Source organism: Cyprinus carpio, chromosome B18, assembly GCF_018340385.1.
Source record: "Cyprinus carpio isolate SPL01 chromosome B18, ASM1834038v1, whole genome shotgun sequence".
NCBI lineage: Eukaryota > Metazoa > Chordata > Actinopteri > Cypriniformes > Cyprinidae > Cyprinus > Cyprinus carpio.
In genome coordinates this window covers 3,938,321-4,010,409 of record NC_056614.1, presented here as the reverse complement: position 1 = coordinate 4,010,409, position 72,089 = coordinate 3,938,321, and the positions used below count along the sequence as shown (strand labels likewise).

Here is a 72,089-nt window from a genome sequence, read left to right as displayed (position 1 = left end):
CTAGCTAGAGAACTAATGAATGCCCCTTTAAATACTTGTTTTGTGTTAGAAAAACTTTACATAGCACATATAACACAAGATCAGTGCTTTCATTCATGCAATTTCTGAAAGACCTGTAGAGGTCACTCATTCAGTCAAACTCGGGGAAAGAAATAGTGAAATAGTCTTATGTATATTACACACAAATGACTTCTATAATCCATTAGAAAACACAATTAGCACTTCAGAGGAAGATCTAGTCACTGAGTTTGAGAGCGTTTTGTAGTTCATTCTATAAAATGTTTGATAGATATTCACAGGGTTGTCATGCCCTATTTTAAGGGGCGTCAGTGACAGTTTGCATGACAGTCTTGATAGTCTGGTGGTGTAATTTTATACTATGCATGGCATGATGTTAAAATTATGATTTAATATAATTTTTTATAATAAACGAAGCAAAATCACTCATGAACACGACTGCCAATGAAAGCCTCCATTTTCATTTGGAAAACAGCAACAACCCTCAAGAACTAGACATTCTGATAAAAAAAAAATAATAATAAATAAATAAATAAAAAACCCTACTGTCAGAAATTGCTAAAGACACAAAATGAAAAATAAAATTGTGGGGACATTGATTTATTTATTTATTTATTTTTTTATGCCTGTGTGTTTGTGTGAGTTTCACTTTCAGACACAAAATTTATCTGAGGAGAGTATTTAAATGAATCATTCAGGTTGGTTTACCTGTGTTTGCACCATTATTTGACGCCCCCAAAAAAGTCTTAAACCCATTTTGCGCTTGATGCAGCTGCGATTGTTGCTCACTTGTGCTGCTTTTATATTGTGTTGGTCATTATGGAAATTATCTGGCTGCATCTGTGTGTGTTTTTTTTGTTTGTTTGTTTGTTTGTTTTGCACATTGTCAATAGATCTGCAAAGATTACCACTCCCATCTGTGCTTTTACAGGATTGTGGTCTTTTGCTAATTAGCCCTGTTTAGAAAATCTGTCCCTAAATACAGTCTATCTATCTATCTAATCATTAAATGCTGTAACTCTTGGGATGTCAAATTAATGACAAATTATCATTTTATACAATTTGTATGTATTCCCCCAACCACCCACACACAAAAACTTATATGTTCTGCACGAATCACATAGGCTAAGTATCTTATTTTGCCTTCAAAAGGCAGTGACTTTGAGGCACTAATATTTTGGACTTATAGTTATTCTTTTGAATGTCAAAAAATGTATTTGTCTTTTGGAAGTTGCATTTAGTAGACAGCTTACAGCCACTACAGTATATACTTCACCTCTGAAAATTCTAAAATGTTGTTTTCACAGTGATGCCACAGAAGAACTGTTTTTGATTTCAAAAAGAACCTTTTAAGAGAACAACCTTTTTTTCCTAGTGTGAAGAACATTTTAATAATCTAAAGGACCGTTTTTCACTATAACCTTTTATGGAATGGAAAGTTTCCATGGATGTTAAATATTCTTTTTGAAACCATTAATGTGTGTTGAGCACTTGCGTATATTCCAATTTATTTTTAGACTTATGTCAGATTTCACATTGTGCCACCCAAAAGTTTTTATGTCAATCAGATGGCTCCTTCCAGTCTTATCAGAAACACATTCTTCAATATGTCTGCTGCTGTGTGTATGTGTCTGGCAGCATCTGCTTCCTCTACAGATGGATATGACAGGCACTACAGGTGCATTTCCATACACCCACCTGTGCTATGCGTTCTGTTCTCCCAGGCAAATTGGTTCATTTGCTGTTGTTCAGCCCGAGGATCTGTGTGACATTAGCCCTAAATGCATCCCACCGGCTGAGCGACCCCGTGTCATATTAGGAATATAATGTTCCCCGCACACATACGGTTTGCTCAATACGTGCTCTCATAATTCAAGCGTGAAATATCACCATTTCACATGAATAATGCAGCAGCGGCAAAAGCAGTAATGTCGCTGGCTTTGTCCACTCTGCATTCAGTGAACCGTACTGGCCCTCGGGGAGATGCACACGATCACAGATATTATTTCCCTCCATCTGCATTTGATTTACTATGTGTTCCTGCGATAAATAGCGGTTATTGATAGCTGTAATCTTGAGTTATAGCATAGAGGTCATTACAGATCATTTCACTGTGGTTTCATACAGTCAATTAGACTACACACTTCTGCGTGGGACTCTCATATGAGAGGCCTAACACCTTCTGCAGCTGAAAGATCTAATATATTTTAGTGGTAGAGAAGGAAAATTATTATTTGAATTATTTATCTAAAACATAAAAGGTGGTTTCTACTCTATTTCATATTTCTTAAAGCATGTGATAAAGATAGTAGACACAAAACAGAGACATGGTTTATGCTATGAACTCTGACAATAATAACTGTGAGATAGTAACAGCATGGCCCAAACCCACCATGAATATGTTATCTGCGGTGTAATATTCGGTTCTGCCGGCTTTTGCAGATTGAAGCTAGAAATGAAATATTATAGCAATGTTAAAATAAAAAAGTGTTAGTAAGGAATAATTGAAGATGGGCTGTTTAATTATTGAAACCAGAGGTGGTAATGCAACCACAATGAGAAGAAAAGAAGCTGATACACCCAAGGTGTGCATTAAGTTTTCAATAATTCAACAATATAGAGTAAATTATTCCGCTTAAACTGCGGTTACCACACGCCAACCTCCCAAAGCCATATTTTAGAGTTTTTTTCCTTAAAATGTTCTTCTAAGTGGAACCACTTCCTGAAAATGCAGATTTAGTGCTTTTAAACTGCCCAACCCACCTTTACTGGTTTGAAATGCGTTTTGAAGTTCATTTGAAATTTCGCTATCCCAATTTGCATGCTATCCTTCCTGAATTAAAGGAACACTCCACTTTTTTTTGAAAATAGGCTCATTCTCCAACTCCCCCAGAGTTAATAAATTGAGTATTACCGTTTTTGGATCCATACAGCCGATCTCTGGGTCTGGGGATAGCACTTTTAGCATAGCTTATCATGCATCATTGAATCCTATTAGACCAGTAGCATCGCGTTCAAAATGACCAAAGAGTTTTGATATTTTTCCTATTTAAGACTTGACTCTTCTGTAGTTATACTGTGTACTAAGACCAGCGGAAAATTAAAAGTTGCGATTTTCTTGGCCGAAATGATTAGGAACTATACTTCAGTTCCGGCGTAATAATCAAGGAACTGTGCTGCCGTACCATGGGTGCAGCAGGCGCAGTGATATCACGCAGCTCCTGAAAATAGTCCCCAACTAGTTTGTGTAGTTGCAGCAATAGCAGAGTTGCTGGAAACTATTTTCAGGGACTGCGTAATATCACTGCGCCTGCTGCGGCCATGGTACGGCAGCACAGTTCCTTGATTATTACGCCGGTAAAACTCAATTTATTAACCCTGGGGGAGTTGGAGAATGATTATATTTCCAAAAAAAGTGGAGTGTTCCTTTAATGCCTGTCAAATCATACTGTTGAAAACAGTGTATCAGATGCACCAAGGTGGATTGTCAAGTGTGCGTTTAATCCTGATTTTTGGCTAATATTGATCTTGGGAATCAAACTGTTGGAATAGGTCTCTTTCAACTTTTTTCACTGAGAAAAGAAGTGCTGAGAAGTGTGAGGATGATGTACTGTACCACAACATTTTTTAAATGTATCACCTTACAATGAAAATAATAACGAAGCTAATGAATTTAATTTGATCATAACATTTAATCAAAAACAGACATCAAATAATAATGTGAAAAAAAGTGGTATATTCATAAAGCTTTGACAGATGGAGCATCAAGATAAACCTCAACATCTGCCCTGCCCAGACAATTGAATATTATCAAACCACTGTGAGAAGCAGATTCCCTAGTCTAACATCAATTGGTGGATGATGTGACAGACTAAATTAAACTGTAGACTATTCAGTAGTAGTATGAATCTGTTCTAAGAAGGTTGGAAGATGTATTGGAGGCAAATGGTGGTAAAACACCTTAATAAAGAAATACTGCCGGTTTCACAAGTGTTAACATTATTTTGTCCATCCCCTGTACTTGTAGAATAAGTATGCGCTACATAATGCATAGTACAAGCACTCAAATTGAGAAAGCTTTTGAAACAATTCCGACAATGATGTAGCAAAGTGTTATGGAACTACTTCATAGCCAGGAAGTTGAAGAAAATGCATCAACACCCTTGGAATGTGTGTCAACCAATTATAATTTAGCAGAGCCACTGTATAAGGCATAATAATTCTGGTGATTTGTATATCTGCATTATGCTGTTAAATGTAACTACAGATGTTCAGGAATTACTCATTGGAACTTCTTATATGTGCTCATTCTGAACATGTGCACTGAACAGCGGTTAAAGGGTGTTGGATACTCTGAAAGAGAGTTTGAAATTGAGTCACATGGCTGGAGCTTTCGTTCAGCCTCTGGAAATCTCAGCGTGATTCTCCAGACAGTCTACACAGGACAATATCTTACCGACGCAGATGTTCCGCCGAAATAAAAACACTGAACATCTGCTGTTACTTGTTCGACAAATTGCTTTTTATGCATGCCACAGATGCGTCATGTATTCAGTGTGTAAATCTCCTTTATTTAGACAGGACCCATTTCAAAAATGCATCTTTCAAAAAGAATGTTGTTCTCACTTTCTCCACTTTGCAGTGAATATGTCAAATCCAAAAGTAAAATCCTAAAGAACTTTGAACTTGTTTTCTCATTCCATAGAATGTACTGTTTTTACCCATTTGTAACCCAACAGTTGTGACTTTAATATGACTTTGGAAAGGGACAGTTTTTTGTCTTTATTTACTCAAGTTGTTCCAAAACTTTCAAACCTATATGAGTTTCTTTCTTCTGCTAAACACAAAATAAGATATTTTGAAGAATGTTGGTAAACAAAACAGGTTTCCATACTCTGGAATCCAGTTGCTACCATCAACTATTGGTTACTAACATTCTTCAAAATATCTTCTTTTGTGCTGCAGTTGATGGTAGCCATTGAATTTGACGTCAGTGTCTACCATTAACTGTTTAGTTACCAAATTCTTCAAAATTTCTTCTTTTGTGTTCAACAGAAGAAAGAAACTCATACGGGTTTGGAACAACATGAGGGTAAGTAAATGATGACAGAATATTCACTTTTGGGTGAACTATCCCTTTAATCCTTTTGTTAGCAGCATCAAATCAGATGATGTATTACTGGTAGTTCTACTGATGTTTTTTATCTTTGATTTGTCTTTGTGGTTTGCAGTATATTGGCAAAGCGAAAAGACAGCTCCATAGCCGGATTAATGGACATCGAAGTTCCATTAGCCGTGGTGACCTCAAACTCCCTGTGGTCAGACACTTCAAGCCAGACAATCACCCCATTCACACTCTTTCAGTTTGTAGCATCAATATAGTAGCTCTTTCCTTTAGATACTCAAATATAAAACAGAAGCTATTACAGTGTGTGAACAGATGGATTTACAGTTTCAGGAAAAACAAACCCTCTTGCTGTTTTGCAGGTCTGATCTGCATAACTGGAAGTGTTTGTTTCAAAAAAGTCAAGGGTTTGCATACTTTTATGGCCCTGCACTGTGAGTACTTACAGGCTGTGTTCAGTAACGACATGAAAATACGGCATTGTTTTGAGTATTGTTTGTTTAAACAGACTGTGTTTTTGAGACCTAAAGGGATAGTTCACCCAAAAATGAAAATTACCCTATATGATTTACTCACCCTCAAGCCATTCTAGGTGTATATGAATTCCTTCTTTTAGACATGGCGTTCCACCGGATGATGTAGTTGTAGCGTAAGCTCCAGTGAGAAGTGATGAACGTGGAAGCACAGAGGAGAGTGCAAAACCAAACACCGGTCACAAATAAGAAGTACAAAACGAGGATTTGTAAGGAGGATTTCGATATAAGCCAATAGGAGACTTGTTTTCCTTTGCTGTAAACAAAACTTGGTTCTCGCAAGTCTAGCATATTCTCAACTGAGTTTACGGTATGCCTACGTCCTATATCATCCGCCAGAATACCACTCTCTTGCTTACTACAGTAAGCGGAAGCTAGAGATTAAAGTTTAAAAAGACAAATGCATCAATTCGCTTCAGAAGGCCTTTAACCCAGCGGAGCCGTGTGGAATACTTTTTATGATGGATGGATGCACTTTTTTGAGCTTCAAAATCTCGACCACCATTCACTACCATTAAAACTTGGAAGAACCAGGACATTTTTTAATATAACTCTGAATGTATTCATATGAAAGAAGAAAGTCTTATACACTTAGGATGTGTTGGGGGTGAGTAAATCATGGGGTCATTTTTGGGTGAGCTATCCCTTTAACTGGAGATGGTAAGGACCAAATTTAGAGGAAATCTTCTTTCTGGTCAGTATCTGGGGCAGGGCTTTTATCACCAGCTGTGTTCCTGTTCGATGGTCAAAGCAGTTTCACTTCATTTTCCTCAGCTGATCTGCCAACCTGCTTAATTTAACACAACCTTACCCACATTCCTTCATAATAAGGGATACAGGCGTGTTAACGGCCTGCGAACAGCTCATGTTAAGCTTCAGTGACAGCATCATTAACAGGGAGGTGGTGATGATCTTCTGTTGTACATCACAACGCCTCTCCTTCTGCTCTCCCTCTCTGTGCTATGACATTGCCTGATGTTGATGTGGTGCTGTGAAATAACTATGAAGAAGACTCCTTTCATAGGAGATGTGCATGTATTGAGACAGAATGGATCTGTGCACTGGTTTTCTGAGTTTTAAATAGGGTTGTGTCCAAAGAGGTCTAACATGCCTGGGGAAGACTATTGGTTACCATTCACATTCATCTCAGTGGCAGTTTGTTCCTCCAGAATGGTGTATTTTCAACCTCTACCAGCAGGGGCTAAATTAGTCGAGCATTGTTGCCAGATTGGGCTGTTTTGAATTTAATTGTGCGGGTCAAAATTGGTTTGGGTGGCTGGAAAACATTTGGGCTGTCAATTCAAAAAGTTTGATTGTTTCACTAATTGCATTGCTTATTCTGATCATTTGGGCTTGTTTTTGCTGTTGATATCAAAAATGATGCATGTTTGATTCGGCTGCAGTTCTATAGAGGATTTGGAGAGTGTTTTCCTGTATCAGATGCAAAAGAGATATAAAATGAAAATGTGTGCTTTTGTGACGGTATCAGATAGATGGAAGGATGTTCACAGAAAGTGTGTGTATACATGCATTTGCAGCATTTGTGTGCTTGAAGATGGGCTTTCATTATTTGATGAAAAAGCCTGACATTTTTCATTCTATTATTCTCTCTCTCTCTGCAGAAAATCAAGGAGACAGAAATAACTCTTGCACATCCTGCTGATGTTTGTCTCTTGTGGTTTCACATAAAACAACAACATATTAAAACACTCACAACACTATAAAAAAAAAAAAGACAATACATTTTTTCTTTTTTTCTTTTTTTGTATTATGATTAAGAAACAGGACTTCTTTTGTTTGAGCCAACTGAAACTGCAACTTCAAAAAAAAAACAAAAAAAAAACAACTTATCAAAAAAATAAAAAGACATTCCAAAGATGTATCTTACACTACTAAATATGCTAAATTAATAAAGGTTTTCTACTATAATTTTGCTACTTACAGTAGTAATTGCAATAACTGGGTAATAACTAGGTACTAACCTAACCATAAACCTAACCCTAAACCATGCAGTTACATTTTATTGCTCAATATTTAAGTACACCGTTTTTTTTTTCTTTGGTCAAGTCACTTGCTTATTGGTGAAAAAAAAAAATCATTGGCTCACTCACAATAGCATTAAAACTCTTAACCTTATTTGCATATAAGTCTAGTGACCAATGTGGCATCATTTCGCCCATCCTACACGCTATTAAACATGCAGCTGATAATATCTCTGACATCCTGTTTAATGGTGGCCATAAAATATAATACCAATTACAGTAATACTATCAGCAGGGGTAATAATAATAGTAATAACTACTATCGATCCAGTGGTTTTGAGGGCTAATATTGCTGGTGCCCCATTAACTGCTGGCACAGTCACGGCTATGGATCAGAGCGCCTGAGAATTAAATGTTAATTTTTATTGATGAAAAAATGTCAGCAGGAGGCAGAAATGCTCTGCTTGGAATGAGACATTCACGCGATGCACTGAGGCATTGATAATCCATTCAAGCCTGCCAATGTGGTGGGAGATTAAAATCACATCTGGATTAGATGACTTTTTGTTGCAATATGTGTGAGTGTGTGGCTGCCTCATTTTAAATGGAAATAAGCATAAACAAGCCTTAAGCCCAGACACAGCTCTGATCCAGAAGCTATCGAACTGCCTCGCTGTCTGCTGACTACATACACAGCTGCCTTCTAAGACAACTGAAATGGAACCTTTTAAGTGATTGATTTGGAAAACTCTACATGCAGCAGCTCTGTGAGGCATACATATAGCACTCCTCTTGCAAAACACACAAGAGACTGGACTGGACAACTGATTTCAATCAGTTGAGTTTAGTGATAGCATATTCCTTTATTAAGTATAAAACAGTACAAGTCATGTCACGTTTATTTTTTACAGCTATAATACAGATTGTGGCAAAGCAGCTTTACAGCAAAACAGCAGAATCAATTATGGGAACTCCAATATGGAGACGGTTCAGATTCTGCTGTAAAGCAGCTCTAAAGGACCATAGTGTCATTATTTAGCTCAAGATTTGCCATCAATGATGGTATTCAATTCATGTGGATTTAAAAACAGATGGATCATAAGGTGATGATTATTTATTTTTTTAGCCAACAAGAATTCAGCGAAGCGATTAATGTCCATTAGTGTGTTAAGAGGTGAAAATATGTTTGATTCTTTTGGTAATTATATTATGTGCTGGAAACATGCTTTTTATGTAGTTCATTATATTTTTATCTTACTGAATGAAGTTGATTTTGTGTAAATACATTATATATTACTCAGAGACATGTAGTCTTGTCAAGAATGTTACTTTCACTTCTTACATTCACAAATCTGTTTGGTTTTGATGTACAAAGTTATTTCTTGTTTGCTCTTATAACAAAAATATTTTATTTAAACTCATAAAAATGCAGATTCGGTTGTAAATTATAGTGAATAATCATTTTTTAAAACTGTGCTAATGTTTTTTAAGCATAAGCATATATATGCATGTATTTATTCCAAAATAATAATATAAGAGCACAATTAAGATTTCTCGTAATTTATTTGTGAACTAATATTCACCTGTTGCTTTCAGCAGGCAATTTATTTTTGGATCATTAATTATCAAAGCTCAGTAAACATTGGTCACAGACAGAGATTTATTAATTAATATCACCAAGCTGATAGCTCATTAAAAACTTTCATATTATAATTTTGAAGTTGTTTCAAATTGACAAAGCATTGATTTCTAAGTGAGTGAGTTTTATACTTACTTTTTAATTTGTTTATTATTAATGAATTATCACCATTACTGGGCTATTCATTCAGACTGACTTGTCGATGCAGAATGCACATGAACACGAAAACCGCATAATAGGCCAATCACAGCGCAGAAGATGTGCCTTCTCTCATGTGACTTTCCACTATTCCACTCATTCTCACTTATAACCCACCTCGACACTGTCTCCTGCTGCAATTTCAACTACTTTAGAAAAAAAGAGTGATTATACACTTTTTAATGTCATATTTTATAATGTTTGCATTGTTTTTTGAGGATTATTTTCACACTAGGTTTTTGGAGGAGCCACTGCCTTCCCCTGCTTAAAATGCTGATAGGCAGCTCGCTAGCTGTTCTAAACAGAGTTACAATACCAAGTCTGAATGTTCCAACAACTTCCAAACCGGTAACCAGGAGCCCATCTTTGCCTGAGGTTTCCTCCAAGACACTTTGAATTCTGCCTGTTTATTTAGTCTTCAGCCGCAAACACTAGCTCTCAGTTGTTCCTCCGAGTGTTCATCTTCCCATCACCGTTGTTTAATGATCATTCATATTGCCTTTCAAATTTAAAAGAGGATTACATGTAACAGATTTCCCAGCTGATATTACTTTTTGAACGCAAAAGGCTTGGAGGCCAACTTCATTTTCATGAAAGTGAGATCTGTATGCATGCGGCACCGCAGGTTTTCGCAGCGAGTCAACGGGGAGAGAATGTTCTTCAGGCAAGACTGACATCCGCTTCCACAGTTCGGATGCAGGAAGAAGCAAATGTCTGAGTTTGTGTGGGTGGCTGAAGGAAGGGAAAGGAAGTGTTGGAAAGAGATGTTCTATATGAAAAGTGTATTTATGTTTACTTTAAATTTAATGCATTTACTTTAAACTAAAGTATATATATGTGGCCAAAAGTTTGGAATATTTTAAATATAGTAATGTTGTGAAATGTTATTGTAATTTGAAATAACTGTTTTCTATGAATTTGTTTTAAAATTAATTATGTAATTAGGAATACATGTCATTTATTCCTGTGAGGCAAAGTTGAATTTTCAGCATCATTACTCCAGTCTTCAGTGCCACATGATCCTTCAGAAATCATTTATATACAGTATAAAGAGGCTTCTTTCAAAAAATGTTTGCTTTTTGGAAAGAAACTATATGTGAGGTAATGTTAGTCACACCTGTAGCTCAATTCTAATTGGTTAAACAAACTGATGTACCTCCCTTTCACAAAGAATTAAATGCAAATTATATATGAAACAACGGTAGTTCATACACCAAAAAAGGCCATACTTCACCACACAAGCCTTCAGGGCTGTAAGCTGTTGTTCGGTGTGAATCATTGTTTATCTTGCTCTCTGTTGGGGTGGTGAAAGTCTGAAAAATGCCTTCTGACGTGGCTGAGTGGGAGCCCAGAGCAATCTCTGGACCACAAGCAACCCTTTGACACGAAGGACCCCAGAAAGCCCTTTCCTAAGGAAACAAAAACAGCATATTGCTTACTACATATTGCGCTTCTGTTACCTGCTGTAATGCATTCATTTTACAGGGTCAAACTGGTGAAAAACAATTGTAAAATTCAACAGCACCTTATAAGTATAACAATAACTTCAAATCCTATTGTTGCACAATGCATTTAATAATTTCAGACATTAAGAATTACATTGTATCATTAAATTGTATAATGTTCTCTTAAGTGGTGTTTTATTATGCAAGTTTAAATTTAGTTGCAATATTGTGAATATGTCAAGCATGTATATTTCCATTTACACTTTATGGCAATAGAAACAGGTTCATGATTTCATCAAATTTTATCCAAACAGCAATGATAAAAGTTGTATTCACATTCAAATCAAACAGAATATTTTCATGCCATAACTAATAATTTATCATATAACACTAGATTTTACCCATATCTAACATTTTGAAGCATTATTGAAGCTGTTCATGAAAGGGTCAAGAGTCTAAAACTCCATATATATGCATCTCAGTATAAACAATAAAACTTTAAAATCTGTTCTATGCAGACCTGTTCTATTAAGTTGATAATAAAAGCAATTCCATTTCTAAAGGGTGACCAGTGAGAAGTGCTATTGACTTCATGTCAGATAGGCTTCCTAAAGAAGCATCTCTCTCCAGCACTGATTTCTCATTCCTCTTCTGTCTCAGCATCAGATAAACGCATGATGAAGAACGTCCCATCCCTCCAGGACTTCCACACTAGCTGTATGCAGGCTGTGAAGTTTCTGTCTCTACACATTCCACTAAGGTTTGAAGTGTTTCCATTGTCCTAGATGTTTGAAATTTGTGTGATATGTAAAATAATTCTGGATTCCTAAATGTATTCCCTAAGTCAGGATCAAAAGGCAGCTGGATCCTGCATAGTGTGGTAATGTAGGGCTCAAGATATGGATGAATTTGAGAGTTACTCTATTTTATTATGCTTTAAAATGTTTAAGTTAACAGAAGCACACTTCTATATATTTGGTTTATTATAGTGCTGGCAAGGCAGCACATGTATTGTACACTTTTAGAAAAAAAGGTACAAAATTTGTCACTGGGGCGGTACCTGTTCAAAAGGTACTAAAGTAATCATTTGTACACTGTAAGTACTAAAATGTACTCTTAAGGTACTAATATGCACTCTTTAGGGGTAAATAAGGTAAAAGGTGTACCTTTTTTTAAAGGTACAGTACCACACTAGTGACAGCTTTTGTACCAGTTTTTTTTTCTGAGTGTATGATTCGCCTTGAATAGATATTCCATTTTGTTACACCGAATTCAATTTACATAATTCCGATTTTATATGAAAGCTTATTAAATATAGTGTGTTTAAAAAAAAAAAAAGCTTTCTATGAAACATTAAATTTTTTTGTCAAAAACAATGTCAAAATATGTGTAAAATAGTGTCCCATTGTCAAAATAAAATAACATGCTTATTCTGACCTGTACTTATTTAAATATATAAAAGAAAAAGTGATCATACTAAACTTTATTATTTTAAATGAAAAAAAGTCTTGCTGTCAAAGGTGTAAAACTTTATGATTTGAATCATATGGCAAAGATTAGTAAATATTTAAAATGACAAATGAGTATTTTGGAGGCTGCACTGATCATTAAATAGAATCTTTGTCTAAATATGCCTGACAAGTTTTGGTTACACTTTATATTAAGGTTTCCTTATAATACCTTTAAGTACTGAGTAATATTAATGAACTACATGTACTTACTATACAGTTAGTTAGGATTATGGTTTGGTTTATGGTTACTTGCATGTAATTCTTCACTGCTCTATTGTTTCTATAATAGTAAGTACATGTAACGTGTGTAACAAGGACACCTTAAAATAAAGTTTTACCCAAGATTTTTTTGGTATATGAACTATTGTTACACTGAATGACATTTTAGTCTGTGTCTTATTGAATTAAACAGTAGTGATATATACTTGGTCATACACTGAACAAAATTATAAACGCAACATTTTTGTTTTTGCCCCCATTTTTCATTTGCCCACTCGTCGGTTATGACAATGAACTGCAGTCAGGTCGAGACCCTGATGAGGACGACGAGCATGCAGATGAGCTTCCCTGAGAGGGTTTCTGACAGTTTGTGCAGAAATTTATTGGTTATGCAAACCGATTGTTGCAGAAGCTGTCCGGGTGGCTGGTCTCAGACGATCTTAGAGGTGAAGATGCTGGATGTGGAGGTCCTGGGCTGGTGTGGTTACACATGGTCTGCAGGGCCTGTGAGGTGGATGGATTATCTCGGCAGAAGAGAAGTGATCACTAACACAGATTTAGACAGATTTGTGAACAATATTGAAGAGAGAAATAGGCCTTTTGTGTACAAAAGTCTTAGATCTTTGAGTTCAGCTCATGAAAAATGGGGGCAAAAACAAAAGTGTTGGGTTTATAATTTTGTACAGTGTAAAAAGGCCAGGCTATTTGATCTAGGCCAGAGTTTAAATCCTTTATCTAAATTTGATGCATACTGAACAAGACTTCCTGGCTTTCAGAATAGCTGAATCAAGGACGTGTCTTTTATCAGATGACGTATTGTGGAATAAAACTCGCAGGGAAAGGACTGCCGGATGCCTTTGGCAGGTTAAACACGGACCTCATTAATTCTGTGTCTCTTATCAGGAAGTGCAAAATACAGATAAGAGAGCAGCTTATTTTAGACCGATTCACCTCAGACAGATGATTGTTTTATTATAACCTACTCTTGATATTTATTTTCAATAACCAGATTCCTTTGAATGAATAGAGAGTTACATCTGACACCTTTGAGCACAATGTCAGTGCACAAATTAAAGTTCACTTCATATTCAGGAGAAATGTTTCTTTGATTTTTAAATAATTCCCAGAAAAATCAGAAGCTAAAAGACGAAGGAACTGTATTTTTGATATCTAGACCAAGAAAACAAATCAAAATGCTCTGTGTGACCTAGAATCACAAACATCTTTAAATCTTTTCTCTTCCTTTTTTTTTTTTTTTTTTTTGTTGTACTCAATAATAGAAAAGAAAGAAACTCATCTGTTAGACCTGCCAGCAACTTTGCAAGCAGATTTTGAGCAGGATCTTTTAATTTCAGAAGTGTCAAAAATATCTGATGTATCATGTTTGGATGGGGAAACAATTTTGATTCAGGCTGCCTGAAGTTTGATAAGGAGTGCAAAATGCCAGAGAATGATGCTCACGCTAATTGAGACCGAGCTATCAGAGATAAGAGATACGGATGGGAGTTCAGGAGCAAAGCAAAAGACAAATGTCACAGTGTCCAAATACTGATAAGAACTAGAGAAGCATCAACAATGACATTTAATGAGGTTCAGTGGATATCCATATTCGCTGCAGTGGAATCAAAGTGTGATCAACACACACACACAGTTCTCGTTTTAAAGGTCATGTTTTAAAGGTGTCTTGTTAAGTCTTTCAGGCAGCTCTTGGGTAGCTGTCAAACCTTTCATGTGTCTCGTGGAAAGTGAGTGGAGGTTAGTTGACCACACCACTGAGATTGTTAACCTGAATAACAAAGCATTCAGGTACAGGAACTTACATCATCTTGCTCATTGTCTATTCATAGCTCAGTGCAATGCGCTTGTTACCCGTGCGAGAGTCAGTATTGTGTGTGTGTGTGTGTGTGTGTGTGTGTGGGAGGAGGGCAGTAAACTTGAACTGAGTTTGAGAGAGTGGGAAGAAGTGGACAGGTCATTGTGTGTGTGTGTGTGTGTGTGTGTGTGTGTGTGTGTGTGTGTGTGTGTGTGTGTGTGTGTGTGTGTGTGTGTGTGTGTGTGTGTGTGTGTGTGTGTGTGTGTGTGGGAGGAGGAGGTAAATTGCCCTGATCTCATAAAACACATGCAGAAAATAGTAAGAGAAAAAATAGAAACGGAACAACTTCAGGAAACTGAACAGAAACATGACATTTCTTAATTTTAACTCTCAAATTTAATTTCTTAATTACAATGTAGTGGTGCAGGGATGACAAATTTTTTTGCAGGATAATCCCAGAAACAAATTAGCATTTTAGCACTTTCATTTCCATCGCCCTGAAGTCAGTGTTAATTTAAACTAATTTAAATTTTCAGGATTTTTATTTTTTATTTGTAATAAATACTGAGTTTGTCAGAAGCTTAGTGTTAGTGATGCTGAAGTCGTGACTGTAGAGCAGTTCATTTATAGCCAATGTTAAGCTTCTTGTGATTGTATTTTTGCTTCAGAATTCATAAAAGTTGCATTCAATTGTGAAGATTATCATATTGTACATAATGTGTAAGAATTATAAACTTTTGCTGGCCACAGAGCTTTTTTTAGCAATAATCCAAAAGCCAATGGAAAAATCATTTTAGGTTTTTGTTGAAGGTTATGCTAACTTCCAAAAATATCTAATCACTGCAGTGATATTTTTATTAATTAATCATTTATTAATTTAGATTTCTCTCGTGTACACAAACATAATATTTTATTAATCAATCAGTTTGGCAGTTGGAAAACAAATTACATATTACATATTTTAAAAAAAAAAATTCTAGTGGGTTAGGCCTAATCAATATCCATTCCTTTTTGCAGCTGAGTAATTATTAAGTAATTATTATCATTTATGAATAAGGCAAACATGGCAAGATTGAATGAAAATCACAATTCTTTCTTTGTTAATGTAATTAGATTTTCTTAACATTCACAGTCTGTTCACTGACTATTTGATACTGCACATAAAAATTAGCTTTTTCGATCTGACAAGCTGTAATCTGATTGATCGATGACTGTATTCCATCTGTGCCTTTGAATAAGTTGGATAAGCTTGGATTGATTGGTCTGCTCTGTCTAATTGCTCAGATCCCACAGTGAAGCCATTGGAGCTGGATCCTCATTGGCTGATCTGTTAAGCAATAAACTTTCTACCCCTCAGAGCAGGCCAAACTAAACGATGAGCAATGATTACTACAGTGTTCAGTAAACCCAAAAGGTCAATCAATGTTCATCATATTCATCAGAGGTGAGTTCTTGATGTTATTTCATGAGGTTATAGGGATACTCCGCCCCAAAATAAAAAAAAATTCTGTCATTAATCACTTACCCCCATGTCGTTCCAAACCCGTAAAAGCTTTGTTCATCTTCGGAACAAAATTTAAGATATTTTGGATGAAAACTGGGAAGCTTGTGACTGTCTCATAGACTGCCAAATAAATAACAGTGTGAAGGTCCAGACAAGTATGAAAGACATCATCAGAATAGTCCATCTGCCATCAGTGGTTCAACCGTAACGTTATGAAGCAACGAGAATACTTTTTGTATGTGAATAAAACACAAATAATGACTTTTTAACGACAATTCCTCTCCTCTGTGTCTCTCCACATCACCGTAGCACCATTTTGGAGAATATGAGCTGAACACAAACTGCGTAAGCTCTTCTGTGTCAGCCGTGCCACAAGGATACGCTGTTTTCTTTCAAATCAAAGCATAAATACACATAGAAAACATATCCTTGTGGCGCAGCTGACACAGAAGAGCATACACTGCCTGCTTTCAGCTCATATTCTACAAAATGGCGCTACGGTGATGTGGAGAGACTCAGAGAAGACAAATTGTTGAATAAAGTCGTTATTTTTGTTTTTTTTCTATACAAAAAGTATTGTTGTCGCTTCATAACATTACGGTTGAACCACTGATGGCAGATGAACAATTCTGATGATGCTTTTCATACTTTTCTGGACCTTGACAGTGTATTTTACTTGGCAGTCTATGGGACAGTCACAAGCCTCCCGGATTTCATCCAAAATATCTTAAATTGTGTTCCAAAGATGAACGTAGCTTTTACGGGTTTGGAACGACATGGGGGTAATGACAAAATTTCCATTTTGGGGTGGAGTATCCCTTTAATGTCTTTAGCGTCATCTGTATCACTCTATTTACATCCAGGAGCCTATAGTAGAGCTTGTTTGACTATAAGTATAATATTTTAAGTTTTTCATTCATAATTACAGAAAATATGTTTATGTTGTATTTTTATGAATATTAGTATAAAATTAAATTTTCTGCATGTACTGTAATAAGTGCTTAAACTGAAGCAGTTTTTTTTTCTTGTAGAATGTATGAACTGCAATGAAAAAATCCTCTCCAAAATGAAGGCCTCTACAGAGGATAAAAATGAATTGCTGGGTTTCAAGAGGTTAATGAAATATCGTGAGCTGAAAGTTTCCCTGCTCCAAACCATCACTTACCCTTTTCTTAATGGTTTCTTCTCCTCACACTCATCATTTCCTCTCTATTCTCTGGTCTTTGATGTCCTCGTTTCCTTGCATCTCCTCCTCAATGTCAGGTTTGCCCAGGACACACACGCTGATTGATACCAGGAACTTATAATAAAGGGTGCCTGCTTTCTAACCTCCACCTGTCAGTCAATAAATTACCACAGATTCCTTGACAGTAGTGAACATGACTCTTTTCAAGACATGCAGCCAAAGATTTTGGGCCTACATTTATGCAGAGAGATGCACATATACAGCATTGATATTCTTGGTATTTTTAGAGCTTGACTTACAGTAAAGGTGGAGTGTGTAATTTCTGCACAACTAGAGTTACCGAACAAATGCAAAATGAAGGCATATCAAATGTTCTCAAGCTGGTTGCCAAAATACTCCCCGTCTTCTATTTCATCTTTAAAATCAAATCAAAATTGACTTTATTTACTTTCCTTATGACCTGTGCAGGCTATTGAATACATAAACCAAGGGTGTCAGAAATTGCAAGTTGTAGAGATCTCAAACTTGGTGGTACACCGAAAAAAGTTGGTGTAGGAACAATTTTTACTCAGAAATTGCTAGTAAATTTCATTGCAAAGAGTCTGCAAGTAACATCTTTAATTAAACATGATACTTTAAAGTAGAAAGACTGAAATAGTATCTTGTAAAAAGTATTCCAATAATCTTTATTTACAACTTCGAAAAATAATTTTCTACCAGTGAATGGTTGAATATTTGCTGACATCGTAGTTGTCTTTTTTGAAATAGCATGTACTTTTTTGAGCTGTTTCATTTTTACCCTAACTTACAGCATCAGCAGAGATTCAAGATTGTTGACTTTGCAATAAAAACGCATTGTATTTGGAAAGATATATTGCAATTGAATCATCAAATTGTCTATGTGAGCTATAGGAGATGAACCCTGATAACTTCTGCTTTACTATTTGTTGTTGTTAAGGGGAAAAAGATGTTGGGAGGCAAAATCCTGGAGATCTGCACTTCATTATTGCGGCTGGCATCCATGACCCTGTTGATATACTTGCATCATGTTTAACTGCACAGCTAATACACAGAGACCTCAGTAAGATTAGTGTTAATCTCACACGGCATGCAGTGATATCAGCCTTTATCTTGGAATTATTCTTTATCTATACGACCCAGCCCTCATCAGCATCAGGCTTTTCTCAGGAGTGTGCAAATGTGCATTAACCAGGATAATTAAATTCAATTCAATTAGCAGAAGCTTAGTAATAAACCACTGGACAGAAGACAGCAGGGTATCTCATTTTAGGTAGTGTAATTATTTAACGGCTCAGATGTTGTGTTCTTTAACATGTTTTCATGTTTTATGTTAATCAGTAATTTTCTGTAGGGTGCTGCAGGGAGGATGTACAGAAATGTGTTAGCATTTTAACAAATATGGCTCCTTAGTTTCAAAGTCAATGGGCCTTTTGAATGGGTTTTTGGTTAAATGCCTGAAATAAGGTCCATGGTTAACACAAGCTCAAGATGTTTTTATGTTTTATTATTTTTATTATTTTTTATTTTTTATATCAACTGATAATGTTTTGTTGCTGTTGGTTCATTATTTGATGCTATAAAAACGGGATGTGGTGTCATGATTGTGAGCTTGCGATTAGGACTGTGGGAGTATGGGTGGGACTTTGATACTGTGGCTCCACCTCACAATCACTACTGAGCAGACTCTGACTCCAAATGAATCATTACTGCACAGATTCTGGCTCCAAATGAATCACTGCTGCGCAGACTCTGGCTCCAAATGAATCACTGCTGCGCAGACTCTGACTCCAAATGAATCACTACTGCACAGATTCTGGCTCCAAAAGAATCACTACTGCGCAGACTCTGGCTCCAAATGAATCACTACTGTGCAGACTCTGGCTCCAAATATATCACTGCTGCGCAGACTCTGACTCCAAATTAATCACTGCTGCGCAGACTCTGACTCCAAATATATCACTGCTGCGCAGACTCTGGCTCCAAATGAATCACTGCTGCGCAGACTCTGGCTCCAAATATATCACTGCTGCGCAGACTCTGCCTCCAAATGAATCACTGCTGCGCAGACTCTGACTCCAAATATATCACTGCTGCACAGACTCTGGCTCCAAATGAATCGCTACCGAGCAGACTCTGGCTCCAAATGAATCACTACCGAGCAGACTCTGGCTCCAAATGAACCGCACAGACTCTGGCTCCAAATGAATCGCTACCGCGCAGACTCTGGCTCCAAATGAATCACTACCGAGCAGACTCTGGCTCCAAATGAACCGCACAGACTCTGGCTCCAAATGAATCGCTACCGCGCAGACTCTGGCTCCAAATGAACAGCGCAGACTCTGGCTCCAAATGAACAGCGCAGACTCTGGCTCCAAATGAATCCCTACCGAGCAGACTCTGGCTCCAAATGAATCCCTACCGAGCAGACTCTGGCTCCAAATGAATCCCTACCGAGCAGACTCTGGCTCCAAATGAATCGCTACCGCGCAGACTCTGGCTCCAAATGAATCGCTACCGCGCAGACTCTGGCTCCAAATGAATCGCTACCGAGCAGACTCTGGCTCCAAATGAATCCCTACTGAGCAGACTCTGGCTCCAAATGAATCGCTACCGCGCAGACTCTGGCTCCAAATGAATCACTACCGAGCAGACTCTGGCTCCAAATGAACCGCACAGACTCTGGCTCCAAATGAATCGCTACCGTGCAGACTCTGGCTCCAAATGAACAGCGCAGACTCTGGCTCCAAATGAACAGCGCAGACTCTGGGTCCAAATGAATCACTGCCGCCCAGACTCTGGCTCCAAATGAATCGCTACCGCGCAGACTCTGGCTCCAAATGAATCGCTACCGCGCAGACTCTGGCTCCAAATGAATCGCTACCGCGCAGACTCTGGCTCCAAATGAATCACTACCGCGCAGACTCTGGCTCCAAATATATCACAACTGTGCAGACTCAGAAATTTGAAACATAGCACCTATTACCGGCTTTTGGCTATTGAACTTATACTGACACCTAGTGATGTGGATGTATCACAACAATACGACAGTCAATCTAAGGGATTGTTTACACAACACTGTTTTCAACTAAAAACAGAAAACGTTTTATGTGTTTTGGATGTTTATTTATATGACAATTGTGTTTTGGGGGCTTGAAGACGCAAACTTTTGAAAACAAGTTTCAAACTGCAAAGTGATACTGCTGTCTTTTCCATGTCAACAATAAAATGCCTTTTCCAGCAGAAATTTGTGAAAACAGTGAGGTCATGCACATGCAAATTACATGTTCGGTCTATAGATATATGCAGAGTTGCTAAGTGTTTCTTTACAAAGTGGCAGTGCCAACTACTGGCCTGGCATGCATAATACAGTGTTTTAGTCGTTTTTGTGGATCCGTGTGATTCGAGATCCCTGATAATTTTGACAACATTGCAGTCTGTACACAAATCTTTTCAAAAATGCAAAGGACAAACTTTTCTATTTTAGTACATTGTTGTCATGTAAACATACACTAGTACCGTTGCAATCTGATATCATGGTTTTGTAGAGGGATATTTACACCTTGTCACTGAATATATCGTAACTGGCCTCAGTTAGGATACCCTCTCTGTGATTTATGGGCATCAGAGAGCTGTCGTCTAGAGAGTGCCAGCCACTCGGTGGGTAATAGATGGGGATTGATGGAGTTCATTACTACCACAAGAGAGAGTCTAACCTGCCACCATAATGGCCAAATAACTGCTCTGCGTTTCTCCTCCAGTCCACACTTGTTTGTCAGTAGTTTGGGAGCAATAGTACATATTGACTTTATGTTATGGTGACGAGGGAGGCAGTGTTTCCTCAAATAGGCTTTGATTTGTTGTGCTCTTCGTTTTTATTTGCCAAATCTCCTGGCGATTAGACTTGATAGTGTTTAGCATCTGGAAGATTTGAGAGCCAGCAATAATACTCCGGCTGCCTCCGTCTCTCCATTTGGGCATGAAAAACACACTCATTCGCTTCCTCTCCATCTATATATTTATCCACCATCTCTCTTGAGGACTTTCTATCTTTCTTTAGCCTCAGGCTGTTCTGGCTCAAGGCTTCACAGTCATGCTGATGAGTCAGTCCAGAAGATTTAATTTTAAAACATAAGGATCTTTGTAAGATATAGATTACATAAATATTCGTTGAAAATGTTTTTTAATGGCTTACCTCACAGTGTGTCTGTTGAGCATTTGTGAATGATGACGTGTCCCTGGATCAAAGGCTTATTTTATCAAAGTATTGAATCTAGAAGAACATTCATGTCTTCAGAGTTTTGGAAGGTATTTGGAAGAGTTCCAGTTTTCCAATTTTGGTTGAATTAATGAAAAGTGGGGTTGTACATTTAATCAAATCACAGTATGGATATGTGTCTGTGAATATTAAAGGGTTTACAAGTTGTTTGAACATAAATGTGTGTTGGAATTGTGTGTACACATCCATCCTACAATTATAAAAATACACCCAGTGTTTTTTTGTTTTTTTTTTTGTCTCAAATCAAGCTGTTCTGAGATTTCTTTAAGAATGATGTAGTTCTGCACAGGCCCCTCCCACGATAGTTGATTGACAAGGCCGTCTTACCTTAGACCCGCCCTGAGTGAGCTGTGAGCTGTCCACCATTGTGTTGACTCCCATGCAAGGGAAGACAAGAATGTCTCCGATTAAGCAATTGAGGTGTTTTGTTGTTGGATGTAATAATGAATAAAGCAGCCGTCATTTACTCCCGACATCTGAGCCGCTGAAGACCCAGAGGATTAATGTAACTTTCGGTTTTGAAGGGAATGCGCCAATCCTGATCTGCCTAAATGCATCTATGTCTGCGCGAATCATTCAGGATCATTCAGGAAGGGGTTTTTTATGAATCTTTGCTTTCCTAATAATGTGCTAGTTAGCCAGTTTCGCAGCTGAAGTTTATAGTCTGCTCATCAGCCCACGGAAGAGAGGGGTGGGGTTAGCAGAGCTGATTAGCATTTAAAGCAACATGGACTACAAAACAGCTTGCTGAAAACAGAGCTGTTTTTGACAGGGTAAAAAGGTGTTTTTTACACTACCATTGAGAAATTTTAAGCAAAGTATGTTATGGACTTTTCATTAAGACCCTAAAGAATCATATCCACTTGTGGAAAATGGGCATCCGATGACCCCTTTAAAGCACAACGAGACTGCTATTTTACAGTAATATGAAGTTAAGATGAAAGGAATGAGTGGTGCAGTGACTACAAACTTAAGCTCTTGTAATGGATGTGAAATATTCAGCATTCACCGTGTCAGTCTAGAGCTGCTCAATTCACCAGCATTTTTGTCAGATACACACAGAAACCCAAAGGCCTTTACTACAACACACCAAAATAAAAGTTTGGATTACCTCTGAACAATGTATGACAGAATTGCATTGCTATTTCACAGCAGAATGTACTTAAAGTAAAAATATTATAAAAATAAAAAAAACATTAAATGGAATATCACACAAAGTAAACAAGGTGCTGCACAACAGAGGCACAACCTCTGTTTGAACCTCATTTGCTAAAAAATAAGTGTTACATTTTTATTTTAATTGCATTTTAAAATATTTATTTAACTGTTAATGTTTAATGCCTTTATTTGATTACCACCATTTTTTATAATACATCTGTATTAAATAATAAATTCAGGAAAAATAACACATACAGCACAGATTTTCTGGATGGTAAAATAATTTTAAACTTTTTATGAATTCAATTCAGTTCAATTATGAATGCTTTTTGCATATTAAAATTATGCATTATTAATTCATTAATAAAAAAAACATTTCATAGACCCCTAAAAATGTAATTTTGTTCAAACTTTTACTTTTTTTATTATTATTATTATTTTATAAGTTTCATGATTTCAATTATTTAGACATGCATTTTGATTGCTAAAATTTAACTTAACAATTTAAATTCCAGGGGAAAAAACAGAATACAGAACAATTTAAAAGGAAAAATAGAAAAATAGAATTTGGGAAAAAATAAACTGGATTTCATAGGTCCATGTTAGTAGCAGTTTTGACAATAGAACTGGTGTGGGCTTGAAATGTAAAGGCAGGATATAAATAAAATTAAGGTTGTGGGCAACATCTAATAAGACACTTGGGCTTGGTAATTTCAGTGAATAGTATCCCACAATCCTGTTTTTCTTTAACACAGCCTCTTTTCTTGCTGTCAGGCTGCTCTGATTAAACTCAGCTCTTATCCAAACAGTTGAGTCTCCCATAAAGCTCCTTTCACACACGCACACCTTGTTATTTCTTTAAACACACGTAATCCCTGAAACAGACAGGTAAAGCATTAATTGAATCTGCTGAGAGATGGATAGAATGAGAAGAGAGAAAGAGAGCGAGAGAAATCAAAGAGAATTAGTGAGTCATTCGTCAGTGATAGTGTGATCGATGAGCCCCTTTAATCTGATCTTTCTGTAGCTCTGGATGTTCAATTATGCATCTGACAAATGTTAAAAAAGCAAAACAATACAGTGAATCTGCAAACTAAGGCAGAAGTGAGAATTCCCCAAACTCCAGAGCTGGATTGGAGTTATCATCACGCACGGCGCTCGCTGAGAAATGATTAAAAGGAACGTGGCAAGTTCAAAATAACTCCATCGACAGCATCTGTGACGTACTGTCGATTAGATTAGAAAATAATTTAAACTCCCTCAGGTTGTAAAAGCAAAAATGTGTTTACATTAATGAATTTACATTGGAAGTCTATGGGGCAAAGCATTAGGATTTTTTTCTGAGAACATGCATACAGTATATACATTTTGAATAACTTTCTGCATTTAATTTAATATTATAGTCTTGTCCTTATTAGTAAAGATATAACAGTTATATTATTAATTAGTGCTCTTATTGTTTATTATGTATGTATGTATGGATGTATAGGCTACATATACAAATAACACATAACATATAAACACACAAAACTGTGGATTTATGAGGAACACACACACACACACACACACACAAATATAATAATTAAAGAAAATAAAAAAATACAAATTTACTCTCAAAACCATCATTCCAAATTAAATACTGTTATTTTTTTCTGTGGAAAACAAAATGATTTTTTGAAGGAATCATCATGCAGCTCTTTTCCAACAACCGTTCACGTTCACATTTGTTATCATTCACAATTAAACACCATCTATTTATTTTTATATCAAGTAAATAATGGCAGAATTTAGAGTTGTATTAAAACCAAAAGTCAGTGACAGGATTAGCTTACCTGTCAACATTCATTTTCACTAAAAAACTACTACTTGATGTTTTTCCTACACTTATCTCTGTTTCTAATGCTTATCTCTCTGTAGTTCATTGCCGGTTTGCTCAGTGCAGGGCAGGACTGTGTGAGGTAAAGCAGCTCTGTGTTGACAGACAGGCAGTTTTGATATTGTTTGATGCTTTATCTCTCTCATGACAGTATGCTGACTGCATTTGTTTGAGGCAGTTTGGCAGTGTTGACAGGGAAGCTGCAGAGGCGAGCGGTTTCATCTGAGCTTCATTCCCTGGCTGCTAGTGCCCCCTGTGTACATACGCTGCACACACACACACACACACACACACACCATCCATCACGCTCCCTCATGCAGAATGCCATGCCGTTGCTCGCCTGAATGAACCGTAACTTTTAATAATTCATCTGATTTGGTGAGGAGAGTGCAGAATGAGAGCGAAGGGAAGAGAGGAAGATTATGGTCTGGTGCCCGCAGGTGCTTTCTCACAAAAATGCCTGCAAAGTGGAATTTAGTGATAACAGAATGGCTGTAATTATTGTTTTGTTTTAACAACTCAGAATGCTGCCTGTATTAGATTCCGTCCACAATTATGGACCCCAGGCATTACAAATGAAGACTTCATGAAACATTTAGTCCATGTTTGTTTGTTATGAGGTCATCTAATATGCCAGAGTACATTCTTCTAAAAGGCGAGTTACAAAAGTCACTTTAACAGATATGTAATAACTTACTGATAACACAGATATTTGCAACCCAGGCTTATTGGAAAATTGCCTCAACCTACATTTTTTGCTACATTAACTGTACATATACATACATTTCACTGCAGTTTCAAGCTGAAATGACCATTATAGGCAGAAGACACAATTTTTTCCCCTTTTTCATGATGAATACGGGGCAGATTATCAATTAAGACTTATTTTCATGTGATTTCTTGCACAATATTGTATTATGACCTCAAAACACTTTTATCATAGTACATGATTATTAAAGTAATACATTTTGACATTTGTAGCACATAACCAGCTAACCATATGCCTCTCTGATTTAGTAAATTGCTCGTAAATTACTCGCAAAGTGTTCAGGTACAAGTCCTGTGAAACACAAGTCATGATAAGAGCTCAAAGATTTGTAGAAGCAAGCTAAAATGGCATGGTTTTCTCTCTCACACAGACATTTGCATTTTTAAACACTATCAGTTAGGTTTAGGGTCAAGCTTATTGTAGGTGGTACATTTTTTTTTAAACACGTTTGCATTAAACTTTTAGCGCCACTCATTTCATTTCTGAGCTGCGATGGTATGTACAACAACCAATGTAATAAAATGTTGCCAGATTCACTTGCATCTGTGTCAGATAAACTGAACATGCTTTTAGCATCACTCACTTTGAAAGAGTTGCTGAAATATAGACTTGGTTGGATTTTAGGCTATAGTGTGGCTAAAGCATATTTATATTTTTAAAAAGTGACATGCCCTTTCCACAAGCCCAGCTTCCTGTTTCATCTAGAAATTGGTCAACACAGGAAAGAAAATTGCTCTTCAAGTTATTTTCTGTAAAAATGTGAATCATATATATTAATCAGGGTTGGGAAAAATTAGAAAATTTAAGAAATGGCTAAATTTTATGCAAACACAAATACAGTAAGCATACTCTTGCTCAGGCCTCTAAAAATATCATGGAGATGATATAAAAAATGTAAAGAAAAAGGAACAGTCAACTCAGTCAAGGCTTTGCTTTGGTGTTAGAGAGAGAGAGAGGAAGAGAGAAAGAGAAATAACATTTGAAGCAACATGACAGCATTCTCTTGGGAACAGGAGATGGTCATGATAAATGCTGTGGTCAGGAAGAGTAAGTGAAAACAATAAAGTCAGGCTAAATAAAAGAAAAACAGCTCAGCAGATCTGGAGGATGGCCTTTACCTGAGCTTTTGTGTGTGTGTGTGTGTGTGTGTGTGTGTGTGTGTGTGTGTGTGTGTGTGTGTGTGTGTGTGTGTGTGTGTGTGTGTGTGATCTTTGAAGACCAAGATTCATAGAGTTAATGTTTTAAAAGCTTTTAATTTTGATAAGATCTTAACACACAACACTCAAAAATTTAAAATTTTAAAAATATCAAATTTGATAAAAACATGTCCAGAAGGAAAAGATTGAAATGTTATGCTTTGAAGTTCATCCTAAAGTGTTCCTTTTCCCTCACATCACTTAGTAGCCTGATGACGTTAATACCGAAGACATCCTAAAGTGTTCCTTTTCCCTCACATCACTTAGTCATTTAGTGCTTTGTGAAAGACTATGTAAAACACAGGCCTTGATTTGTGTTTCTTTCGGTGAGTGCTCTAAATAATCATCCCGTTAACTTTTTGTCCTAAGAATGTGTATATGATTTTTTATTTTTGTGAAATGATTGATTGCAGTACTCCAAAGTTGTCTGTACAAGAAAACACACACTGAGGGTTGTTGTTTTTTCTCAACTCAAATGCTGGGTTGAGTCTGTTATGTAAGAAAGCTGGATAAATTCTCTCCAAATTAGGTTGATAAATGTTCATAATCAGAAAACCAATAATGCTGGGTTCAAGTTCCAGCTATCCCACTGCACCTATAATTCTGCTGTTCCTCCAAAATGAGGGTTTAAATCAACTATGCTCCTGAAATAAAAAAAAACTAATCAAAATATAAGAAAACAAATAAAAGTACAGAGGAAACTGAAAACACAAACCATCAAAACTTCCCATTAAAAAGAGTGTTTTTCCTCAAAAAAAACAATCAAGCCACAGCCAGAACAAATCAAACTAAAAACACATTAAAAACTGAAAACTGAAAAGGCCAGAATTGTGCTTGAGAGGAGTGATTAAAAACATGTTCAGTTGACAATAATGCACAGTTTATTCCAGACTTTCAGTGTTTACATTGCATGTTTTCAGTCTGTGTTTCTTGGCTTAAAATCTGACACGGTTGCCATAGTGGGACTATTTTTGTTGGCTGAAGAGAAATCAAAAATAAAATGAAATAACTGGTCAAATTTGCCAGCAATGGACAACATAATATTCTCACACTATTATTCTAGCCTGATCATTTTTTTATTTATTTATTAAAATATCTTAATATATCTACAATGATGCATCCTTATGCTTTGCCGCAGGATGTACACACAACTGCGTGTACATTTTCTGTAATCTTTGCAAGAATATAACATGTAACACATATCTTAAGCAACATACTGTAGATTTCGATGCAATGTGTGTTACATGACTAAACATGCGGCATTGTTTTCGATTACCTACCACACTAATGTTTTTAAATATATCCACTTGGGGGAGTGTCTTCAAAAAGCTCAGTTTTGCATGACAAAAATGCTGTCTCATATTGGACTAAATGCCAAAATGTAGAGAAAGAGATGTGTTAATGTTTAAATGTTTCCGGATTAGTGTAGATGTAGCCAGAGTGTGGGTCCCCGGAACCAGGATTGAAAACTACTTCAATAGGAACAATGGCACTTGGTTTCAGAACACAGCAAACGTGGGAGCACAAGCTCAGGAACACTTTCAAGTTTAGAGTGGATGTCGAAAAAAGTGTTCTGTAAACACCAAAAAAATTGTGGTCTACTAGAAAAAAAAAAAACACTGTTTTTATATAGTTACTACAAGTGAAAATTAATAAAACACAATAATAATCTCAACTAATCAAGAGAGATATACCATATATTGGAAAGCTCATTAAGATCACCAGTATGCACGCATATACACCTCTAGCACTTGGGCATTTGTGAATGAGTTAATTTCGGTGTTAATTGGATTATATGAAACTCTCATTAAAATCCCACCCATGTAATAGGAAGATGATTCCAGTTGGCTTTGAACGTTTCTGCAGTCTAATTTTAGTGCATTTAGCACTCCAAAAAAAGGTGCATTAGTGCTGCATCTTAATTAGACATGTGAGTGTTTCACAGCCTCAGTCGCTCATTAGCATTACATAGGCACCTTGTGAAAACAGCCAAGACAGGTGTTTCTGCTTTATATGAAGGTGTTTGACACATTAAGATCTGTTCTCAGATGAAATAGTTCAGCCAAAATTAATTTACTCTTCCTCATGTCGTTCCAAAAACCTGTAAGGCTTTTTTTCTTCTGTGGAACACACAAGGAGATGATTGGCAGGATTTTATTTTATTTTATTTTAAGGTCCAATTCCCATAAACTACAACTTTTGCCTCAATAAACTGCTTATTTGCTGCTTATTAATTATTAGTATGGTAGCTGTTAAGTTCAGGTATGGGGTCTGGTTAGGGGATCTAAAATATGGGCATGCAAAATTAGGCATTAATATGTGCTTTGTGACAGCTAATATGCTAGTAATATACATGCTAGTTAATAGGGAGAACTGGACCTTAAAATAAAGTGTTACTGAACAGTGTGAGGAACACCAGCAAGTTCCTGTCACTCAAAACATAAAGTAGAAGACTAGCAAGTGCTTCTGGTCAATTATTATTCTCCACACATTTATATCTTCCTACTGCCTGAAGTGTCCTTGCAAAGGAAGAACATAGCATATATGAAGTATTAATGTTTGAGGAAGCTCTGGAGGCGTTTGCATAAAAAGTAAGGGGTTATAAAACATAGTCATTTTGTAGCCATTACAAATCACATTCTACCTGCTGTAACAAGAAGCTGTATAGCATAACTCTACCTAACCATCTCTCATTACAGCCACACCACAAGCCTAAAGGCAACTTAGCGCACTAAATTCACCCTGAGATGGAGAATGTGGGTGGAAAATGCAGATGGGGAGTAGATTAATAAAAAAATTGAAGGTGGCACAAGGCTATTTACTATGTGAGCTACAGGTAATGAGATATATGACAGGAAAGCAGTGGCTGATGATCTGATTTGGAGTGTATGATGGAGTGACTGAGGAAAACAGAGACTGAGGGTGGTTACGGCATGGGGAATTGATAAACTCTCAGTAATGTATGTCAGAACTCCAAAAACTACATTTTAAAAGGGATTCTGTGATGCTTGAGGTTCAAAAAATATTTTAAGGAACTGCTCACCCAAAAATACAAATTAGCTAAAATATTTACTCACCCTCAGGCCATCCAAGAGTTCATTCCTTAATCAAAACAGATTTGGAGAAATTAAGTATTACATCACTTCTTCACCAATGGATCCTTTGCAGTGAATGGGTGCCGTCAAAATGAGAGTCCAAACAGCTGATAAAAGCATCACAATAATCCACAAGTAATCCACACCACTCCAGTGCATCAGTTAAGATCTTGTGAAGCCAAAAGTGAAAGTCGTGACATTTGCCAAGTATGGTAACCCATACTCGGAATTGGTGCTCTGCATTTAACCCATCCCAGTGCACACACACGGCAGTGAGCAGTATATCCAGCACCCGGGGAGCAACAGGGGGTTCAGTGCCTTGCTCAAGGGCACTTCAGCCATGGGTATTGAGGGTGGAAGAGAGCGCTGTTCATTCAGGTCAGTCACTCCCTGCTGCATGTTTGTAATTAACAAATCCATAACCAGCACCGAGACTCGAACCTGCGACCTTCTGGTTACAAGTCCAAATTTCTAACCATTAGGCCACAGCTGCCCCAAAACTGCATGTTTGTAATTAACAAATCCATAAGGCATGTTTAACTTCAAATCGCTGCTTATGGCTAAAACACGAGTCCTCTATAATATTGCTTTCTCTGGTCATAAAGTCATCTCATCTGAATTAAGAGAGAAATATGCACTGATCAAACACCATTTACTGTGCAAAACACTTCTAAACAAATGTGTGGGTGGATTGTGATGTGAGAAGACAACAGGAGATGGACTTATTCACAGCAGGAAGTGTTATTATTATTGACTCTTGATGACAATGATCACTTGTTTCTTGCAAACATGCAGCTTTTCACTTCACAGGACATTATTTGGTGGATTAGAGTCATGTGGATAACTTGTGGATTACTGTGATGTTTTTGTGGATTACTCACTTGTGGGTTACTTTTTTGTGGATTATATCACATTACTGTGATGGACCTGTTGATTACTGCAGCTTGGACTCTCATTCTGACGGCACCCATTCAGGATCCACTGGTGAGCATTATAAATATTTTTACACAAAGCTCTCTCAATTGTCTTTGTTTTTAAAGCTTTTACACTAATAGAATTGCAGGTTTGAATGGCATTTTTGATAACCATTACTACATTTAACAGCTAGCTATGTGCTTTGATAAAGATCAAAATGACTTCAGTCGGGCATCTAAATGTTTGTCTGTTACTGCTGGCTGTGATTAAGAAAGAAAGTGTGGTCCAGCTTGTTAAAAAGGGGAGCTTTCTGTTTAATTAATAGTCCTTCAAAGCCATCAGTCCATTACATCCCTGATTAACTATGAATTAGAGCAGGATTACATGATCAGAGCCCCTCAATTTCCAGGACTGGCAGTTATTAGGAGACCTGGTTTGTTTATTCTTTTAATGATTTGTTTCTTTCTTTTAATTCCAGGAGCAAGTAAGTAAGTAAAGTTGTTGTCATAGTTAAGTTTATGTATCGGGTCAAGTTAAGGGATCTAGAATATGGTCATGCAGAAGGCATTAATATGTGCTTTAAAAGTAGCCAATATGCTAGTCATTTTCAGGCTAATAAGCAATCTTTTGATAGTGAATATGTTGTCCTTAATCTAAAGTGTTACAGTATGTTTCAACTTGTTTACCTTTCAATATGTTATGTTGGGTAACACTTTATTTTAAGGTGTCCTTGTTAGACATGTTACATGAATTTACTATTATAATAACAAAAAATTATGCATAATTACAAGCAAGTAACCCTAAGAAAAACCCTAATCATAACCATATAAGTAAGTACATGTACTGTAGTTAATTGATATTACCCAATGTATAATTACGCTGTAACAATGACACTTTAAAATAAAGTGTAACCTTATGTTGTAACCAAATCCAATAAAAATATACACATTAAAAATCACACTATATCATATAAAACCCAATTTAATCATAAAAAACACATATTTCGGAATTATCAACATGATCAAAACTGAAAAACATGTTGTATTCAGTGTACTACATGCCTTCTGTCACCTAATTTATAGTTTATACTTTTTTAGCAAGTAAAAGTATAATTTTGTTATAATTCTGAAAATAGATTTAGGTCGTCCCAGCAGGCACACAACATCATATGACGTTAATATTAGATTAGATTTAGGTCGCGACGTCAGGTAACCAAAATTCAATGTCAAGCCAACGTCTAATGACAATGTTAAATTGACGTCCAAGACCAACATCAGCTGACGATGATACTTTTGGTTGTTTTTAGGTTTGATGTTATAAAGAACCAAAATCCAACACGTCAGAGCCAACGCTCAAGCCAACGATCAGAGTTGACATCAAATACTGATATTTAGTCGTCCAGGTATGGGCAACCATACATCAAACGTTTTCCTACAGACGTCATAATTGGCAAGCGTCCACACAACGTCAAATTTAAACACATTTTCCTCATTTCTCCGACATGATCATTTTTGAATGGACTCCTCTGACAGCGGCTCTCCTGCTGCTTCATGATTTCCTGACACTCTCCTCATTTCTCCTGCTCACTGCCTTCCTGTTTTAAGGGACCCATTTCAAATGTGTGGCATACAGTCTCTTTTCCCCTTTCTCACAGACTTAAGTCTGTTTGGATTACAGCCTCTGATCACTTAAGGAGATTGTGCATGTGTTCATTTGCAGAGGAGTGAAAGAAACTCTCCTAAGAGTCTCACATGAGGAAAACAAATATCAGAATTTTGCAAAAACAAATGTCAATTTAGTCTTGACACTTTCTTTCCAAAAAAAAATTTTAAAAGTACCTCATCAGTTATTGTCTTCATGTTGTTCCAAACCCAAATGACTTTTTTTATTCCTTTGGAACACAAAACAAAATGGCCAAGCTGCTATTTTTCTATATGGTGAGGGGAAAAAAAACAGCTAGAGTTTCTGGTAAAGAACAGCTTGTGCACAGAGAAAAGACAGTCATTCAGGTTTGGAATGACATGAGGGTGACACAATTTTCATTTCTGGATGAACTATCCCTTAAAGCTGACAGCTGGAAACTGTTGGTTTAAATTAGTTATGTTAGCTTTACTGTTAAAAAGTGCTGCGCTATGAATCCTCTGAGGTTCCTAAAGCACACAGAGACCAAGAGACAGCAGAGAATATTGAGAACACTGTGTCAGAGCTGTCAGTACACAGGGATGATCCATCCTCTGTTTCGCTGACGCAGAATTTCAATGCAGTTTGCCCTGCTAGCCAAACTAACACATAATCCCTCAGGCCATAGAGACACTGCATGCGCTTTAGCCTGCCAATCACACACACCTGTGCTTGTTGTACTGTCACACACCTGTATGGCTGCATTTGACATCAAAACATCAAGTGTCAAAAAGAATTGCAAAAATGATTACGGTCTCTGATTACAGATATTTGTTCTCTCTGCCATTGCTTGGAGTTACCTAACACTACGTAAAGTGTGGTTCTACCACACATATTTGTGACCCTGGACCACAAAACCAGTCTTAAGTCGCTGGGGTATATTTATAGCAGTAGCCAAAAAAACATTGTATGGGTCAAAATTATTTATTTTTATTTTATGCCAAAAATCATTAGGATAATAAGTAAAGACCATGTTCCATGAAGATATTTTGTAAAATTCCTACTGTAAATATATAAAAGGGGTGATTAGTGGCTCACAAATACCTATTTAACAGAATATTGAAACTAAGATTGTCACATTTTTTGCACATTATGTGTCATTTTAGAGCTAGGGTTAAAGCATCTAAAATAAATATAAAGAATGGTTAAAAATTACATGTAAAAGATTTGTAATTAACTGATGGACTGGAGTGGTGTGGATTATTGTGATGTTTCTATCAGCTGTTTGGACTCTGATTCTGACGGCACCCATTCACTGCAGAGGATCCATTGGTGAGCAAGTGATGTAAAGCTACATCTCTCCAAATCAGAACTCATCTTGGAAGGTCTGAGGGTAAGAAGATGCAGCAAATTTACATTTTGGGGTGAAATGTTCCTTTAATTGTCTTTTCCAGTGAATCATTAATGAAAGTTGCTTTTCCAAAATACTTGTTTAGTTTTTGGTTGTCGTAAATGATGGACAGATCATCAGCTTCGTTGCGCTCAGAGATGTGATGTGGCGGCTGTAATAAGTGACAGGGTGGCTGACATATGGGAAGGAGGGATGAAGCAGACTCGAGAGGGCTCTGAGCAGAGGTGAAAGTGACTCATCTCAGGCTTTTAGAATTTTTAAGCATGAGTCAAGAGACGGCATCTTATCTCACTGATGAATATGTGCCAGATGGCAAACTGGGAGGCGATGGCAATAGACTGAGACAGTCACCGTACCTGAAGGGCAGCGGCAAACACACTGGAATCATTCATGATATCACACCTCATTTCTAAAGGTTTGAGGGCCCCCAAAGACCGGATAAATTAGGACATTAGTATTTCGTCTTATGACCATAGGATGTCTTCCCGGAACAATAATATCTCATGGAATCATGCTCACAAAATCCTTTCAAACACATTAAACCATAACTGCACCAATGAAATGAATCTCATCGGGGAGATTGAGGTGAAATGAGACAGTTTTCACAGGCTGTACTTCAGGCAATGAGAAGAAAAAAAATACAGGCAGTGTTATTATCATTAAGTAAACTAATAAAAGACATTTACATTACTTAAAATAAGCATTAACTGAATTAAATCTAAAGAAAAAAAATGAAATTACTAAAATCTAAATCTAAAATCTAACTACAAAGACTTTAAAAAAAAATCAAAAGTAGTAACAATTTACTTCATGCTAGAAGTAAGCTGAGACATGACAATCTGAAAATATGCAAGTAAACATGTAAGCATAGTTACAGCTAAACTAGCTTTTTAATTATTCTTTACCTTAGAAAGAAATGGTACTTCACAAAGAAATGGAACACTGTAAAAAATCTATTTTTTAAAAACAAAGTTTATTGGAGTATGTTACTGCCATTTCTTTATTTCTGATATTTACTAGCATTATATTATATTATATTATATTATATTATATTATATTATATTAAGAAGATACATTCATGTGTCATATAATTTAAAAGCATTACGATTTATACTTATTAAAAACTAAAATCTGAATTATGGTGCATGAGACATTATTGGTTATTCAATATTTTTAACAATGCTAATAAAATACTACTATTACTGCTACTATTAATTTATCACTGGCAAGTAAAATATAATAATTCAATATTGGCTGAAGACAGATATTATTCTGTTTATACCCATATAAAAAAACATAATAAACAAATTAACCAACAACATAAAAGATTTTTGAAAATGTTTATAATAATAATGCATTGAGGTAAATCTTCAGTGAGGCAACCAAACCAGCCCAGGACAATCTATACTGCACAATTTATATTTACACTACATTGGTTACAGTTTTAGGGGTTTCTCTGTCCCAGTCTCTGTTCTGGACCCCTCTGGTCCTATACAGGCTGAGCTCCAAGAAGGACTGTGTGAAGCTAATGGAGTCCAAGTCCAGGTCCTCCCTCTCCATCCATCCCAGAGAAAGCCTAATCCCGTTAGCTGTGCTTTCTCATGGATAATCCCTCCACTTCCCACCTGGCCGTCCTTCAGCCTCAGCCTCTCTCTGGGATGACCGTCTTCTGCTGAACACTACAGGTAAATACTGTGTCTGCCGATATTTAACAAGCAAGACCATTTAATAAGCACACATTTTTATTCTGTAATTAATGGGGTTTTTTTGTTTTTGTTTTTTTTTTAGTATAAGGGTTTTTAATAGTGTCTTATGTTTGATTTTTCGCTTCATTTTTTCATTTTTTTTTTTTTTACATTTTATTCATAAAAGATTATTAGATTATGTGTTTCAAGAACATATTATTTCAGTATTTTTACTTCAAATTTCATGTTGAATTCAATGTATTACTTGCCATTTCTTTGTAATTAATTGTGAAATTTACTAAAAATGTATGAGTGAAAATCGGTTCTACACCAATCTTTTTTTGTGCATTTGTGTGGGTCATAACAACCAGGCCAGTTTTTTAAAAAGTTAAGATAAAAAAAGACCAATTATTTCGGTAACGCTTTCCAAAAAGTCCCATTGGTTAACATTAGTTAATGCACCAACAATGAGCAATACAGTATTTTCTATACTGTTTTTGCAGTATATTTTAATTATTGTTACTGTTAGTTTATTGTAAGTCCATGTTGACTCAGATACATTAAATAATAATAACACAAGCTATTTTTGATTTTAATAATATATTAGTAAATGTTTACATTTACAGTAACTAACATTAATGAAAGCTTTAGAAGTATTTTAATTGTTAGTTCATGTTAACAAATGTTAACAAATGGAACCGTATTGTAAAGCATTTTCTATTAATTGAAAATATGACAAAATACAATTTTACATATCAGATTCAATATTTAAATATCAAAATACTTATCAGAATTGGTGTCAGCTGGATTTCCATGCATATAAATATACGGAACTTGAACTCAGTTTTTTGAGAATACTTGAGTTAAAGTGGGTCACAGCTCATTTCCTCACCCATCCTCAAATGTCAACCCCGTATGAATCTCCTGACAGCTGGTTTGACTAGCAGTAAATCACCAGTCCATGAATCTCTTCCATGGCTCAGTGTCTTCACCCATCTGCTCCGAGACCCTTCTGCATCCTGCATTTCACTCATAATCATGCAACTGTTCTTCCCAGTTTGGCTCGGTGTTATTTGTGAAGTTGTGTTTCTGTTGGTTGTACTGCACATGGTCTGCTGCTAAAACAGAATCTGATCACTGGACCAAACAGGGTTGGAGGGGTTTTAAGTGAATCACAATTTCAAATCTGCAGTTGTGGGACTGTACAGTCTTGGTTTGAATGCATTCAAAACAGATGACATGACTGATGATGTACAGCGCAATGTCTGACCTGGACTGGAGTTAACAGAGCCCACCAGTAAGACCAGCGCAAAACAAAGTCCATCTTTCTCTGCTGAGGTGTAAAGTGGAGCAGTGTGGGCAGACAGTTCAAGCCAGGAGAGATTAGGGTCAGATGCATTTATCAGTGATTAACAGTGACAGGAGCCCACACAAACAGCCATGATCCCACTGGAGCAAAACCCATGTGACCAAGAGTGAGAAACAGTTCGATTTATATTACATATGTCATGTCAGTTGCTTTTAAACTATGGCAGGTGCTGCAAGCAATTTCAGCTTATTTGTGTTAACTTTAATCACACAACTTCTGTCTAAAACTTCACTCCTCAAAGACACATCAGCAAACTCAAATGTGCAAAATGATTGACAGTGTGTTTAATACATTCAAAAGCCCTTCAGAAGATAATCATTTTGCAAGCAACATGCAATGATAATAGCTAGCATTTTACTTCTTGAAGTACTGAATTTACTTTCGGTTATATCTAAACTATAGCTAGCAGAAATACAGAGTTCTGGCATGAAATTCTAGATGGCCCAGTCTGATAGGTCTAACTAAATCACATGGTGCAGCTGATTGGTTCTCTCCTGTATCGGTAGCCAATGAGCTCGCTGCTCAACATTCAAATATGCTTGCCGTAGCAGTTGCAGCTTGCTTCAGAAACCCTCCACCTTCCCCAGCTCCACCTGTGTAGATCTGCTACGAGGTGATTTATGTATGCTATATGGGGGTTATATTTCATGTATGTTATATTTGCAGCAGCAATATTTCTTACATGCTCACAGCAGCATGTTGAGGATGTATTGGCAGTAGCAAGTCTCGATACTTGCTCTGCAGCAGCAGCGTAGCAGATCTATTCCACCAAGACCAAATACATCAACACTGTCATGTACATTACCATGCCAGTCCCTCCGAGAGTTGTCATGACAGAACTATGATTCTGAAATGTATTTATATTTACTCAGTATTCATGTGATTCACCTTACGTCACACTGGTCACTGTGGCTGTGCATGAACAAATATACGAAACAACATGTCTTTACATTTAATGAAAATGACATGGCATTCAAAATGAGTTTTATTAAACAAAAAGCATCATATTTTGATATTTTTGTAGGCTAAATGTAAAATTGTGTTATTGGTGAGAGAGGTGCTTTATAGGCTAAAAGAATTAAACTAATTCCATAAGCGAACTGAATTAACAATGAACTGATTTCAACTGTATATTATTGTCTTTTAGTGCTGCTTTACAGTAGAATTTAATTTTGTTTGCAGCATTGAATCACTAGTTTCTTGTTTATCACTGCTTTTTGAAACAAAGCATTAAATAAATAAAGGTGCGTATCCAACTTGAACTGGTAAACCTACACTAAATGCAACTTGCAGACGGTTAAAAATGACACATATTACAGACTTGAGTCTGTGAATAATTTTAATATGAACCACCCAAACGCACCGAATCACTAGAATGGGCAATAGGACTGTTTAGCACGAACCGATTCACTAGAATGTATCATACTTGTTTTTAACGTACTGGTATTTCTTGTCATTTTATTGGAATGTATTATTGTAATTATAAATGATTTGTAGCGCAAATTTACCGTTTACTGCTCTACTTACATATAGGCTAATGAATTGGAAGTTTTGCCCATTCACAGATACAAGGCCTAGTTCCGCGTTGCAGAGGTGGATAAGAGAAAGGGCTGATTGGGATGATCCGATTCTCTTTAATGATTCTGACTTTCTCTGCTATAGATATGGTAGGGATGACTGTTTACGTGAACGCATTTGATTATTACCTGAGTTCAGGCTTTAAAACAGCTCTAACTGCAAAAGCAACATCTGTTCTGCTTGAAAGTGACGTGACTTACAGCCAAATATGGTGACCCATACTCAGAATTCATGCTCTGCATTTAACCTATCCAAAGTGCACACACACACCGTGAACACACACCCAGAGCAGTGGGCAGCCATTTATGCTGCGGCACCCGGGGAGCAGTTGGGGGTTCAGTGCCTTGCTCAAGGGCACCTCAGTAATGGTATTGCCAGCCTCAAGACTCGAACACACAACCTTACGGTTAGGAGTCAAACTCTCTAACCACTAGGCCACGACTTCCTCTGAAACTACTCCTATGTATATACTCTACTAAGGTAGTGGAGTTTAGTGATTTTCTCCTCAACACTGCTTTAATTGGACAGTTCTTTGGACAGTTCTTTGGACATCTTTATTTGACATGGACTCTTGCTGTGTTGGTCTGTATTTCTGACAGCATGTTTAGCTGGGTGATAAAGGTTGTTCCCCAGCCTCCAGCATCTCCTGGGAAGCTGGCAGGGGAGGACCAGACCAATGCTTCCACTGCAGCACCTGCGACTGTGAGTTTGTGAACATGTACACTGAGTCACCTTTCACTGTTTAAGCATGTCTTCACCGTCTCTGCACTGTTCTTTAGGATGTGACGAAAAAAGAGGAAGTAAAACAAGGTAACAAATTTGACAGCAGTTTTGATCAATGACAAACACTGAATCACAGAAAAAAAATTCAGACCGGAGAATATTGGTCATTCATTTTTCATGGTGTTATTTTACAGAAACTTCCAAGCCAACAGAAGAGGTCTCAGAGGAAAACAGGTGATGTTATGTTTGTGTGTGTGGTGGACATATGTGTGTGCAGTGTCTCTAGACGCAGTAATCCTGCCAGACCTAATTACTGCTCTCTATCCCTCCTTCTCTCTCTCTCTCTCTCTCTCTCTCTCTCTCTCTCTCTCTCTCTCTCTCTCTGTCTCACTCTCTCTCTCAGCTCTCAGAGTGGAGTTTTGAGTTGGCTCTCTCATGGGTTCAGCAGTGCTCTCCCTCAGCCAGTAAACTCCTCTAAACTGGCCAACAGTGAAGTTAAGGTAGTTTAAAGACTTCAGTCGCATACATTCACATAATAAAGCTTAAATCTAAATAATAATGTTTGTAAGCTAAAAAATAAAAAATGCCTAATTCGTGATTTTGCATAATGCATAAAGAAAAACTTGCTGAAAGGATGTTTTTTTTTAATTAAATTTTAATTAATTAAATTACGTAGTCTGACCATCTTATTATCTTTATAATTTACAACTATTTCCATTTTTTATGTTATTTCTTAGTTCCATTAGACATTAATATGAGCTATATTTTTGTTGGCACAAAAACAATGAGTTTTAAAATGAATGAACGACTTCAATTAAGGTGACAATATCCAGTTTAAACAGGTAAATCAATGATTCTTAGATAACCAAGTTGGCACACAAAACGGTCAATCATATTTTAATCTCTTCACTTGAAAATTTAAATAACTGATAGCAGAATGTTTAGCTTACAGTTTTATTTATCCTTTATTTAGCCAGGAAAAAATCCCATTGAGATATAATAATCTCTTCTTCCAGGGAGACCTGGTCAAAAACGGCAGCACACATATAGTTTCAGACACATACATAATTAAAACACAAACAATCCAACAAATCAAAAATAGATCGAAGTTCAAGAAAAACATTTACAAGACTCTTTAAATGTAGAATACAGAATAAATTTAAAAGTGCTCAAAGATGGCAAAGACTCTAATTTCAATACATTTTGTAGGTCGTTCCAAACCCTAGGGGCCTAAAAAGAAAAAAAGCATGCTTTCCAAATTCAGTGAATACTCTTGGGACTTTTAAACAAAGATGCAGCTGCGATCTGGTACCATAACCATTAGTATAAAAAGTTAAAAATTTTGTAATGTATGATGGTAATTTACCAAGGAGTGCCTTTGCAATAAATACATACATGTGTAAATTTCTCCCTATGATACAAAGAGAACCATGATAAAGATTCATACAAAATACAATGATGCGTACGGTATTCTGCACCACATACAAAACGTAACGCTGCATGATAGACAGAGTCCAATTTTCTTAGTACAGAGGAAGCTGCATGCATGTAAACAAGATCACCATAGTCAATTATTGTTAAAAAAGTACTCTCAACCAGTTTCTTTCGGGCCTCATAGGGAAAACAATTTTTTTTTCAAACGATAGAAAAACCCTAGTTTTGGTTTTAAGCTTCTTCAGCAATTGATCAATGTGAACATTAAATGCTAAATTTTTCATCTAGCCATATACCTAAATATTTATAGGAACCGACTCTTTCAATTTCTGAACCACATAAAGTTGATATTGTTATGTCTGTATCCTTACGGTGAGTGCGGTTAAAAATCATATATTTTGTCTTCTTTGAATTTAAAACTAATTTTAATTTATCCAACGTATATTGTATAGTATTAAATGTTTTTTTGTAAATTCATCAGAGCTTGATTTATAGATGCTGCTGCTGTATAAATAATTGAGTCATCAGCATATAGATGCACATTAGCAGAATCTACTCCTGAATCCAAATCATTTATAAAAATAGAAAATAGGATAGGAGATAAAATAGATCCTTGTGGAACTCCTTTTTTAACTTGAAGAAAAGGAGAATTATAATTTTCTATATTCACACATTGAGTTCGTTCTGATAGATAATTATCAAACCATTTTCATAGCAGCTTCACTAATACCTATAGATCTAAGTTTTTCTGTAATAATAAATTATGATCAACAGAGTCGAAGGCTTTTGAAAGGTCGACAAATAATGCGGCACAGGACTTTTTACAATCTAAAGAGTTTATAAGGTCATTTGTAACTAATAAAACTGCAGTTAGGGTACTATGACCTGCTCTAAAGCCTGACTGGTAATCGTTAAGAACATTATTATCTGTTAAAAATTGTTTTTAATTGATCGTTTAGCAATGATTCAAATAATTTAGCTAAGACTGGTAATCTAGAAATAGGGCGGTAGTTGTTAGGATCTGAAGGATCTCCACTTTTAAATAAGGGAATAACTGTTGCCGACTTCCACGCTCTCGGAATAATATTTGAAATTAAACTTAAATTAAAAAATAGAAGCAATTGGCTCTGCTAAAATACCAGCAGCTATTTTTAAAAAATAAGGCTCAATTTTATCCACCCCTGCAGATTTTTTGACATCGAGTTTCACACTAAAGCATTATAAACCTGGGATGTTGTAATAGGAGAGAAATTAAACACCTGCCTGGGACAATGTTTATCAGAGACAACTAATTCTGTAGAGACACCTAAATCAGACTCATAACTTGGGCCTGCAGTAAAACAAATTATTAAAAGATTCAGCAATATTCGCTCTACCTCTAACAATATTTTGATTAACAATTAAGTGATCTGGAATTTTTAATTGATAAAACTCGTTCCTGAAGTAGATTTTTTACTAGCTTCCAGAATTTAGTAGGATTATTTAAATTTTTCATTTACCATAGAGAGAGATAATAATCACGTTTTGCACATTTTATTGAATTAGTACATGAATTTCTTAATGCTCTATAAGAACTCCAATCTAATAGATCATTTGATTTTCTTGCCTTCGCCCAAGCAGCATTTCTCTGTCTGATAAGTGTAGAGAGAGTATCATTAAACCAGGGGTTGTCTTTGCCACTTATCCTTAAAACGTTTAAGTGGAGCATGCTTGTCACATATTGTTAGAAAAACCTTTTTAAAATAATCCCAAGCTAGGTTGATATCTGGCATATATGAAATAACACCTAAATCAATATTATATAAATCATGCATAAAAGCCTGTTCATTAAAATGTTTAAATATTCTTTTGTAAATAAAACGTGGAGGCATCTTTGAAGTCTTACAGTTTCTCACACATGCAACAGCACAATGATCACTTATGTCATTACAAAAAACACCAACTGCAGTAAACTTATGGGATGCATTTGTTAAAATTAAGTCTAATAGAGTTGATTTACCCAGGTCTAAAAAATCTGTTCTTGAGTAATTGTACTTTATTTCTAAACGTGGGACAATTTTTTTTTAGATTTTGTGCTGAGATTGAAAATTTGAAACAGGAGGTCATTGCACAGTGATTGTGAAATTCTCGCCTGAAATTTTTGCATGTTAAAAATAAATACGACCTCACGTTGTGTCAATCATGTTTACGCACTGCCTCCGAAACTTTTGTTCATCATAATAAAAATTCGGATCAGGTTCGATTTTCTGTGTATTCACAGCCCTACAAGCATTTTGATAGGAATGGATGACAAATATGAAAATAAAAAAAAATAAAAAAACACATATGAAAATTTCAGACTCAATGCGCAAGGACCTTTACTCAAGCAAAAAAAATAGATCACCAGTGTGCAAAGTACATATTTTACAGGTCATTGTGACTGTTTTTGTCCATTTTAATGAGGACAGAAATTCAAATTTATGGTGTTAAAAAGTTGAACTAAAAAGTTTCAACTTTTTAGTTGAAGAAACAAATATGATCATTTGTCATTATGTGCAGACAGCTTCAGTAATCATAACTTTGAGATAAAAAGTAATACAAATTATTTTTAGACATTGCTGAAGATGAATTTAACTCAAGTGTGAACGCAGTCAAAGTGTCAAAAACAACTATGTTTAACATTCAGGTGGCAAGTTTCAAGGCAGATGTTTCAGTTTAACATCTGGTGTGTTGTGTCCTGAAGCTTTACAACATTACATTAAAAAAGAGAGAGAAACAGGTTCTTTTATGCAATTGTAAAACAATTTTAAAGTTACGCTGATGAAAAATTATCTTTAATTTCTTTATTTAATCAGTACCTTTTTTAAATACTTAACTTATCTTTACTATCTCTCCTTCTTTTTGCTACTTTGAAATTGAATTTAGTACATTTTTAAAAATAGAATATAATTTATAATTTTTTATAATAATTTATTTATAATTTTTTATAATAATTTATATTTTTTATTTGTGAACTAATTTCAAGCAATTTAACCATGCTTTCTGATTTACGAAAGCCTGGTAATGTACATGTATAGAGCATATGAGTATGTGTTTTATTCTTGAACATTTTTTTCTTTTGTTCACCTTGGATTGAACAGCATGAGGGAAATGCAGTGACCAGCAGGTATATTTTCAATCATACAGATTCAGTTTTATTTTGTATGTGTATGCTGGTTGCCACATCTTCATGTAGTTATGTGAGAGTACTTGTAAACATCTGTATCTGTATCTGTGTGTGTGCCTGTTAAATGAATGTTTTGATGAGTATCACACATTTTTCCATCACTGTATCATGGATGGCAGTAACACATTAGACCAGTGAGTACAGTAGCTTATAGCAGATATTAGGTCATGCACAAACATGCAGAGTTTTGCTGCAGATCAGCATGGAGAGTTTTCGCATGCTATACACGCAAAATACTTTATTGCACTGAGCTGTATTTCCATATTAACAGCTCAAGGCAAAAGACCCTCATGCTGAACAGACATAAACTTAAGCATTGTAATATGCAGACTGGCTTCCCTAGAGCATATATATATATATATATATATATATATATATATATATATATATATATATATATATATATATATCATCTACAAGAACAGTACTGAAATGGAACTATTTTTTTTAGCATCTGCTACTGCTTCACTGGCACCCACTGGACAAACCTGATTATTTTTACTGTCCCCTGCTGCCATCTAGAGTTGACTTATAGCGAAGCAGCTTATTTGCATGCATTCACATCCTCACCTATGCCCGGAGCAGCTGATGGACTTTACTGTATCTCCTCTTCCACCAGGGCTGGAATGATAGGCTGGATTGTGCAGGAACTGGGAAAAGTGGTTCCACAGCCAGATGAGAAATACAAGGGTCACACAGAGACGGAGGAGGTCACTGAGGTATAGACACACACTGCAGACATTTTCTAATCCCATAAGACACTGAAGTTTTGTGCAGTATGATTGCTTATTTGGTTATTTACCAAGTCAATTTTTATAATATTTCCTCCGACATGTTTACCGGATTTGCTGCAGTTTAAAACATAAGCTTATTAGTTAGGCATGTTAGAATTTGTGAAGCATATTAATGACTCAGTTTTTATGCTGTTCACGGACATTTGTGTTTGAAAAGAATGATCATTCATGTGTTTAATATTCCAATCATTTAAAATAAATTTAGATTAAAAATTTTAAATAACATGGATTACAAAAACAGACCTTTTCCAAAATGAAAAATAAATAAAAGTGGAGGGTTTTGTAGCATATATTTACTTCAATAAGAAAATCACATTCAAATTGTACTTCTTGATTTAACCTGTTTCGGAAATGATTTGCTTTTTAAATACTTCAGTAAAATTTAATAACAATTAATATTTTATTTCTTTGGCTACTTTGCAATTTTTTTTTTTTTTTTTTTTTTTTTGCAATACAATTTTGAAACTATATATATATATAATATATATATATATATATATATATATATATATATATATATATTATATATATATATATATATATATATATATATACTATATCTAATATTATTATTATTTGTTATTTGAAAATTTGAATTATGAAAACAAGATTTACCTTTACCAAAAAAAAAACGCATTGTTATTAACAAAAAAGTACAATTATTTTATTAGATTAAAATTGAGGAAGAATGACTCCACAAAAATGTTAAAAAAAATATTAATTTTTTCATAAGCAAAGAAGATCATTATTTACTATTTATTTACTGTATTAATGCCTGTTTTTACTGAGAAAGTTTACATTTGTTATTAGATTAAGACTGAGGAAGAATTACTCTACATCGACATATATACAGTATATATTAATTTATAATTTACTTACTTTAGATTACCTTTTAGAGTTAATGGAGTTGATTTTTAGCATTAGCGTTTCAGGTCCAGTCTCAAAGGTGTCTTTAGGTTTTCTAGAAACTTATGTGAGAGTTTCATTGCATTTCCATTTAGCCTGCAGTTCCAGTGTTTAAAGTGGATCCTCCAGTAAGTACAGTGTTTTTGGAGCAAGCTACAGTATGTCAGGATCATGCTCAGTGTTGCCTCCACTGTCCCACAAGTCAGCTTTAAAGGGGCCCTATTCTACACTTTTCATCACCACATCATTAGGGCAGGGCAAGTTGCTGAATAGATGCTGTATAAATATGGTATGACCTTGCTGCATCAAAAACATCAGATGCTTGCATAGCAGCTTAAAACGGGCATGCTTGCTTACATGTGTGGTGTTCCTTCAACCATAACCGTTATCAAAATTAACACGGTGTTAAATGAAGATCACATAAAACTTTATTTATGGCTATTTTTCAAATGCTTTTATTTTGTTTTACTCATCACAGCCCCAAACCTTCAGCTTTAAAATATTATAAATAAAAACATTAAATTAAAAACCACGTGAAATAATGAGTGAAATACTCATGTAACTATTTCAGTACTTAGTGTGAAAATGTTTTCAACAAAATTGGTTACAAATTAGGTCTGACCATTGTAAAATAAAATAGACACATGATGTATTTAAATATAAGTACAAATATAAATAAATAATAAATAAAAAAACATCTAGCAAGAGCATTAAAAGTGTGTTTTAAAAGAGTTTACTTTTGACAGTTTCTACGTTTACAGAGACAAATGTGCCTGAAGTTGAAGAAACACCATTAGATACTTCATAAATGAATGGCACTTGAAATAATATAGATAGATATATAGATACAAACTAAAATGCAAGCCTATCACCCGGCCCTTTCATTTTCACACCAATATTAAATCAAGAACTAATGCAGTAAGAGTTCTTTGTGTTTCTCATCTCTTTACAGGTGCAAGAGGTCAAAAACGTTCGTGGTGAGTTCAGCCTCTTAATCGGCACGTCATATAGATCAGTATAAACTTTGGCTTTCTGAATTTGCATTGCAAAGGGCCGATGAGAGAGGACACAAAACACGTGACATGAATCTCACTCTCACCAGATGCTGAGCCACTGCCTCATATTCCTGTGGTGGAGGTTGTGCCTGATGAGGAACCAGACGCTGCTAATGTGCCTTTCTCTCCCAGGTATATGTATATACTGTATCAGCTGTCAGAAGCTAATCTGAACTCTCATTCTGGCTGAACACTTTTAACCTATCTGTTTCTTTCTCTTTCAGGGTAATAGAATGGATTAAGCATGGTTTTGAGAAAGTAGTTCCTCAGTCTCCTGTCCATCTTCGTCCTCCCGCTAGCACCGATGCACCCGCCCAGAAGGTTGCTTCTGCACCTGTGACTCCCTGCAAACAAGAGCCAGGTAACATTTTAAAAATCAAGAATGTTAGTCTTTCTTGGTGACAGAGTGGTCTGCGTGTGACATTTTTCTTTTATTTAGCACCTGCACCTGCACCTGCACCAACACCTGCACCTCCACCTGTGCCTGCACCTGCACCTGCACCAGCACCAACACCTGCACCTGCACCTGCAGCCCCACCTGCACCTGCACCTGCAGCTCCTGAGCAACCTAAAGTAGCTGAGGATTCCAAAGGCACGAAGTGAGTGTCCACCTGCTTCCCTTAAAATGTCTATGGTTATGCTCCAACCCGATTTCATGAAAGTGCGTATAAATAGTATGCCAAAAAAATAAAAACTTGTGGTATTGATACGCAAAAGTTACTTTGGCATGTATATGCTACATAATGGGTAGCATTAGGGTTGTGGGGTAGATGTGTATCATTTGTATGCAAAAACTGCGTATCATATGCATGCCAACAAATTTTGTATCATATGCACACAAAAACTGTGTATTGTATGCACACCAAACACGTGCCTATCACGCAGCACATGTTTTAGTTTTTATTTGGCGTACTATTTATACACATTTTTATGAGACCTGGCTCGGTTATGTTAACCAACCAAGCGTTGACTCCTTGGTTAAATATACATTGTTTTGTTTTTGGTTTGTATTTTTCTTTTTGTGTTTGTTTTGGGTTTTGTTTGTTTTGTTTTTGTTTTACATTTGTATTGTTTTGGTTTTTCTTTTGTGTTTGTTTTGTTTTTGTGTTTGTTTTGTTTCATTTGGTGTGTTTTGTTTTTTGTTTTGTTTTCTTTGTTTGTTTGTTTACTTTAGTTTTTCATTTAGTTTGTTTTTGTTTTGTTTTTTTTGTGTGTTTTGTTGTTTTGTGTTTTTATTATTTGTTAATTTGTTTTTGGTTTTGTGTGTTTTGTTTTTGTTTTGCATTTGCATTTTTTTTTCTTTTTTTAGTTTTGTGTTTGTATTGTTGTTGTTTTTCTTGTGTGTTTGTTTTTGTTTTTTCATTTGTTTTGTTTTGTGTTTTCCATGTTTGTTGTTGTTGTTTTCATTTTTGTTTGTTTTTGGTTTTTGTGTTTTGTTTTTGTTTACAGGGTTTTTTGTTGTTGTTGTTGTTGTTTGTTTGTTTCATTTTGATTGGTTTTGTTTGCTTTCTTCTATTTTTGTGTTGTTTTGTGAAAATACCATGTCTCTGAAGCCTTTTATTGTTTGGATAAATGTAAAATGTTTTTACATATAATTAAGTATTATGACATGCATAATATTTCTTTTTTTTTTTTCAAGTATGGTTGACTGGATAGTACAGGGGCTCGGACGCATCATACCACAACCAGTACAGAAACCAAAAGAGGTAAGCTGTAACCACACTGTCCCCTTTAAAATAAAGTAGTATGTTTAAAAAGTAAGAAAGACTTCACTGCTAGTATTTACCCATTTTCTTTGTGTTTATTTGCAGGACAGCTCTGATATCGTTCAAAACGGTAAGCTTTTTTTTTTTTACACATCTTTGCAAGCATAGATATAATGACTAAAGAACGCTTTGCAAGACAGGGACTTTTGTTCCCCAAGATTATATATGTGAAAATATCTGAAGCATTGCTATTCTCTCACTGCTTATTTGTAGGTGGAGGTGTTAACTCAGCTCCTCTTCTCCTTCTGTTTCAGGGGAGAAGACCGTTAAAGCCCCCAAAACATAAGGAGAAGACGACTGGGAGAGTCATTACCTCCACGCAGAGACAGCGCGAGACGTTCAGACAGATACACATACTAATATCATCTAGTTCCATACAGCTACATCAGATTTGAACATTTGTAGCAGTGCTTTTTCATGTAATCTTCCTTGTTGATTTCTGTTAACTGTATTACAGATCAGTTTGCTGGCTTGTTAATTGTGATGATTGTTTAGTGCTTTGATGATTAGACTACCTCACAGACATGCAGTAAACACACAGTGGCCCTGTCAGAGTTTACAATGTCATTTACTGCTTATATACTGTGTACATTTGCGCCATCAGCGTCACTAAACATTAAACATTTCCTCCTTTGCTTGGTCTGAATGTCCAGCCCCAGACTTGTGTGCAGGATTTCATAAGCACCACAAAGCCACAGTTTTCACATGTTAAGAGGAAATCAACTTTTGTCTAGGAATATTAAACCAGGATAGGAGAAAGTTTAACATAAAATATCTTCCACCACCAATAATACTTCTAATAATTATCTTCCCCCTCTATATTCTCCTCCTCTTTTTCCACAAAATAAAACAAAAAAACATTCAATAAACAAAAAACAAACAAAATGACATATTCTTGCTTTCTAAAAAAAAAAATATTTCTGATTAAAATGAGAAAAAAAATATCTGCCAAAGGGATATGAAAAAAAATGTAATTCAAAAGAAAAAGCATTTTTTCTTACCCCACGGACATATATTTTTTTCTTGTTTTAGGCATAAACTTGCTTCATTTTGCTTTCAGAAAGCAAGACTTGAGAACATAATTTTGCTTCTTAAGTGAAGGTATCTTGATTTAAGAACATTTAGATATTTGTACTGGAAAACAACACAAAAATCCTGAGTAAGAAAATATTTTTTGCAGTGTCAGAGAGCACCTTTATATGCAATATTGTTGCCATAAAATATATATATTTTTTTTTTTAAAAAAGCCCATAAATCCCCATGCCACTAAATGCATTTGCCAATATCTACATTGCCTGCTATAAAAAGCAAGAGCTAGTCTAAATGCTTTGAAAAACAAAACCTATGAGCTGTTTTACCATGCTAAGGATGTTAGCAAAGTCACTGTTTGTGATTCATCAATATCAGGCTTCACTACAGCAAGGTGGAACATTCTCATGCTGTATATTGATGTTATGTTTATGTTTTATTGTGAAGGGCTATTGCTAACAACACAGGCAGCTACCTTACTTTGTCTGCTGTATGAAATCAATAACCAATAAATTATTTCAAAAAGCAGATTGTTTGTCGTGTGGTAAGAGCAGAAATGTGTAAAATACTATAAAAAAATATGTATGTGGAAGAAGCACTACTGCAGCTAAAATGATTTAATTCATTTTTTTTTTTAAATACATTCTGTAAGTTTCAGTAAGTTTGAGCACTTTAGGACATACTGTATATGTTTCATTAACCAAATTTGGTACCATATTGCAAATTTGAAACATATATTCACCGTTAACTAAGAGTTTTCAATTAAGAAACTCCAAATTTGCTGCTTAATAATAGTTGGTAGGGTAGTTGATAAGTTAAGGTATTGGGTCGAGTTAAGGGCTCTATAACATGGTCATGCAGAATAAGGCATTAATATGCCCTTTATAGTGTAAGTACTAACAATTCTTACAGCTAACAAAATGTGCAAATTTTACCATCGGGGTCTAAATGTATTGCTTTTTAATACATAATATAGACGTACAATGCATTTTTACCATTAATAATAAAAAAAAAAAAATAAAAACATGATATAGCTTTAACAGCTGGCAATTGCCCAAAACCCCACTAAAACCATCCAAAACTAAAACAGACCAGCATAATCTGCAGTGACATGCTTTGACCAGCAAACCACTTTGGGCTCCGGTGGGATAAGTGCTATAATGCAGTTTTTGCCACTGAAAGTAAATCTGCATGCTTCAGATGCAGAGAAAACCATGTCAATTGTGATGCACTGATACAAAAACATTAGAAGTAGAAAAGGAAAATTGTCAAAAATATGTCCGTTTCTGAGTCTTTAAACCTAATCTCTGTGATCTATGAAGCATTTCCTGTTGTCGGTGCAGTCTTCATCCTGCAGGACATGTGTGATATGGTGCTGCAGGAGGTGGACTCAGACTGGGAGGCCCAGCAGAGAGATCAGGGCTCGGGGCAGGAGAGCTCAACCCTGCTGCAGGTGCTGCCCAACATCCTGCCGCACGTGCTGGCCATGCAGGAGCAGGAGGATGCAGACACCCAGACTGAGCGCAGGACGCCTCTCACTGAGAGCATCAAGAAGGAAGCGGAGGAGACCGCAATAACAAACATAGAGGAGAGGTGAGAGCCAGTGGTTTAGATCCCAGCGACCGTGTGGTGGATTTAACCATGTGAAGCCATACATATTTTGAAATGGAACAGTTTATTGAATCTTTAGTCGTAATAAAAAAAAAATATTTTGTTAAAGGGTTACTCCACCCCAAAATGAAAATTTAGTCATTAATCACTTACCCCCATGTCGTTCCAAACCCGTAAAAGCTCCGTTCATCTTCGGAACACAATTTAAGATATTTTGGATGAAAACCGGGAGGCCTGTGACTGTCCCATAGACAGTATAAAAGTATATGACCAATTATTCTATGACCAATTATTTCTAATCCAAAATTATTCCCCAGTTGCAATTATGAGTTTCTTTATGGGAATCTGCACATAAAAACACCCTGAATTCATGTAGTATTTTTTTTTATTTAAATACTGTACTTGTGAAGGCATTACATCACTCTATGTGTGTGTGTGTGTGTGTGTGTGTGTGTGTGTGTGTGTGTGTGTGTGTGTGTGTGTGTGTGTGTGTGTATAGACTGCAGCTGGATGAAGAGCACAACACACAGATCTTCATCGACATGCAAACTGAAGAGCCAGACAATGAGGAGCAGTAAGTCACAAACACACCACAAACTCAGAGAGGAACCCTGTTCTGTGTTTGTTAAGACTGAGATCTGGGGTGTGATACACCACAAAGTGGCTACAAGAGTTTTTTGCGACCAATGCTCTGTCTCTATATCTCACCTACAATCCTTTCTCTCCGTCACATATACACACACACACACACACTTACAGTGTTCAGAATTCTCCTGTTCACTGTTTGTTTTGCCAAATATCCAGGAGGAAGACAATGAAGAAGATCCAGAGTAAGTGTCTCCCCTCCCTTCCGCTCTCACTCTTTGCTTTGTGCAAGGGTCCAAAATTAACAATCGGCAAATAACAAAAACAAGTAATAATAGTCTTTAGCTTAGAATTAGAGCTAGCTTTTTGTCAATTTCTATTAGCTTTGTGCTAAGCATCTGTATGCTTTGTTACATTACACTTCATTACATACATGTGCATATTCCTTGTTTTAACCAAAATAATACTACGATTTACAAAATAAGCATGATTTTTTTTTTATTTTTGAACGAAGATTCTTATGTTCACCAAAAATACAGTAAAAACAGTAATATTTTGTTATTTTATTATAATTTTAAATAACTGTTTTCTATTTGAATACATTTTAAAATGTCATTTATTCCTGTGATGTAAAGGTGAATTATCAGCATCATTACAGTCTCCAGTGTCACAGGATCCTTCAGAAATCATTCTAATATGCTGAGTTGCTGCTCAAGAAACATTTATTATTATTATTATTATTATTATTATTATTATTATTATTATTATTATTATTATTATTATTGAAATGTTGAAAACAGTTGACCTGCTTCATATTTTTGTGGAAACCATGATAATTTTTTTAAGGATTTCTTGATGAATTGAAAGTTCAAAAGAATAGCATTTATTTGAAATAGATATTTTTATTAAATTATACATATCTTTACTGTTACTTTTGACCAAGAATTTATTGATTGATGAAAAAGTATTAGTTTCTTCCGGGGGGGAAAAAATTATATTTTTTCAAACTTTTAAACTACTATACTGTATATATACAAATAGAAATAATATAATTTCAAGAGCTGGATTATAAGTCCATTATATAAATGTCTTGCTTGTGTTTTTTTGTTTGTTTGTTTTTTGTTTCTTAAATAAATGTAATTAAATTTAGTTAAATTCTTATATGATTTAATATGATGTCAATTAAATAAAATCTTACGGGATGTTGCAAATGACCCAATGACCTGTGCTGCTGGTCATGTGGTACACTGAAACAAATTTTACATAAAAACAATTTTCACTCAATTTTTGATATTTTCACTGCTGGTAAATTTTACAAATAGTTACAAAGAAATGGCAAGTAACAAAAATAAACGTGAAATTTTGTTGTAAAACATACTCCAATAATCTTTATTTACCACTTTGAAAAACTCATTGTTAAAGTGTATGATTGATAGTCCAAATCTTATTTTGATCTATATTCAGTGCACTTTAATGGCCAGAAAAATAATGCATGGCTAGTATTTGACTTTCTTTTCGAAACTTAATTTTGGACTCTGCTTCCAACCCTTCGGCGCTGCATCTTTCCTCACAGCAGAGTGAATGATGCAACTCACAACAATATGACTGCATGCGAGTTCTTGCTTGTCTCTCTTTACTGCTGTACCATTACTTTATTCTCCTGAGTGTCAGCTGAAGTGCTGTTTGTCTTCTCCGGCTCGCCATACAGGTTACAGCCACTCGGTGAAGAGAGTGAGGAGGAGAGTGAGGATAGTAAGAACACAGAGTAAGGCCTTCATCCTCAGAGCTAAGCAGCAAAGATCTAGCCACCTGAGCATTACACTAATGGGGTAGATGACATGTCCCATAAAGCAATGATAGTAGGGTCCTTCAGCGTCACACTATACTTCATTAAAGCTGCAACACATGCTTTTGCTGCTGCTTGCATCTACACAGTCCCCACAATGCCTCTACTGTTCCTGTAAAACTAAAGCATGTATAAATGCAAATTTACAAATAAATGCAACCTTGGTGAGCATAGGAGACTTCTTTCAACAACATTAAAAATAAGAAGTTTAGCACATGTAGAGAATATTTCTTTAAATCAAAGGAAACCTCTTTTGAATGTTGTTTCAGTTGTAAAAAGACAAACCATTACAAATATAGAAGTGACCCACTTTTGAGCACTTTGTGTTATTTTGGGCATAATGTCAGATATGCTTCATTTAGGCTTCATCCTGCCTTACCACGTCTCTATAAACCATTCTGTCTGAAAACCAGAACAGCCGATGCCAAAAAGATTTTAGGCCAAAGCACTTAAGTAGAAGTAGAACACAGTTTCAGACCTGCTGCTGCTGCAGAAAGCCAGAAAGTCACGGAGTTAAACTGAAATGTCCACTTTTTATCAACATTTTGCCACCATCTTGACATCCCCTGTAAACAGTGCCTACATGAAAAGGTATGTTAGACTGGCCTACATTAGTTTGTGATTATTAAGCCGATTTTTCCTACATTATACCTTATGCTACTCGTATTCTACTATTATAGCCACTATAACTATCTAAGACGTGTCACAAAAAGTATTTACTAGTAGACTTTTGTTATGATACCCCACAACAGCTGGGCTACTGAAAAATTCAGTTAGTAGAATTGCAACTTTTAGTACCAGAGGATGTATTACCACTTTTTCCATTCTTTACAAGCAAACATAGGTGAAAGGAATACAAAAGTTGCGGTGCTGTCGAGACCAGCATTGTCACCATCATACAGCTTGTTGCATTTGCTGGTAGTCCTCAGGAGAAAAAATGAGAATTTACTGAACATTCACTCACCCTCAGGTCATCCAAGATGTAGATGAGTTTGTTTCTTCACCTGAGAAATGTAGCATTACATCTTTTGCTCACCAATGGATCCTCTGCAGTGAATGGGTGCCGTCAGAATGAGGCTAGGGTTGCAAACTAGGGTTGCAAAGGGGTGGAAAATTTTTGCACCTTTTTGCAACACTAGTCCAAACAGCTGATAAAAGCATCACAATTAATACACAAGAAATTCACACCACTCCAGTCCATCAGTTAATGTCTAGTGAAATTATGTGTTTGTAAGAAACAAATCTTTCATTAAAATAAAATCCATCAAGTTTCTGGCCAAAATATGAGTCTATAATAGCGCTTCCTCTAGTGAAAAACTCCATCTCCTTTTGTCTCTCACATCAAAACCCACCAACATATTTGTTTGGAGCTGTTTTGAACTGTTGTGTGCAGATTTCTCTTCTGATTCAGACAAGATGACTTTTTCTCCCAAGAAAGTAATATTATTTAGAGGACTCGTATTTTAGATGGGAGCAAAACTTTGAGGTTCAAAAAAATTTTTACTTTCTCTTTTACTGGAGCTGTGTGGATCACTTGTGGATTATTGTGATGTTTTAATCAGCTGTTTCGGATCTCATACTGATGGCACCCATTCACTGCAGAGGATCCACTGCTGAGCAAGTGATGTAAAGCCACATTTCTCCAAAGTTATTCTGATGAGTTAGATTTGCCTTGGGTGGCCTGAGAGTAAGCACATTTTCAATACATTTTCATTTTTTTAATGAACTGTTCCTTATGAAAGATCCTAAATAGCATCATAAATCCATTTTCACTGCACCTGGATCTAAAAACATCCGTTCAGGTGAGTACAAAAGTGATTGTCTGTCAGAATTTTGATAATCCATTAACCTGCAGATCTGATTGGTGGCTAACCAGCCTCTGAACATCTGTGATTGACTGGTTGTGTTGCCATGACTAGACTTCTGCTCAAACCCCTTTTTCAGGAGCCTGGTGGATGTCTGCCCAACAGAGCCCTCACTACACGAGTCTGAGGTCTCAGATCAGGCACCACAAACACAAAGTCCTCCAGCTCCGCCTGTGACCAGTCAGCCTCAACAAGCATCTTTACCTCACGATGCTGACCAGGTTGTGTTGCTTAAAACATTTTCAAAAGTTTCGGAAGGTATTGTAAATTTTAGAAAGGAACTGATATTTACTTTCACCAAGGTAACATCTAATTGATCAAAAACAGACATTATTATTACAGTATTTTCTAAAATATAAGCCGCATGTTTTATGATCGAAAACGTGCTGCAATTTATATTCTATGACTTATATAATGCAGTTAACATCAAGTACACAAAACATGCAAGAAACGCACACATTTGTATTTGTTGAATAAGATAATGTTTGTGAAGGTTTTTTGTTATTTACATGTATTTTACATTATTTCTGAATATAATGATCAAATATGACTTGCAGTATATATCTTTTTTTTCTCTCAACAATGCAGTTTTGATCCTAAGCAACTTATAGTCAGATGCAACTTGTTTTTTCAGAAATGTGCTATTTGAAATTAATTTTTTATGATATAATGTTTACTTGTGATAGCAAAACAGTTACATTTACACATTTTATGCATTTATGCTTTTATTGAAAGAAACTTACATTGCATTAATAAATTCAATGTACAGTACTGTATACATTTTAGCAATTCATTCCTTCCCTGGAAATCAAATCTATGGCCTTTGCATTGATTTTATATTATTGAAATGTGTTCATTTGGTGCTTTAGAAACTATTAAATTAATGGGATGAATGAGAGAAAGTTTTTTATATAATTAATGCATAAAGAATCCATAAAGCCTTCTTAATGGTCACTGCAGCAAGCAGAGGATTCTTTTAGATATTTTGAATAACACAGCATTTAACTGAAATAGAAATAATCATTTGTACATGTATTATTTAGTTTATTTATTTTTGTTCAATTAAATGCAACCTTATAGTGAATAAAATCTTAAAATAAATATTTCTTTTGAAGTCAGTTTCTTTCACACTGTAATTACAATAAAATACTGTATCAGTCTTTATACTTTAACATTTCATGTTACATTCAACGTGTTACATGCTGTTTCTTTATAATTACTTGTGAAATGTAATAGCAATTTCTAAGTGAAAAATGTTCAGAGCCTTTTTAGTGCAGAAAAATGTATATATTGGTATTGTTCTAAATTGCAGTTTATACAAGTTTAGAAATGTTGTAAAAGTTGGGTAATTGGTCATATTTGACTCATATTTGCTGTCTTTCATGTTTCTTTTATTCATCTTCTGTTGTTACAGGAAGAGGAACCTCCTGAAGAAGGATGTGGAGGTCAGTGTGAACATACACAAACGCACGCGCGCACACACACACACACACACACACACACATACATACATACAGTACATAAATACAATGACTATATACAAGTATAAAAGATGTGCAGTATAAACCAAATGAACATAACTGTTACTGTTGATATCCAGTTTGTGCATAATCAGTGCAATGTAATGTGAGCGTAACTGAAGTGGTCTGCCTATCTGCAGTGCCTACTAGCTGTACTGGCATAAAGAGCTGGATTCTTCGCATCCCCCATGCTTCCACATGTCTGTGCAGCTTACATCTGCTGAAAAACAGTAATGTTCCTCTGCCCAAGATGCCCTCGGATCTCATGCTGCTATACCAGGAGATGTCTCAGCTCCCAAAACAAGCCAAGCAGTGCTTCCAGAATGTTCTCCACCGCCTCAACATCCTCAACCCCATGTAGAATGCCTCAGCAGCAGCATGTAGTCTTGGGCTGCATCCGAAAACTTAAGCAGGTGACTTGCTACCTCGCTGCTGTATCAGGCAATGACTTTGCAGGCAGCGTTTTTGCACAAAGGCACCTCACGAAACTGATTTTGGACAGGCTACTGAGGCGGTGTAACGGTTAAATGATCTACAGCTAAATATAGAGAGCTTTGGTGATAACTAAGTGGATATTTTATTACTGCAATATTAATTTCTTGCTAGAAATTACATCAAAAGTGGAAAACTTTGATCAAAAACAAACATTTACACACAAACTGACCACCGACCGCAACTTTCAGACGCCATCTTTATTTTTTGGCTTAACTGTCACGGAATGGAACGCACAGGATTGTGGGATATCAAAGGCAGCGAAGGATACATCTATGCTGCCTTCAAAAATCGTCCAGATGAAGGCATCTCAGGAGACAGGAACTGAAGCTAACATTGAATTCGGACGTGCCTTGATGCCCTCCTACCTTGGAATGCGTCCTTAGAAGGCAGCATTTTTCAGTTTTCGGATGCAGAATTGGAATTAGAATTTGTAGCTAGTGGATTTTATTCTTAAAACGTCCCATGCTGAAGTGCCCTAAAATCCAGATCATCCCATGCTTGACAACTATAGACATGACTTTGAAGTGCCCTGCAGTTACAGAAAGATGCCAAACCTCCAGCAATCTCTCAGGTGAACTGACCGTGCTAGATATTACTGTGCTATGATGTGTGATGCTATCTGTTGTGTGCCAGTGATTTGTTGCTAATGCAAGTGTTACTATAGTTCACACTTAAAGTTATGGCTTTTTCCAAACTCTACCACATAGTGTGCACATATTGACATGAATGTTGCCTCAGATCTTGCATCCTGTTGAGGAGAAATGTGCTGGACAACAAAAAGAGTGAAAAAACCCTTATATTGACAATTCTGTGAATATCACAGAGATCTGGGGGTCTTCTGACTTGCATATATTTAGGCAACTAAATGTAATAGAGAGCAGGGATCGACAGTGCAAGCATTTCATTTGTGACTAAAAAGGTGTGTGCAAATTGTAAAATGCATTTAGGAGAGTGTGTGCAAATAAGAAAAATTCCTGTGGGTCATTTAAAAGTAAATATATATATATATATACATATAGGATTATATATATATATATATATAATATATATATATATGATATATATATATATATATATATATATATATATAATATATATTATATATATATATATATATACCAGGAGATGTCTCCCCTGCAATCTAACCCCTCCTATTTTAAAATTGGTAGCCAGCAATATTAAATGATATACATTTGAAAATAAGAGTCCTGTGTATTTCAGGCTTGTTTATAATTCAAAGTCCTGCATTATGCATATAAAGTTTTTTTTTCTTTCTTGGTCATAATTTGGTTACACAATAAACTGTGCCTTTAATGGACTGCCCTGTCACATGAATGTGTGTGTTTCAAATATTTGATTGTAGTTGGTATATAATAAAAAGCCATTTGAGAATCTCTAAAATTAAGATATCAGTGCTAAAGTGTCATTGTGTGTGCTCTCAGAAAGCAGCCATGTGAAGCCAGCACTGAAGGTAGAGGAAGTGAATGATGGAGAGATGAGATTTCCCAAAATCACTGTGCCCTCAAAGTTAGACTCGATGACTCTCACTGTTCCCGTAACAAATCTGACGCCCCGCAGGTCAGTGTTTATCAATCTGATCTAATAATATGATTTACTAGCTAAATATTATGCATACATATAATGCTATTTCTCTGAAAGTCCTGTTTTTTTTTCTTTCCACTCTCAGCAAAGCTGTGGATTCAGAGTAAGTTGTTCTTTGTGTAGTTTTGTAAAACAAGAGCTGCTATAAACTGTAATGTGCTGTATGTTGTTGTTCAGAAGAATGCAGGAGGAGATGGCTCCTAGTGAGGAAGATGAAGACATGAACAAGTCTGATCTACTTACTGTGAGTGAGTTTTAAAAAAATCCATATAGTTACTTTATACTCAACTGAGATGTCATACTTCAATCTGACATGACTTCCTCTGGTGTGTTGTCATTTCCTGTAGAGGCCTCGAGCATCCAGCGTCTACATCCAGCCAGACAAGTATTGTTGTGAATGAGCGTCTGCAGGAGCTGGTCAAGCTGTTTAAAGAGTGAACAGACCGTGCAAGAGAGAGAATGGTGCATCCAGATGATTCTGATGATGAAAGCCCTCCAGCATGTGGGTAGACTTTTATTTGTGGTTTATTTCACTGTATTAGTTCAGTAACGTCAGGTCAAGGATAGATCGATTCTTCACCTTTGATATTTGAACCCTAGCTCCGGCAAAAAAGCCTGGTGAAGCCCCATCTCCACCACTTCCTCCAGAGGAAACGAAAGACGCTGAAGAGGAGGTTAAAGTCTACAAGTTTATGGGATACAAGTTCCCAGTCCCTCAGTTCAAAATGCCCCAGATTCCTGCTTGGCTGAGAGTCATACTGGAGTACCCTTTCCCATCCAGCATTGATCCCTACACAGGTGAGATCTACAACCAGCAAGAGTAGATGAGCTCTATTTATACAAACAAACGACCTTATTAAAAGTGTCCTATAATGAGAAGTTGATATGATTTTTTTTTCTTTTGAATACGTTTCCTAATCCAAAAAGACAGTCTATTGAAACCAAGAAACAAAAACAGGCCATGAGTGTGTGTTTAAAAATACTGTGTTGTCTGTTTTCATTTTTATGATTTAATCAAAAAAAAATCGTGGTAATCAAACAAAAGCATAAAACATTAAAGGGATAGTTCCCCCAAAAATGAACCGAACACCTTTCCGAGCACCTTCAGACACAAATTAAGATATTTTTGATGAATTCCGAGAGCTCGCTGACCCTCCCATAGACACCAATGTAATTAACACGATCAAGGCTCAGAAACGTAGCAAGGAGATCGGTAAAATAATCCATGTGACATCAGGGGTTCAACCGTAATTTTACGAAGTGATGAGAATACTTTTTGTATGCAAAGAAAACCAAAATAACAACTTTATTTAACAATTCGTCCACTCTGTGTCATCTGGTGCCATTTTGGGGAGTATCTCCAAACAGCATATGCTGTTCTGTGTCAGCCTATAAAAAGTATTCTCCTAGCTTCGTAAAAGTACGGTTGAACCCCTGATGTCACATGGATTATTTTACAGATCCTCTTGCTATGTTTCTGAGCCTTGATCGTGTTAATTACATTGCTGTCTATGGGAGGGTCAGAGAACTCTCAGAATGCATCAAAAATATCTTAATTTGTGTTCCAAAGATGAACGGAGGTCTTACAGGTTTAGAACGATATGAGGGTGAGTAATTAATGACAGAATTGTCATTTCTGGGTGAACTATCCCTTTAATTTAATCAGTCAGTTTAATATTTTAATTTTAATTTAATTAAAATGTAACAATTCGTTTTATTTTTGGCAAACAAAGTGGTGCAAAAAGAGGTTTACTGTTAAAATTAAAAGTAAAAGAAGAAAAATTGATTCCTCTTTAAAAAATTATGTTTTCAGAATTGTATTACCAGATGCCTGAGAACATTTACTGGTGGCTGCTGATGGACTACTTCTGTGATGGCATTTATATTCTCGACATCTTTGTTATGCAGCCCAGACTGCAGTTTGTGAGAGGAGGGGACATTGTGGTGAGCTAGAGCACCTGCAGCGTCGAACACAACGTCAATTAACTTCTCACAGCCAGAAAGTGTAGCAACATTTTTTGTAGTTTTGAACAGTATATCTACTATTTTAGTGTTTCAAGCATCACACATTTCTGTTTGTGAATGTTTTGCCTGAAATTGTGGAAGCCTGTTTCAGCCACAGAATAATAAAAAAAAGGTAATTGTGATTTTTTTTTTCAGTTGTCAGAATTACTTTTTGTTATTTTTATTAAACAGGCTTCCATACTGTCATTCTTTAAAATGAATGTCACTAGATTTGTTTTGTTTCAATATAATGCAATGCCATTCATACAGTTGTAAGTATCTGATATGTTGTGAGGCCACTATTTGCTTTATTCTGTTGATGTCTATTTTTTATGTTTTGTCAGTCTCAGTGTGACAAAAAAAAGATATACGAGACCACTACAGGCAAACAGAGCGATTCAAGGGCATTGACACTGAACAAAAACTTCAGTCAGTTAGTGAAACTTCCATTGGTGTTGGATGTTTCAGATGGATGTGATCAGTCTCTTTCCACTGGATTTGCTGTATGTCTTCACAGGCGTCAAATCGCTCTTGTGGTTTCTTCGCCTTCTAAAGGTAAAAAAAAAAAAACATACTGACCCTGTTCTCGTCCCACTTTCACACACACATGCTTAAAACTCACACTTATTCTGTGGCTTTTTTGCAGTACAATGCATTCTTTGAGTTTAATGATCGTCTGGAAGCCGTAATGAGCAAAGCCTACATTTACAGGTAAGAGCAGATGCCACCACTAGAGATCAGTATAACACAAAGCGGATACCTCTTAAAGGGACAGTTCACCCAAAAATGAAACTCTTTGGATGGATCACAGGGTGGTCCAGACGAATGCATACCTGCTGTACTCTCTGCACTGTAATGCCTGTATTTTCTATTGGGGTTCTGACTATGAAGGACTGGGTTCTACCAAATGGGTCTATATTGGCAAAGGAAATAGGTGAGCTTATCAATCTCAGTCTATTTCTCAGTGGTGTATTGTACACAGTGGACATAATGTAATATGAGTCTGTGTTTGTGGCAAACAGTTATATTCGCTGCTACTACTTCGCTGTGAAAACTCTGATCACCATCCGAGGTTTGCCTGAACCCACCAATGTCAACTACTTTGTGGGAGTCTTTGCTTTCTCCATCATGATTGGTCAGGTGGGAGTCACATGAATCTCATTTATTGTAAAATAAATGTCAAGGTCATATTTTAATAATTGTAAAATTTAAAATTTAGGAAATTGTATTTTGCATAAAGAAAATCAGATTTATTTAGGAATACAAAGCATCATTATTTTCAACATAATTCCCCCAAATTTAAAAAAAATAAGACCTTTATATTATGAAAAAAATGATACATTTTTGAAGTATAAATAATTGAAAAATGTGTCTTTTCTGGTAGTACAGTAATGAGATTTGGGATAATTGAGTAAAAAACAATGAAAATGTATGTTTATTCTACTTATTTAGCAGATTATTTTTTTACAATTATGGTGTTATCTAATCAGAGTTATTATAGTTAAAACTAAAAACCATTAAAAACTAAACTATAATAATATTATAATAGTAACTACAACTAAACCCGTTAAAAACTTTTGTTCCTTGAAATTAAATCAACTTTAACTTATTTTATTTCAACATTGTAACATTTCCAACATTTAGTTTAACTTGATGTACTAAAATAACCAAAACAAACTCTGAAATACAAATAAAAATAAGCTCATTTTTAAAATTTGAATAAAAATGTCAATAATAGACAAACAATCTATTAAAAATACTATTTAAATAAAAAAATAATAATAATAATAACTCAAAATATTAACAAAAAGTATAAAATGATGCTAATATCACACTGTATCTAATGAGAATCACTAATTACTAATGAGATAAAAATCACTTATCACTAAGATTTTCTATTTCTAATAAAAAAAAAATTATAGATTTTGGTTAATTAGACTTGTAGAATGTGATATAATCTAAAAATATAATAAAATGAAAATATAAAAAAAAAAATCAATATATATATATATATATATGTGTGTGTGTGTGTGTGTGTGTGTGTGTGTGTGTGTGTGTGTGTGTGTGTGTGTGTGTGTGTGTGTGTGTGTGTTTGACATAAGAAAATAGTCTTTGTCTTAATGTAAATTATAATTTCTAATTTTGGTAGTTTTTGAATTGAAATATGCTTTGGCCTTTATGCTACTTTAAAATAATCAAATCATAAAACTCCATGCATTATAAACATGCAAGTCTTGTTTTCCTCTGCGCTGTGTGTGTGTGTGTGTGTACTCATAGATGAGAGATGGATTTGGAGCTGCTACTGCAGGTGAGGCCTATTACAGACACTGTGTGGACAGCACTGTCAAATACATGAGCTCCTACAGGATCCCCCGCGAGGTCCAGAACCACGTCAAGATCTGGTACGACTACACCTGGAAGTTGCAAGGCATGCTGGGTAAGCAGAATTACACTGCACTAGATGTTTGCATATGATATGTGTGTTTTGGCTGTGTTTCATGATCCGTTTGTCTTCAGATGAACAGATGAGTAACTGATACAGTTGCCAGATAAGATGCGTCTGGACATCGCTGCAGATGTCAACTACAGCATTGTCAGTAAAGTTGCGCTCTTTCAGGTGAGTGTCTATTATTTCACTTTTTTCTTTCTTTCATGAACACTAACACACACAGAGAGAATGACAAAGTCTGAATGACAAAGTCAAAATACTGCTGGAAAAACAGTCCATTCCAGTTTAAGGCTGGTTTGTTGCTGGTCTAAAGTGGTCTTGCTCCTGACCAAGATGATTTATTATGTTGAACAAAGTTCCACTAACTTGTTGCTCAGCTGATTAATTAAACATGTTAGGACCAGCTAATGACCAAATATGACCAGCTTGAACCAGAAACAAATGTACCAGACATAAATTCAATTTGAAATCAAACTGACCCTATTTCTATGGGAGTAAATCACAATAGACATTTCATCACAATACAATCTGACATTGATTCTCTTATCCAGTGATACAATATTTGTCGACACCTCAAAACATGCTGTGATTCGATTACAATCTAATATGTTGTATCCTCTCTATATAGTACTGACTACTCAATAAAAATAATAGTTGCTGATATTAATTTACACAACTCACAAAGACAACCAAAATATTATTTGCTGATATTAATTTACACAACTCACAAAGACAACCAAAACTCTCTGAAATCTCCAAATTTTAAATTGGGACATCTAGAAAAAAAACGTGCTTAAGCTTATAAATAATATTTAATAAAAAAAATTTAAAAAAATAATACAAAATATATGTTGATTTTTTTGTGTGTTGCATTGATACATAATATCGTTAGTCATTTGATGAATTCAGATATTTTGTACCATCTTACAAAAAAATACTCTTAATTTGTTACAGACAGATGTATTAGTTTTTCTCTATATTTATGGTGTGGTTCAAACCTTACATTGTGATTTAATAAATCAATAAAAAATCATTCAAAGGAAAAGGGTTATTTAAATTAAAGGCCATACACTAAAAAAAAAAGTGTGATTACATGATTTAATCCACATGAATCATGATTTTACTCAACATGGATCAGTAATATAATATGTTCAGGTAACTGGTAACCTAGGTTAATGGAAACAGTTCTAAATCCCAACATAATTAAACATTAAAACACTATCAAGTCTACTAATAAATAATATTTCATTTTAAAATTTTTGTTGGGAATTACAAAAATCCTTTGAGTACTTGATCACGTTCCTTTAAGTAATCACAAATAACATGACTGAGTGAAATGTACAATCTGTGTTCTTCCACTGATTCAGTGTAAAAAAAATAAAAATAATAACATTTTCTCTGTAATTTTTCAGCAAAATCTAATAACTTGCTTGCTGGCCTTTGAAACAACTTTTCTGACTTGGAAAAGGGCTATTATTTTTTGAATGCCTCATGTCTAAATATTTGTCTCATAGAGAGAGATCACTTTTCACCATCCAATTTCCAATGGATTAACTTGTTTAGTTTCTCTTTGAATATCCTGTTTCATCTGTTTAAAATGTCACATGATGATACTGTAATGGGTTGTGAAAGCCATTGAGAAGTCCTTGTCTCTTGTTCGTTCCAGGGCTGTGACAGACAGATGATATTTGACATGCTCAGGAGGCTGAAATCTGTGGTGTACCTTCCTGGAGACTTTGTTTGTAAAAAGTGAGCAATATGTCATTTAATATTTTTGTCATTTATTGTATATGCTTTGCTACTGCATTGCAACAATATATTCAAACCTTCAGTAGATAATCTCAGTATATGTCCAGTATATTTGACGGTTGTCTCAGTAAAGGTCACATCAAACAGCCACCATGAAAGAGCCTTTTATCTGTTAGCATTTTGAGCTGACTCTTGTCCCGCTCGGCTCTGCCGGTCAGGGTGAGATGTACATCATCAAAGCTGGAGAGGTGCAGGTGGTTGGAGGGCCTGATGGGACGACGGTGTTTGTGACTCTGAGAGCTGGCTCTGTGTTTGGGGAAATCAGGTGAGTGATAATTATTGAAGATGCAATTTTCATACCTCATGTACTAATCAGGTCAGCTTAAAATATATTCTGACGGCTGAATAAAATTGCATGTGATCTAATATAAAATGTACTACTTATATTATTATTTTTGTATTATGCAACAGCATTACCTACTACATTTGCCAAAATATACTATACCCCACAATGCAATGTACTCAGCTTGACCTAAAAAAAGTAATTTATGTTGTGCCTGTATAATCATATAAACCTGTGTAAGGTTCTTTCCTTTTCGGGACATAAGAGATATTTTGAAGAATTTTGGTTACCATTGAGATATTTCATATCTTCTTTTATGTTCCAATGAAGAAAGAAATAATTACATCATTTTCATTTTTAGGTGAACTATACCTTTAACAGTGACGAATGAAGCATTATCACATGCAGTTTTCTTGTAGAAAAATGTAGTTTTCGACTTTTGAATAGAATGTATAGATAAGATTTGTGATGTGATATATTTTTGGAATATCACTTAAACTGATTGGAAACACTAAGATGGACATAAAATCTTAAAATGCATGTTAAAAATGTATGTGCCCAGTTTAGATGAATACATTTTGTTATCCGATAAGAAGACATGCAAAAAAACAATGGAAACACATTTACCAAATAAATGACTCAATGTGCAACAAAAAAAAAAAAAAAAATGTTTTTTTTCTCAATCAATCATGTGATTGAATAACTGAACTAACCAGCACACCATCTCAAATATTATTTTAATCATTTTGAAATGCCTGAGCCAAAGTCTGTCATCAGAATGATTTGGTTTAACCACCTCTCATATGATCAGGCATCCGAACACAAGATAACATGACCGCATTTGTTATTGCATTTCATTTGGCAGAATTCATTTATTAGGTAGGAAATTACAGCCACGGGCTTTCCCAGTTGCAGCAACTTTCATTTTTATTATTGAAACTTCCACCAGTTTCCCAGGAATTGATGATTTAGTTCTTTTGAACACATGGGATGGAAACGGTGCTTCATTCTCAAATGTTTTATGAGATATCTCCAGCACTGGATGGAAAAATAGCTACAGTAGTGTGAGAAAGGTAAATTATGCTTTATGTGTGTGTTCACTCAGTTTGCTGGCGGGTGGTGGCGGGAACTGACGGACGGCTAATGTAAAGGCCCATGGTGCTAAACTCTTCATCCTGGATAAGAAGGACCTGGCAGAGATCTTAGTGCACTACCCCGAGTCCCAGAAGCTACTGCGCAAGAAGGCCAAGTGAGAGGGATCGGAGCTCGAACCTCAACCAAGAGCCCCAGCAATCCTTACACACACACACACACACACACACACACTTCATCCAGAGCAGTGGTTTGAGCCATTTACAGCTCTGTATCACACTCACAGATCTCTATACTGTAGATTAGCCATGTTTGCCAAACATGTTTCTCTCTACATCCTTCTTTCCCCCTACTTTCTCTTTAATGCACGGAGGAACTTGGGAGATTAGTGTTTGATTTTGTTAGTAACTGAGATACTGAAGAAGGTAAACGTAGTTAGAGTTGCATGATGCATTCATCCCTGAGACCAATTTACTGTGTGTGTGTGGTGAATGATGTTATGTACAGTAAGTGCTTTAGATCCTGTCGTCTGATGTCATCTCAAATCCTACTGAGGTCCGCTTCCTGTTAGAGTCTCGGCGACACACATGCTACAGTAGCTTACAACTCAACTTTCTGTCATCCTAATGAGTTTGTCTTCTTCCATAGAAAAATGTTGACCAAAGATAAGAAGCCTGCAGATGAGAAGGGGCAGGCTAAAGAGACGGGTGAGGTCACCCCGCAGCGGCCAGAGACACCCAAATTATACAAGGCTGCACTGGAGGTTGGCACAGGAGAGACTTTTGCCAAGCTGAAGGAGGCATATAAGGGAGCAACTCTAGAGGTATTTATATCCCGTTACAGTATGATGCTTTAGGCCAAAACCATATATTGTAGACAGACAAAAACAGATAACTGAAAATCTTGCACTCCACCGTAAGAACTGGTGCCTTAAGATGCATTGTTATAAATAAACAATATCTATAAATGTCATTGTTCCAAATGTGTCTTGAGACCAAACAGCATTTACAGCAAACTTGAAGTGATGCATCGAACATTTATGCATTTGGCATATTTGGCAAATATTTGGTGCACACAATTTATAAATCGAGGGAACGAAATAGTAAATTGTGTACACGATTTAGCCTACAATTTTTTTTCCTGCATGCCATGTGCGGGGCTCCGTACATATACTATTGTTGTTATAATTAATAATAATTATGATGTTTGCAGGTCAAACTGACCCTGAATGGTTTTAATACAGTTCACCAAAAATCACAGTATGAAAAATAGCAAATAGCAAACAGATCAAAGCAGTATTACTTTACAACAAAGTTGTGGCTTTACAAATAGATAAAATAAATAAATGAGAAAATAATAAAAAATGTTTTTAACAATTACTTTAAACCTTTTTTTAAATTATATTTCTTTTTTCCACTTTCATAAACTGTGAATATACTGTATACAGTCATACAGTTATTTTATGTTTGTGCTTTTGAAAAAGGATCTTTGCTTATCCTTAATTTGACATTTTAGGCTCATTTTGAGCACAAATGATGCGCTTTTTCCGAATCTACTTGTCACGTGTATGTTCCTGTTCTCCTTATTTGGTTTTCCCTGTCCTCGTCATGTGAAATCTTCTCTGGTTGTGTTTAATTAGTTTGTATTGTTCCCAGGTGTGTCCCATTAGTATCTGCTCTATTTAGTTCTAGCCTGTTCTGGTGTCCCTTGTCTGGAATTGTTTATGTCTACAGTGCTGTGTGTGTTTTCCTGTCTCCTTTGGGGTTATTAAAGACTTTGAATTGGACATTGCCTCTCCTCGTTCCTTGCTCTGTGCTCCTCACAGTAGCACCCCGTGACAGTACTGGAGTTGTTGCGTGTGCTGTTTAGTTTAGATGTGTGTGGGAATTACTGTGTTGTGACACCAGAACCTTCAGGAACTTTTAAAACTGTGTGCAAAACAACTCCACAACCTGTTCAGGCCCTGTTATATAGCACATACAAACAGTATTACTTTCATTTAACATGAATAGTTAGTATGTGACTACCTATCACCGATATAGAAGTTGCTTTTGATAATTGATGATAACAGCGCTCTGTTCTTGTGCAGGTAAAGTTCTTCATGTCTAAAATAGTGCAGTTTGTTGACATTTGTCCAGTCAGGCCCCTTACTACTTTTATCTGCACTCTCTCTCTCTCTCCCTCAGCCATACACTCCTGTCTCCAGCAGGACCTCGACAGCTCCAGTGCCCCCTCCCTCCCCCATGCACCGCCGTTCACCCATTCCCCGGCCTCGCATCGTGGATGAAGATGACATGGTATCAGAGACCACCGACAGCACCATGATCATCCGCATGACTCCCCGCGTTGAGGGAGAGGAGATCCTCTCCGTGGAAGTCAGTCCCGGAGAGGGAGTGGAGGAAGAAGAGCCGAGCAAATCTGAAGACTAGTGAGAGAAAGAAAGGATGAGGGCAAGGACAAAAACCAGAGTAGGTATAGGGTAGATAGCCTGAAGAAAAGCCCAATGCATACAACTCTCGTCATGTTTTCTGTTTTAGCATGTTGGTGAAAGTCCTAAACATGCTTTTCAACCAGGTCAAGCCAAACAGCTTTTCAAGGATCTTTGGAGAATCTCTAGGCACCTTTTCAGAAAAGACCTGTACTATAAGTTCCTGCAAGAACTCTAGGCTTCCAGTGGTTTTTCTAGTAAGCTCATCATAAGACAAAGTTTTAACACAATACATAATGATACACGATATCTAAAGGACTTTCATTTGCCTAGAGGTTCTTAAGAGGTAAAAAGTATTACATTTTTACAGTGGCCCTGCTGTATAAGGGTGTGTTTACACTTATAGTTCGGTTCTCTTGGTTATTTTGGTCTGGTTCAAAAAGTAAATGATACATTTTGGATTGCACTGTTTAGATGTCATTTAGATGTCTTTGTTCCATATTGCTTTCATATTTTTTAAGTCGAACCGCACCAAAGTTTGTTTGGAAGAAGAACAAGACCTGCCTTTTCATGGGGTCTCAGTCTGCTTGTTCGGTGTGCACCAAGGTTCGAGTGTTAGCATTCACACTTATTCAAATGAAATGCACTAATAGAGCAATTGCACCAAATTTTCTTTTAACCAAACCAAATCTGCCAAGTTTAAACATGCCCTAAATATAATTTAAACGTGAAGTGAGCTTCTGACAGGTATTCCAGAAAGAAGAGTTAACCCACTGTCATATAAACCCAAAATCTTTCTTCTGGTTATCAGTTCCAATAACCGGGAGTAAGTTCAGTAAACTCAGAGTATGTTCACGGTGAACACACAAAGATATTTTTCAACAGGAATCAGTATGAAAAAAGATGCTAAGAAGAAGTACACCATACTTTTTTGTTTAATGGCTAATAATATTTTTAGTGCATATCACCTTCTATATTTTCTAACCTATGGGAGGTTTTGCAATCATCTTATCCTTAATTGTTTTGTTGTTGTTGTTGTTGTTGTTTGTTTGTATTTTTATCACTGTGAAAAAAGAATTATGTTGTTTGTTTGATACTAAATTTGTAAATTAAGAAAAACTGACTCAACTAGAAATAGTCAGTGATTGCAAAAATAATACGGCTGTATGAGATTATATTGCTTCCACATTTGTTGTAAGGTGAGATCACATTAAATTTTTATTATAGAAATATATAGAAAATGTCTTGTTGAAAAATATAATAAACATTGCTTTGTTATCATATTGCTTTACAAATAAAAAAAATGATGACTATATATAACTGCTCAAATGATTAATCGCGATTAATCACATCCAAAATAAAAGTTTTTGTTTGTTGTGTATATTTATTATGTATATATAAAGACGCACACATGCATGTATATATTTAAGAAAAATATGTTATGTTTATATATTAATGGCATGATCCGGTCTTTGAACTGCCATTAATTCACCACACAGGCTTTCACACTACACAGCACACCCTGGACTACATTTCCCATGATCCATTGCACCAATCACAAGTTCACCTGATAACAATCACACCATGCACCTGAGAACAATCACACACACACACACACACACACACACACACACACACACACACACACACACACAGCACAATCATCAGACATGCTTTATAAGCACTGGACTTCTTTTCACACACTGCCGAGTATTGTTAAGCGTTTAGCACTCTCTGAGTGTTAGCTGCTTACCTAGACTTTCCGTGTTTGATTTCTGTCTGGTCTCAAGTATTGTTCTGCGTTTCTCACTCTCCCAGTGTTAGCTGTGATACAGAGCCATATCGTGTTGTCTTAGTCTAGTCTTGTCTCATTGTTACCTGTTTCCTGATTCCTGCCTGTGTACCTGGATTATCTCTCTTTGCCTTGCCCTGTTGGATTACGTTTGCCATCGATTTACCTCCGCCTGTTTCTGGATTAATCTTGTGTCTTGCCCTCTATATACCTGTTTGCCATTGTTTGACCCATGCCTGTTATAACCATGTCACTGTCTAATAAAAGCCTGCACATGGATCCGCACGTCACATCGGCTCCCATGTTACAATTAAATATATTTATATATTAATAGAAATATATACATGTAAATATTTTCTAAATATATGCTGTATGTGTGGACCTTTATATATACATAATAAATATACACAGCGCACACACACACACACATATTATGTAAACAAAAACTTTTATTTTGGATGCGATTAATCGTTTGACAGCACTATATATAACATTGTGTAAAACCTGTCACTGTCATTGAAAACTCCGTAATAGGGAAAATATATACTGAATGTTCAAAGAATAACTTGCTATGACTACTTAAATTCCATGAAAGTTATCTCAGTTTTTGGAACCGAAAGTGGAGGTTATCTGTTTACTTATCAATAAACTTACCCGAGTATGTGGCATAACCGGCTTTCTGGAATACCCACTGAGCCAGAGCATTTCCTGAACACTCCGCCAACTGCCATTGGCCAGATAAACGTCTAGCCCCGCCTCAAACTCACACCATTGGTTGAGCCAGTGTTGCTGAGAGAGTAATGTTCTGCTAGCATCACAGTGTTTACATCTTTCAGTGGAATCAACCTGTTGGCTCACCTGTAGTTGTCACTGTATGTTATGCTGGGATAAGTAAAATATTCTAACATTGAAAAAAGCTATATACATCACCTTAACTTCCCTTTAAGGCCTTTGATAGATGTTTAGGACTGAAGGGCCTTTAAGGTCAGCAGAACTCTCTGTGTAATGTAAAGTAAACTATTTTCCACAGCACACGCTGCTCTAATTCCAAGACTGCCTGCTGCTCTGCATGTTATTCCAACATCCTGTCTGTTATTGCCTTAGCGGATTCCCTCTGTACACACGCTTTTTACACACACAAGCATGTTACAATGACATTGTACAGTCAAACTATACATGTTAAATGTATAGTTCACTCAAAAATGAAAAATCTGTGTGGTTCCAAACCTGTTTAACTTTCTGTAGAGTTATATACAAAATTATTTTTTTTTAAAAATTCTTTTTATTTGTATGTTTTTCCTTACAGTGGAAGTCAGCAGTCACCAAATCAGCTTGGATGGATGATAATGGCAGAAATTTCATTTTTGTGTGAATTATCCCTGTCTAGTTGCATTAAATACACTTTAACATTGAATGAGTTGTGATGTTACAAAGTAATATTGTGATGCATTACCATGTGAAGGCAATTTTCATGCTTTATTGGATATAACTGTTACATTTATTTTATAAGCTAAGTCTAGATAGCTAATTTGTTTCAAAAGACTCATGAAAAGTCACATAGTGAAAATACCCTGCTAATATTTCCATGTGATTTGATATGTACTATGGGTACTAATCAATTATGAATGATTTTTCAGTGTTTCCAGGTCAGTTC

General features: G+C 35.8%; 1 protein-coding gene across 1 annotated transcript; it reads left to right on the top strand.

Annotated features, from left to right (window-relative positions):
- The first annotated feature begins 34,899 nt into the window (after positions 1–34,899).
- Positions 34,900–68,779, top strand: LOC109069397 (cyclic nucleotide-gated cation channel beta-3-like). Its single transcript, XM_042743372.1, is given in 36 exon segments — positions 34,900–35,195; positions 38,742–38,844; positions 38,922–38,952; positions 39,060–39,099; positions 39,269–39,365; positions 43,419–43,444; positions 44,124–44,223; positions 46,157–46,181; positions 46,307–46,391; positions 46,484–46,620; positions 46,699–46,858; positions 47,899–47,965; positions 48,071–48,095; positions 50,398–50,647; positions 51,165–51,239; positions 51,470–51,495; positions 52,922–53,015; positions 55,011–55,182; positions 56,376–56,406; positions 58,419–58,554; positions 58,664–58,681; positions 58,756–58,826; positions 58,928–59,080; positions 59,179–59,376; positions 60,392–60,522; positions 61,051–61,137; positions 61,229–61,293; positions 61,394–61,516; positions 61,605–61,722; positions 62,860–63,019; positions 63,108–63,199; positions 64,698–64,781; positions 64,984–65,105; positions 66,229–66,372; positions 66,864–67,038; positions 68,402–68,779. Coding segments are annotated over 35 exon segments (3,663 nt in total). The 5' UTR covers positions 34,900–35,195; position 38,742; the 3' UTR covers positions 68,645–68,779.
- The last annotated feature ends 3,310 nt before the right edge of the window (positions 68,780–72,089 follow it).